Genomic DNA, 72,089 nt, shown 5'->3' with positions numbered 1-72,089 from the left:
TATAGACTAGACTATAGACTAGACTATAGACTAGACTATAGACTAGACTATAGACTAGACTATAGACTAGACTATAGACTAGACTATAGACTAGACTATAGACTAGACTATAGACTAGACTATAGACTAGACTATAGACTAGACTATAGACTAGACTATAGACTAGACTATAGACTAGACTATAGACTAGACTATAGACTAGACTATAGACTAGACTATAGACTAGACTATAGACTAGACTATAGACTAGACTATAGACTAGACTATAGACTAGACTATAGACTAGACTATAGACTAGACTATAGACTAGACTATAGACTAGACTATAGACTAGACTATATTTTTGTATTGGTATTTATAAATTTTGAATTGTACATATTTTCTATGGACTATTATTAAATCTTGTTAATAAATGTCAATCTATAGTTAATTAGCTGCTTTACATCTTGATAAACGTCATAAAAATACTATTTTCAATTACATATTGTTGTTATTATGTTATTTAATTGTGATAATCAATTAATTGCTATTGCATGTACAAAACAAACTCCAGTATGTACATACTATACACGCATTGTTTTACGCAAACAGTTAATATTTAGGCCAATGAAAAGGTCAAGTTCAGTGGAAACGTAAACGAAGCAAAAAAGAAAAATCAAATGAAATCATTTTCTTAAAACCTAAAATTAAAATGTTCTGCACAAATAAATTGTTTTTAACAAATTATTTATTACTTGTAACTACTTTGCATAATTTACTACAAACATATTATTTTTTTTTGGCCAACTGCTATTTTAAAGCACTCAGGCTTTAAATTATCAAGAATAAAACAAATCGAATAAAATTTTTACAAGAAACATAACAACAAAGCATTAACTACAACAAAGAGCATTCATGCAACAATGCATGACAATTTTGCTTTTTAGTCAAATGATAATAATGATGGTGGTGTTTTGAAGGGAGGCAAAGAAAGAAATAAATAAAAATGACGCAATTATTGCGAAAAGATTATAATTAACACACTTCAGCAGAAAAAAATACAAAATACTAAAATGTTGAAAAACTAAAACAAAACATGCAACAATAAAGAAGGGCTCACAATGGCAACGAAAAAAAAAAATAAAATTTATTTGTTACTCACACTAAATGTTTACCATGCCACTCATTCACTAATACATTAACTTACTTTCCACTGCCACCACCAATCCTGGGTTTTATAGACAGAGTAGTAAAGGTATACGTTGTTATTAGTTGTATTGCATATATTGTAAAGTTTCGTAACATCAACGAAGTATGTCATTATATTAACGAAACAAATGCATAAAATATATTATTTCCTTCATTTTATTAATGAAACTTTATTATTATGTTGACGATATTTTATCATTGGTTTAATAATATCTTACATTATAAATACATAAGTTAACGTTATTTGTATAGTCTGTATTAACGAAATCATTAAATTAACAAAAAATGTAAAATTGAGGGACTGAAAAGGTAGTCCGTGTAATCCAAGAAGTTCGTTATAAGACTACATATCTAGGTGTTGTTGTGGAAAGTTATATTTTTAAATCTCGGAAGTTACGCAAAGGGACAATAATGGTCCGGGAATCTAAAGCTCAAGGACAAAGGGTTTGTACATGGTCCGACAAAGATATGTACGAAAATTGCACCTGCGTGTTCTCTGCAAGTCACAAACGGGCTGTGGGACAATAATGGTCAGGGAATATAAAGCTCAAGTACAAAGAGTTTGTACATGGTCCGACAAAGTCACAAACGGGCTGTGGTGCGTCGTCTATAGCTCGCTCTACGGTTAATTACTAAAACCGTAAAATAGTCCGTTTGGAAGGTGTTTACGTAAAGCACTCAACTTCAAATCAAAGCTGATTTGATTTGCAAAGGTTTTGGCATTTTCCAATTTGCGCGTTTCCTTTTATACCTATATCAATCCAATATCGTATTGATTGTCAGAATTATCTTTTTTGTAATGCCGTGATATCTACACCATTTACAGTTGTATTTCAGAATTTTCTAGTTTTATTTCAGAAATTTCCATTTATATTTCAGAATTTTCAAATTAGGTTTCAAAAATTTCTAATTATATTTCAGAAATATCCAATTATATATCAGAAAATTCCAATTATATTTCAGAATTGTTTTTAATATTTCAGAAATTTCTACTTATATTTCATAAATGTCCACTTATATTTCAGAAATTTTCATTTATATTTCAGAAATTTCTAAATTTATTTCAGAAATTTCTAATTATATATCAGAAAATTGTATTTCAGAATTGTTTTTGATATTTCAGAAATTTCTAATTATATTTCAGAAATTTCCAATTATGTTTCAGAAATTTCTAATTATATTTCAGAAATTTCTAATTATATATCAGAAAATTCCAATTATATATCAGAAATTTCTAATTATATATCAAAAAATTCTAATTGTATTTCAGAATTGTTTTTGATATTTCAGAAATTTCTAATTATATTTCAGAAATTTCCAATTATGTTTCAGAAATTTCTAATTATATTTCAGAAATTTCTAACTATATATCAGAAAATTCTAATTATATATCAGAAGTTTCCAATTGTATTTCAGAATTTTCAAATTGTATTTCAGAATTTTCAAATTGTATTTCAGAAGTTTCCAGTTGTATTTCAGAATTTTCAAATTGTATTTCAAAAAATTCCAATTGTATTTCAGAAATTATATTTTTATACAAAAATATTTATGTAACATTGTATGTAGTTATTTTAGATCTATAAAACAACCTACAATTGATAATATTTTTCATGTTTTACCAACTACAATCTCCCCTTTGTCCATTTGAATATTGTTTAAACTCAAATTCCGGAGTTGTTTAACTACGACTTATATTGAATTGAACACATGTATTTATAAAATATTAACGATTCGTATTTTATTTTCGATATATAATTTATGTATAAATAAGTAATAAGCAGTAATAAAAAATTATAAAGCAGAACAGAACTATGTATCCATATACATTTCAAAATTAAAATATATGTATGTAGATTATTCGTCCTAAAATTACTACATACATACAATGTTACATAAATATTTTTGTATAAAAATATAATTTCTGAAATACAATTGGAATTTTTTGAAATACAATTTGAAAATTCTGAAATACAACTGGAAATTTCTGAAATACAATTTGAAATTTCTGAAATACAATTTGAAAATTCTGAAATACAATTGGAAACTTCTGATATATAATTAGAATTTTCTGATATATAGTTAGAAATTTTTGAAATATAATTAGAAATTTCTGAAACATAATTGGAAATTTCTGAAATATAATTAGAAATTTCTGAAATATCAAAAACAATTCTGAAATACAATTAGAATTTTCTGATATATAATTAGAAATTTCTGATATATAATTGGAATTTTCTGATATATAATTAGAAATTTCTGAAATATTATTAGAAATTTCTGAAATATAAATGGAAATTTCTGAAATATAAGTGGACATTTATGAAATATAAGTAGAAATTTCTGAAATATTAAAAACAATTCTGAAAAATAATTGGAATTTTCTGATATATAATTGGAAATTTCTGAAATATAATTAGAAATTTTTGAAACATAATTGGAAAATTCTGAAATATAAATGGAAATTTCTGAAATAGAACTAGAAAATTCTGAAATACAACTGTAAATGGTGTAGTTATCTATATTACTAGAAGTTTTTTCGCAATTGACACGTTCTGAAATTAAGCTGCATGCCTATCCACAAAAGTTTGATTTCAAAGTTCGGTCTTCTGTAGTCACCCTTCGAGAGACGAATGTTTTCTCCTACATAGGTCTTTTTGCGACCGGTTACCCATTTCGACAAAGTACCTGTAAATAGATCTATGCTTGATTATACTTTTCTTAGGATGATACAATACATAAAATACGGTGAGCAAATGATAATTGGTCGAGTAAAATTCGGGTCATTCCAGAAGAAAGATTAAATTGTCAAGATTTATACAAATCCTTAAATTTTAACTCTTAAAGCGCTGACACTACTAGAACTTTAATTTAAACATATCTACTATAAATACGTATGTGTAATTTTGACACACACATACACATTAGATAATATAAACATAGATGTGTATGGATCTAAGTGGTAAAATGCAATCATTCTATATGTGTGTGTTAAAGACTTAGATGAAATGGAAATGTGCAGATATGAAATAGTATTTTTCATATGAATCAAATGACGTATGTATTACATTAGGGTGTGTTTTTTATCAATGAAAATTTTCATATTGTTAGTTTTCGAGCCGTGCGCCCTAGATCATTGTGAGATTGAAAAATAAAAGATAAAATTTTGAGAATATAAGTTCAAGAAGATAATGTTTACACCTGGAAATAATAGATCTTTCGATATTATTCTAATATCGTAATGAAATATTTCTAGATAAGAATGGACTTGAATCATGATATATCCAGTTTAAGTTGTTTAAAGAATGGTTGGTCTGTTTGTGCTTTATAAACTCTTCTGTGGCCGTCAATGAACCTAGATCTCGTGTGCAACATAACTACCGGATAATGTACTTAAAGCCGTCAATCACTTTCATACTCTTGACTATTTTGGGTTCGACAGAAATCTGTCAGTCGTCTATCGCATTCAGTGGTTTAGAAACATTCATGAGCAAGTCGTTCTCATGGGTTAAATTAATGTATAATAATGAATTTAATTTCATTTATACTCCCAGTTTCGGATTGACGTAAAAGTTTCGAGTTTACGGTACTGAGTTGGAATCCTCGTCGTAACAAAGCACGAAAAACGAGTTTTCTAACTCAAGGCCTTCATCTGCTACTCAAAGGATTGATCGTATATATAGGCGAAGGATAGTGGTAACAGTGGAAATTCATTTTCAAACATCTGATCTTTAAAATTCACGAATAAATCCCCCTAATGTGCATAAGCGTGTGCATGTGATAAACATACATCAACCTATAGACCTACAAAACTGCTGAATAAATAACAAAACTTTATGATGAATTTACCTTGAACTATAAACAGTAAAATTGTATTGTAAACGACGAGTTCAAATATACATACATATGTACATACATACAGACAAAACCTTAACTGAACTCAAGCTCACCAGTACTGTACTACTGTTGTACTGAGAAAATAACACAAAAGTAATGACAGCAACAACTAAAACAACAGCTACAGCAATATTAGTACAACAACATTATAAATATTATAACAATGAAACAACAACAACAAATTAGATGCCAAAACTGAGTATGCTAGTACTAAAGGGTTTTTCACAAAGGACAGGGCAAGTTACTCAATCGTTCAAATATTAAAACTGTTGACCAAAGCGCGCTCGGCAGAGAAAGTGTTGAGGAGAATATGGCTGTGACTAAGCATTTAAAGTTTCACAGACTTTAATTTGAATCTCGGTCCCAAGATACCACTGACTGATTCTAGCTCGTTTGAAGTGGGATCCGAAGAAGTTAAACTTTCCCGATTTTAATTTGCGTCGAAACATGGATCTTGCACCCAAACAAGATCCATCTGAACAAGAGTACAAAGTTGATCTCTACATAAACATATATCATGTCGTTGTTCTCTGGCTGAATTTCTAAAAGTGGATCGCAATAGTTCAGAATTATTCTGGTTTTATTTTGAACAATTTTTTTTCGATACTACATAGCTCTAAATTGATGATCCTGTTTGTTTGCATCTGTACAAGATACAGCTGACTCGATACCGGAACGTTTGAAAGAGCCTGTTAAGAATCCCTACTATAGTTGAGTTCAGCTGGGAAAACTGTGAGCCCTGACTTAAATTTGAACTCGCACAAGATACAACTGATCTAGGAGCTTTAAGTAAGTGATCGTACACAACATCGTTCGCCTTCTGATCTTTCGAACGTTTGCAGAAGAATCCCAATAACATTGAACATCGAAACTAGAATCTGTAATCCTACAAAATCTAACTGAACGAAAGCTCAAGATGATGATCAACGCCGTTTGTTCAAAACATTATCAGACTTCAACATAGAGATAATGATCATGATCGTTTGAATATAATCGCAATTGCGCAGTGAGACTTAAATAACCATTTAATTATAAATTACCATTCCAAAAAATTTAAAATAGATCTTTGTTACAATGTTAACTGTCTAGACTTTGGAGATTTCAAATCTGCAAAGAATTCAGAATTTCCCAAACATTTTGAATTCTGATCCGGAAATCAAGTCGAAACTGACTAGAACCTCTTATTATTGGAGAACCCTTTACATAGTACTACTTAATACTATAGTAGTTGTATTAACTTTAAGTGTGCTCATGTCAGATGTCAAATACATTCACACATTTATAAACACGCGATTTTGAGAAAACCTTTTTAGTTTTTTTTATATGATTGTAGTTGTTATTGCTGTCATAGTTGAAGTTGCTGTTGTAGTTATTTTCATTTTTAGATTTTCTAGACCAAAGCGCGCAAATGAAAACAAAAGTTTAATAAAATGAAAACAAAACAAAAAAATATTCAACAAAAACGAAAACAAAATTAACATAAAGTGTCAGCAACAAATCTAGCAATAGAATATTATAATTGTTTAAAATTCTATGAACAAATTCAAACCATCTTAAACAAAGAGTTTGACAGATTCTGTGAAATGTGGATAAATAAAATTTGTAAAGAAATTCCTCAGTTTCTGTTACTGTTAGGAGGAATTTCTTTAAGTGGTTCTTGGAATTCAAAAAAATGGATTGTTAATAACAATTAACTAAAGAAAATTTTTAAATGAATATTATATAATATGGTGAAGATTACTAGTATGCTTTTTCTACCACGTATATAACAGAGTTTCCGCAAATATACAGCGACCTTGTTGTTGACTTAGAAGAAAATTTCCACGAAATTCATCCTTAAGTCAATGACAGTCACTAATTACTGAAAGATTTTTACAAAGTGCAGATATGTTCAAATTATAAAAATTTGCGTTTTGGTCTTTCCCCTCTTTGTTGTTTAAATTTAAAATGACTTAACACAAGGTCATGACATGGTGACTTAAAATTTTAATTAAACTAGACTAACTAACTGAACTAAAACTGAACTAGAACTGAACTAGAACTGAACTAGAACTGAACTAGAACTGAACTACTAGAACTGAACTAGAACTGAACTAGAACTGAACTAGAACTGAACTAGAACTGAACTAGAACTGAACTAGAACTGAACTAGAACTGAACTAGAACTGAACTAGAACTGAACTAGAACTGAACTAGAACTGAACTAGAACTGAACTAGAACTGAACTAGAACTGAACTAGAACTGAACTAGAACTGAACTAGAACTGAACTAGAACTGAACTAGAACTGAACTAGAACTGAACTAGAACTGAACTAGAACTGAACTAGAACTGAACTAGAACTGAACTAGAACTGAACTAGAACTGAACTAGAACTGAACTAGAACTGAACTAGAACTGAACTAGAACTGAACTAGAACTGAACTAGAACTGAACTAGAACTGAACTAGAACTGAACTAGAACTGAACTAGAACTGAACTAGAACTGAACTAGAACTGAACTAGAACTGAACTAGAACTGAACTAGAACTGAACTAGAACTGAACTAGAACTGAACTAGAACTGAACTAGAACTGAACTAGAACTGAACTAGAACTGAACTAACTGAACTAGAACCGAACTAGAACTGAACTAGAACTGAACTAGAACTGAACTAGAACTGAACTAGAACTGAACTAGAACTGAACTAGAACTGAACTAGAACGAACTAGAACCGAACTAGAACTGAACTAGAACTGAACTAGAACTGAACTAGAACTGAACTAGAACTGAACTAGAACTGAACTAGAACTGAACTAGAACTGAACTAGAACTGAACTAGAACTGAACTAGAACTGAACTAGAACTGAACTAGAACTGAACTAGAACTGAACTAGAACTGAACTAGAACTGAACTAGAACTGAACTAGAACTGAACTAGAACTGAACTAGAACTGAACTAGAACTGAACTAGAACTGAACTAGAACTGAACTAGAACTGAACTAGAACTGAACTAGAACCGAACTAGAACTGAACTAGAACTGAACTAGAACTGAACTAGAACTGAACTAGAACTGAACTAGAACTGAACTAGAACTGAACTAGAACTGAACTAGAACTGAACTAGAACTGAACTAGAACTGAACTAGAACCGAACTAGAACTGAACTAGAACTGAACTAGAACTGAACTAGAACTGAACTAGAACTGAACTAGAACTGAACTAGAACTGAACTAGAACTGAACTAGAACTGAACTAGAACTGAACTAGAACTGAACTAGAACTGAACTAGAACTGAACTAGAACTGAACTAGAACTGAACTAGAACTGAACTAGAACTGAACTAGAACTGAACTAGAACCGAACTAGAACTGAACTAGAACTGAACTAGAACTGAACTAGAACTGAACTAGAACTGAACTAGAACTGAACTAGAACTGAACTAGAACTGAACTAGAACTGAACTAGAACTGAACTAGAACTGAACTGAACTAGAACCGAACTAGAACTGAACTAGAACTGAACTAGAACTGAACTAGAACTGAACTAGAACTGAACTAGAACTGAACTAGAACTGAACTAGAACTGAACTAGAACTGAACTAGAACTGAACTAGAACTAAACTAGAACTGAACTAGAACTGAACTAGAACTGAACTAGAACTGAACTAGAACTGAACTAGAACTGAACTAGAACTGAACTAGAACTGAACTAGAACTGAACTAAAACTGAACTAGAACTGAACTAGAACTGAACTAGAACTGAACTAGAACTGAACTAGAACTGAACTAGAACTGAACTAGAACTGAACTAGAACTGAACTAGAACTGAACTAGAACTGAACTAGAACTGAACTAGAACTGAACTAGAACTGAACTAGAACTGAACTAGAACTGAACTAGAACTGAACTAGAACTGAACTAGAACTGAACTAGAACTGAACTAGAACTGAACTAGAACTGAACTAGAACTGAACTAGAACTGAACTAGAACTGAACTAGAACTGAACTAGAACTGAACTAGAACTGAACTAGAACTGAACTAGAACTGAACTAGAACTGAACTAGAACTGAACTAGAACTGAACTAGAACTGAACTAGCACTGAACTAGAACTGAACTAGAACTGAACTAGCACTGAACTAGAACTGAACTAGAACTGAATTAGAACTGAATTAGAACTGAATTAGAACTGAACTAGAACTGAACTAGAACTGAACTAGAACTGAACTAGAACTGAACTAGAACTGAACTAGAACGGAACTAGAACTGAACTAGAACTGAACTAGAACTGAACTAGAACTGAACTAGAACTGAACTAGAACTGAACTAGAACTGAACTAGAACTGAACTAGAACTGAACTAGAACTGAACTAGAACTGAACTAGAACTGAACTAGAACTGAACTAGAACTGAACTAGAACTGAACTAGAACTGAACTAGAACTGAACTAGAACTGAACTAGAACTGAACTAGAACTGAACTAGAACTGAACTAGAACTGAATTAGAACTGAACTAGAACTGAACTAGAACTGAACTAGAACTGAACTAGAACTGAACTAGAACTGAACTAGAACTGAACTAGAACTGAACTAGAACTGAACTAGAACTGAACTAGAACTGAACTAGAACTGACTAGAACTGAACTAGAACTGAACTAGAACTGAACTAGAACTGAACTAGAACTGAACTAGAATGAACTAGAACTGAACTAGAACTGAACTAGAACTGAACTAGAACTGAACTAGACTGAACTAGAACTGAACTAGAACTGAACTAGAACTGAACTAGAACTGAACTAGAACTGAACTAGAACTGAACTAGAACTGAACTAGAACTGAACTAGAACTGAACTAGAACTGAACTAGAACTGAACTAGAACTGAACTAGAACTGAACTAGAACTGAACTAGAACTGAACTAGAACTGAACTAGAACTGAACTAGAACTGAACTAGAACTGAACTAGAACTGAACTAGAACTGAACGAGAACTGAACTTAAACAGATTACAGGAATTCTTCTTCTGACATTCTTCCCAGGGATGTTTATGGACCATCCTAATGTTTATGCGTTGTGGGCACCTGTGTTGACGAACGTGTTTTATGGATACAAAAAGTAAAACATTTAAATTTAATGCTAATTTTATTAGTGTTGTTTTTATTATTATACACTGGACTGTATTTACAAACTAACATTTGTCGTTCTGTTGGTAATTTTCTATGTAATAATTCAGAAATAATAATTTATATTTTTAAACTAGTTAATAGCAAAAAATTCTTTTAGAATAGGGGTTTTCATATAAACGTTCAGAAGCCTCGCAAACTGTGCAATCTGTTCATTTTCAATTTTACATTGAATTTGTCACAAATTGTGTGGGATTTCACTTCCACAACACTGATACATTTGATCGCATATTTGAACTGATCATTTTAAACTAATTTTTTTCTTCTAATAAAGCAGATAGACATTTGTGCAAATGTGCAAGTTTGCACACGTGTTTCATGAATCCCCTTAATGATTCTTTCTACTTTTATGTATTTAAACTAGAATCTTTGCTTCGTTCTAAAGAGAAAGTTTTGTTTCAGATATTATTGAATTATTAGTGAATTTATTTGAATTTAATTAAATCAATTTAAACTTTTATAAATGTTTAGCTAATAGTTTTGGCTCTCAAATCAAAGTTAAGAAATAGCCCTTTATTATCATTTGCACAACTTACATGTCACCTTCTCCAAATTATAACATGTTGCACAAAATATTTCAAGTGCAAGTTTATGCATGCATAAATATACATATTTTATAATTAAGAGAGTATATGTAAACATTTTTTAGACCTAGGTCAAGGTCGTCAATATATATTTACTAAAGTGTTGTGTAGCTTTTAAGAAAATTGTTACAATTTTTGTGGCTATTTTTGAAAAAAGGAAAAAAAACCTTAGAGAAGAAGCGGCTAAAAATAGCTTCCCATATTCGAAATATGATTTAAGGTTATTTATAGTCAAATTTAAATAAAATAAAATTTCAATTACTAATACTAATACTAGACAATTATTTAATAATTAGATTAAATTTTCATAATTAATTTATTTATATTTGTTATTACACATTTTTTACATTTATTTTATTTATTTGTTTAATAAATAAATATTGCCATTATATTCCTGCTGCACACATATGCTATTTTATACTGCAGATGTTTTTTTTTATTACTCATTTGATATCTAATCCATTGACCAGACCAACACCACCACCACTTGCAGACCACATTTGAATTGTAACATTTGCTGTGACAATTTATTTTACAATTGTATACATTTTTATTTATTTTTTTCAAATGTTTTGGAGCTGTCTGTTTTTATTTTTTTATTTAATTAAAATGTTTATGGTTTTTAAATAAATTAATTACTTTGTTTAGTAATTTATTTTCAAAAACAAGTTGAAAAAAAAAAACAATAATAAAACACATTTATTTATAGAATGAAAAATTATATTCAATACACAGCCAGATGACGAATGTGGTTTAATGTGAAGTTATTCGTATTAGTGGTTGTAATTAATAGAAGTGTTTGTAATTTTTATTTTTTATTTTATATAATTGTAGTCGGCTTCTGATGGCAGGAAGGAAAAGAACTTCTAATTAAAGGAAATTATTTCCTTTTTGCAATAATACAATTTACTCGCAAGGCTGTACTAAAACAAAGCAATGTTATTAGTCATAAGAGGAAAGTTTATATGTATATCCGCTACTTTTATACTCAGTATCCTTTGTTACTCTCATAAAAATATAAATAAAAAGTTCCACTATTAAATATCCCTATACATTCACATATTTAGTTAAGTATTTCTTGAAAAGTTTCAAGTTCTTACCTGCAATTGTTTTCATGATATCTTGATAGTCTCTCCGTTTTTATACCTCCACCACCATCAGTGGTGATAGAGGGTATATATAACTTTGTCATTCCGTGTGTAACACCAAGAAATATTCATCTGAGACCCAACAAAGTATATATGTATATTCTGGGTCCTTATCAAACTCTGAGTCGATTTAGCTATGTCCGTCTGTCCGTCTGTCTGTGTAAAACACGCTCACGATAAAACGAAGCAATAGAGTTTAACCAAATTCACCCAAAATGTTCTTCATTTTCCTAAGTTGTTTGGTATTGAAAATGGGCAAAATCGGTTCACACCGGGAAAAGTTATGAATCAAAATTTAAAACAACCTCGAAAAAAATAAGCATTTTTTACACATTCTGATGTAATTTTTTTGAAAACTATGCAAGGTAATTCCATGAAAATCACCATACATTCGTTTCTACACAAGAGCTTGATCCCTGCTGAAAATTGCCAGAATCGGTCCACAGTTTCATATACCTCCCATACAAAAGTACATAATCCCGGAAAATGGGTTTTTTTGTTACTAACTTCCGTCAGAATGCTGATATCTTCACAAAATTTTACAAATTAAAATCTTATGTCAATAGAATTCATTTAGAGAAAAAATTTTCTGGATCGGTCCATAATTGGACATAGCTCCCATACAAGGTCCCCTCCCGAAAATCACTTAAACGCGCATAGCTCATTACAAAATTAAGATATCCATATAAAATTTGGTACAAGCATAGTATTGCTTATATGCACAGAAATATTACTGAGAAATTTTTTTTCGATCGGTCCATAACTAGTCATAGCTCCCATACAAGGTCCCCTCCCTAAAATAAGTTAAACGCACATAACTCATTACTAAACTAAGATATCCATATAAAGTTTGGCAGAAGTATTGCTCATATCCAGATAAATATTACTGTGAAATTGTTTTCCTATCGGTCCATAATTGATCATAGCTGCTATACAAGGTCCCTTTCAGAAAAATACTTAAAGGCACATAACGCATTACCAAATAATGATATAAATAAATAAATACTATTTTTGTACATAAAAACTATTTCTGTACACATAAATGTTATTTCAAAAGTTTTTTCACGATCGCTCCATCCTTGGTCATAGCTCCAATGTTCCCTCACGAAAATCACTTAAACGCACATAACTCATTACCAAATCTTGATATCCATACATTTAGCAAAAATATTGCTCTTATATACATAAATTACACTATAAAATTGTTTTACGATCGGTCCATATTTGGTCATAGCTCTCATACTAGGTCCCCTCCAGAAAACCACTTAGATGAACAATATTCATTACCAAATAATGATATAGATACAGAATTTTGAAATTTTGTCTTTATATACATAATTGGTCATTGCTCCCATACAAGGTCCTTTTACGAAAATCTCTTAAACGCACATTACTCATTACCAAATAAAGTTATACTAAATTACGATATAGATACAAAATTTTAGTGAAATATAGCTTTTATGTACAGAAATTTAGCTTAAAGAATTTTTTACGATCGGTCTATAATTGATCTTATCTCCCATACTAGGAACTGCCCCTAAAAGCGCTTTAACCTTATTTAACTATTTGCATTATCAATTTGTGTAGAACAAAATTATATATATGTATGTATTTTCAAAATCCTTAAATCTTTCACACACATGCATATATGCAAATTATTAAATATTGCTAAGCACTATAAAAATATAAAAGAAAATGGCGTTTATAATGTTCAATAAATCTTGGAATTGTAATAGATCTAAGTTGTTTAAATCTCGGGATTTTTCTATTTAAGACATGAAAAGACTTATTTCTACAAATATTTGATCACTTAGAAAAGTATTAATATAAAAGTAGCTGGTGGAGGGTATTTAAGATTCGGCTCAGCCGAATATAGCACTCTACTATTCATATACATATGAATAGTTAAACTGTTTGAGAAGCTATTTTAGATTCCAGATATAAAAACTTTTTCTTGTTGTGGTTCATTGCGTGGTATTTACTTGATGTCTAATATTTTGGTTATTAAGCTTTGCCTAATTTCATTTCCACGTATGTCTTTATGTTTTCCAATTCAGTCCATGACCTATACCAGACAAATCTTTTTCAGTCTTATATGAGTTTTTGAATTTTGGGCTCAATAAAGTTGCGAAACTTTTGTCTGTGACTCGATTAAACTATGTCTCAAAAGGTGATTTATGTATATAAATCCGTTAGCAGCATTTATCCCAATTGACTAATAGGCGACTAAATTCATGGACCTGTGGTGGACTATTATTAGCACTTGTAGAATATTCAAAAATCTTTGTTCAGCTGGAGTAAGCAGTAAGACTTTTAATGGTATCACAATTAAGTAAAATACAATTTGTCTATCAAATACATAAGTATTTCTTTCTATAGAATTGATTTTATATAAAAAAGACTAAAATATCAACATTTTCTTTAGAAGAAACTGTTAGTTACTTTGAAAGGAGGATGTACAACACATGCTACATAAAAGCCGTAAAAAACACCTGGGCCTGCATCGGGCCTGTTGTGCACTTGACCTACGGTCTAATAGTGGTACAGCATTAACTGTAGTATTTAATCATTTCCGTAGAGAAAACTAACATAATCAAACTCTAAACACTTATTTTTCTATAGAACAAACTGTTAGAATTTTTTTTTCTCTGGAAGAAAGTGTTATGTAACACAATTTTTAAATGAAAAACTGTCGTAATAAATTTTTCTTAAAAAAAACTATTATACGCAACATTTTATTTAGAAAAATTTGTATAAACTAGGTTTTTTTTTCTTATAGAAAATCTATTTTTCTATACAAGAAACTGACATACATCAATTTTTATATAGATACAGCGTTCTTTATAGAAAAACTGAAATACGCAAGGACTATATAGAAAAAACTGTTATACCCATGGATTTCTACAGAAAAAACTATAATAAACAAACTGTTATACACAAATCTTTCTATATAAAGAAGTGTTATACAAATAGTTAGTTAGTTAGTTAGTTAGTTAGTTAGTTAGTTAGTTAGTTAGTTAGTTAGTTAGTTAGTTAGTTAGTTAGTTAGTAGTTAGTTAGTTAGTTAGTTTAGTTAGTTAGTTAGTTAGTTAGTTAGTTAGTTAGTAGTTAGTTAGTTAGTTAGTTAGTTTTTAGTTAGTTAGTTAGTTAGTTAGTTAGTTAGTTAGTTAGTTAGTTAGTTGTTAGTTAGTTAGTTAGTTAGTTAGTTAGTTAGTTAGTTAGTTAGTTAGTTAGTAGTTAGTTAGTTAGTTAGTAGTTAGTTAGTTAGTGTTAGTTAGTTAGTTAGTTAGTTAGTTTTTATAGAAAAAACTGTTATACATATATATACTGTTATACACGAGTTTTTCTTTAAAGTAAACTGTTATACACAAATTTTAAATGAAAATTTTCTATAGAGAATAACTAAAATCCTATATGATCTAATTCAACTTGTTGCGTCAAGATCTGAGCTTCAAAAAGATATAATGAACAAAATTTCTTACCTTTTTTTATTAGTATAACAACTAATTAAATAAAAATGCCAAAGCTCTAACTCTCAAGAGCAAATAATTTAAAATGAATTATTTAGCATAAAATGATTATTATTTCTTTATTCAATAATCTTTTTTTTATAAATAAACATTTGTTTTGCTCTTAGTTTTTATACTAAATAGTTTTAAAAATTAAAAAAAAACTGAATTTCTCTTATTTTTTTTTTTGTTTTAAATAATTAAATATTGTTTTTTGTTGTTATTTAATATTGAAAATTAATGCATTTAAAGAAACTCTCTGTATTGGATTAAATTTAATTAAGTTTATATATGTATGTATATATATGTGTGTATAATAGTGTTGGACATTAGCAAAGAGAGGTTAATAAAGAGATAGTTAGAGTAGAAAGTGTGAGAGTAGGTGGTTGGGTGACAAAAGGATAAACAATATATTAGTAGCTATATTAAGAGTGAAAGTGTGTAAGTGAGTTTTTAATAATTCGTATTAAAGTGTAAATATAACTGTGTTTTTTGTTTGTTTTTGATTTCAATGAATAAATTATAATGATAATGAAATTAAAATATGATGAACTCATTAATAAAATTATAACTACATTGTTGTTGTTTTTTTTCTTTTAGCAAATGTTTTTCTTGTTATTTTTACGAAAAAGCATATAGATAATTTGTTTTTGTTTCTGGGTTGATTTAACTTAAATCATGCTCTCTATAATAATAATTTTATTTTTTTTTATTTAAATATGAATTTTACAGCTAGAAATACTATATGCTAATTCTTTGTTTTACACTAATTAAAAGATTTGGTTGTGACAAATAAATAGGTTTGAGAGAATGCTGCCAATGTTAAATCGGTAAGAGAGAGACGTAACTTAAAGATCAAAAACAACTAAATTTTAACAACTTTAAGTCTGCTATTTCTCTTTTATCATTCTCTCTTGCTAATTAGTTTGCATCAACCAAATTTTTGCTTGAGTGTCTGTTTGTTTTGGTGATTCTTAAATAGTTTAAGCGATTTTTGTATAATTTTTTTCTTGGTTTGTCACACACATACTTATTAGATTTTTTTTTGTTTTTAAAATTTAATTATTTTTTTGTTTAAATTTAACGGTGTTTTCAGTTGCAAAGTTTTATTATGATTCAGTTTACGATTTTTTTTCTCTGTTAATTGCTATAAAATTGATGCTATAATTTCATTTCTTTTTTTTATATATTTGTTTTTGTTAAATGCAATAATTTTGTATGGGAGAGTTGTTTAAAAGATTGTTTTTGTTGTGTTATTTTCTTTATATAAGATGATTTTGTTTTTTGTTTGTTTTGCTGGGTTTTTTTGTTTGTTTTGAAAATGTTTTAAAACTAAACAGGAACCTTTGCTTAAAGGATTAAGAAATACTGTTGGGTTTGTTATTTGTTTATTATTCATTTTTTTTTAATAATTATATAAAGACTTGAGGTTTATAATGTTTAATTATAGTGTTCTTTATTTTATTTATTAATTTAATTATTATTATTTTTTTGTTTAATATAAGGTGCTTTTATTATAAATTTATTATTTTACACAGCAAAGGTTTTTATTTATTTTTTCTTTATTTTTGCTTAAAATTTTATACGAAAAACCTTAAGGAATGTGTTGAATAGAACAATTTTATGTTTAAAATTAACTGTTATACACAATTTTTTTTACAGAAAAATCCCTATACAAAATTCTGTTATACGCAAATTTTCTGTACAGTGAACTCTTATAATCAAATGTTTTTATAAGAAACTGTTATACAGAATATTTTCTATAGAAAACAAACTGTTATACTAAAATATTTTGAGGAAGAAACTGTTACATACCAATATTTTATAGAAAAATCTGTTACACACACATTTATCTATAGAATAAAATTGTTATAAACAAATTTTTTATACAAAACTGTCATACACATTTTTCTATAGAAAAACACTGTTATGTTAATAAAAGAATTTCTATAGAATAACTGTTATACACAAATTTTTCTATAGAATAACTTTTATATACAAATTTTTCTATAGAAGAACTTTTATACACAAATTTTTCTATAAAAAAAACTGTTATACTAAATTTCTTCTATAAAAAACTATTATTCACCAAGTTTTTCTACAGATATACACATTTTTTAATAGAAAAAACTGTTATACACATATTTTTTTATAGAAGAAACTGTTATACAATTTTTTTCCTGTTATTCACAAAATTTTCAATAGAAAATTTTTACACACAGTTTTTCTATAGGAAACCCTGTTAGACACAATCTTTTCTGTAGAAAAAAATTTAAAGAACTGTTATACACAAAATATTTTGTAGAATAAACTATTATACTCAAAATTTTCTTTAGGAATACTTTTATACACATTTTTTTATGGAAAAACTATTGTACACAATATTTTTTTGCTGAAAAAAACTGTTATACACAAATTTGTTTACAGAAAAAAAACTATTTCTATTCTTCATAAAATTTTTACACACAATCTTTCTGTAGGAAAACTTGTTAGACATATCTTTTTACTCGAAAAAACTGTTATACACAAATTATTTTGTAGAAAAAACTGTTACTAACAAACTTTTCTATTGAAAAACTGTTATACACTGTATACATAAATTTTTCTATAGAAAGAACTGTTATACACACTAACACTGTTACTAACAAACTTTTCTATTGAAAAACTGTTATACACGATATTTTCTAAAGAAAAAACTATTATAGACAAATTTTTCTATAGAAGAAAACTGTATACATAAATTTTTCTATAGAAAGAACTGTTATACAGAACTGTTTTCCTATATAAAAACTGTAGAAAAAACAGTTATACACACATTTTTTTATAGTAAAACTGTTATACACTTTTTCTATCGAAAAACTTTTATACTGTTATACACCAAATGTTTTTTTAGTAAAAACTGTTCCACACCATTTCATTCATAGTAAAAAATGTTATATACCACCATTTTTCCATAGAAAAAAATTGTTATACAAACATTTTTCTATAGTAAAAACTGTTATAAACAATTTTTTCCCAGAAAAACTCCTATATACACAATTTTTCTATAGAAAAAAAAACTGGTATACAAACATTTTTCTATAGGAAGAACGGTTATACAAACATTTTTCTATAGAAAAAACTTTTATACATCATATTTTCTAAAGAAAAAACTGTTATACATGATATTTTTTGAAGAAAAAACTGTTATACATGATATTTTTTGAAGAAAAAACTGTTATAGGCAAATTTTTCTATAGAAAAAACAGTTATACACAAATTTTGCTATAGTAAAACTGTTATACGCTTTTTTCTATCGCTGTTATACAGCAAATTTTTTTCATGGGAAAAAACGTTTATATAAAAATTTTTCGATAGTAAAAACTGTTATACACAAACTGCTATATACACCATTTTTCCATAGAAAAAAACTATTATACAAACAGTTTTCTATAGTAAAAACTGTTGTATACATTATTTTCTATAGTAAAAACTGTTATACACAAATTTTTCCCAGAAACTCTGCTATATACAAATTTTTCTATAGAAAAAACTGTTAAACTGTTAAATTTTTTGCTATCGAAGAAACTGTTATACATAATTTTTTATAGAAAAATCTGTTATTCACAAATATTTCTGAAGAAATTAATTATAAACAAAATTTTTCTACAGAAAAAACTATTATAATCCAATTTTGATTTAGTATAAACTGTTATACTGAAGTTTTTTTCATGGAAAAAACTTTTTAACACAATATTTCCATAGAAAAAATATTTTAACACAATTTTCTTTCCATAGAAAAAAACTGTTATACGCAAATTGTTCTGTAGAAAAAAAAAATGTTATACATATTTTTTACAGAATTTAGAGCTAATACGAAAAAACAGTTTAAGACCATTTTTCCATAGAAAAAACATTTTAACACAATTTTCTTTCCATAGAAAAAAACTGTTATACGCAAATTGTTCTGTAGAAAAAAACTGTTATACATATTTTTTTTACGGAATTTACAGCTAATACGATTTTGTTCTCTAAAACATTTTATAAATATTTTTTTCATATAAACATTTTTCTCTATAAAAAAATATGTTCTTCCATAAAGTTTTTGAAATGGTTAAGGAAAATCCTTTAATTTGCACAATTTAAAAGAAAGTGAAAATTTAAAATTTTTTGTTTCAAAACTTACTTAAATATTACATAATATTATGAAAACTTAAAATACTTATTTTGTATTAAGTTTTTATTTTTTTTTTTTAAATTACTAAAGCTTTGCAAAGCTTTAAATTCTAACAACTAATTAGCTAGCATTTGTTTTTTTTTTCATTTTATTATTTTGGCTTTTCTTTCACTAAATTTAAATTAATTCGTTCTTTAAGCAGTTAGACTTCAATTTCTTGACACCTGCAGCTGATTAACAGTGTTGGCAACTTGTTTTTCCTGCTCGTTTCCGTTTTCCGTTTTAGCAGTTACAGTGTGTAATAAATTAAGAAAAGAAATAGTAAATGTCTGCGTTCGTTTGTATAGCGTCGTGTTTTTTTTTGGTATTTTTAGAACCACTTTTTTAATACTTGTTTTTTTTCCGTATTAAAATCGTTGATAATTGATGTTGTTGTTAGTTGTTTAAAAATTATATAGAAAAAAATAAATTAAAAACTTATCACAAAAGATTGTGTTTATTATTTTTCTCACTTTTCTTTTTATTAATTTTTATTTCTTGTTACTTAACTTTCATTCATGTTTTTTTTGGGCGGAATTTTTAGCGTGTTTTAAAAACTTAAGGAGTATTTTTGTTTACAGTTTTAAGTGAAAATTAATAATAATAATGTTAATGTTAATAAACTTATTAAATGTTTAATATTTATGTCGGCCGTTTACTTTAGTTAAGAAACTTAATTGCTTTAATAATGATATACATTTTGTTTTGCTATAATTAATTTTTGTTTAGGTTTTAATGTGTTTGTTTTTTTTAATGATAAATAGTTTTAAATAGGGTTTAGAGAAAGTTTGAGTTATTAGAGGTTTTGACTTAGTTAAAGCGGTTTAATTGATTAATTAATTAAACAAATTATGTTTGTTTTAACAACCCAAGCCAAGTTTTATTTTTCTTAAATAAAGAAATTAAAAAAATTATATTAGTGTTATAACAAAATGTTTCTCTTTTTTTCATTGTTTGTTTTTGTCCTGGTAACTACTTTGTTTCTTATTTTTTCCTTTGTATTAATAATAAAATTTTCTTCTTTTTTTATTAATGATTTACATAATAAACGTTTATTTTTTTTGGTTTTGTTGGATTTTCAAATGTGTTTATGGTTGTTGTTGTTTTTTTTATTATTTTTCTTTTAATGATTTTAAATTTCTATTTTCTCTTGTTTTTTATATGAAGTGAAGCTTTGTTTTAATAATTTTTGTAAATTTTCTTTTTTTTTTGTTTTGGTATTATTTTCCTTCTTTTTTTTGTATAAATCTTTGTTGTTGTGTTTTTTGTTTAGTTCTAAATTTAAAATACCATTATTTGATCGCCACTGCCCTCCGCACTGTCTTCGTCATCTGTTTCTTCATCTTCATCGTCGGATGTTAAAGATGAGGCATTATTGACCACAGATTCTTAAAGAGAGAGAGAAAAAAAAGAATACATATTAGAGTACAATTAAACAGTAGATCTATGGCTGGTCTTATTGACTTCAACATTGCAAAACCCGTTAGTTTAGTCTATTAACTGACAATGCAAATGGTAACTAGATATCAATTATTTAATATCATGAAACTATTATAGTTTTCAGTACTACCGCACACTTTTACAAATACAAATAACAATGATTAAAACCAATATTAAGTGTACTTGCATTTGAAATACATATTTCTTGCATTATGTTTATACATGAAAATTTAAATGATTTTATTACTTCGTAAATCAAATTGCATTAATATCAACTGTCTACAACTGGCCAGTTTTGATTATATTCGTATTCATGAGTTTGCAAAAATATTAGACTAATACTGGTAATATAAAAACTCATTTGAAAATCCGTGATATATAATCTCCGTCTCAATTAGAAATCGTAGAAGAACTCAAAGATCCTTCTGCAATCCAGTATCCTTTTTTCAGTGATCTAGAAGTTCCAATTCCATATGAGTCTATTTTTCAAGGAGGCATAGTACCCCTCTACTACTTACGTCAAACCGGAAGATACTTTAGACAAGACTATAGACAAGACTATAGACAAGACTATAGACAAGACTATAAACAAGACTATAGACTAGACTATAGACCAGACTATAGACTAGACTATAGACTAGACTATAGACTAGACTATAGACTAGACTATAGACTAGACTATAGACTAGACTATAGACTAGATTATAGGCTAGGCTATAGGCTAGACTATAGGCTAGGCTATAGGCTAGACTATAGGCTAGACTATAGATTAGACTATAGACTAGACCATAGACTAGAAAATAGACATAACTATAGACTCAACTATAGACTCAACTATAGACTATAGACTAGACTAGACTATAGACTAGACTATAGAATAGACTATATACTAGACTATAGACTAGACTAGACAATAGACTAAACTATAGACTAGACTATAGACTAGACTATAGACTAGACTAGACAATAGACTAGACTATAGACTAGACTATAGACTAGACTATAGACTAGACTATAGACTAGACTATAGACTAGACTATAGACTAGACTATAGACTAGACTATAGACTAGACTATAGACTAGACTATAGACTAGACTATAGACTAGACTATAGACTAGACTATAGACTAGACTATAGACTAGACTATAGACTAGACTATAGACTAGACTATAGACTAGACTATAGACTAGACTATAGACTAGACTATAGACTAGACTATAGACTAGACTATAGACTAGACTATAGACTAGACTATAGACTAGACTATAGACTAGACTATAGACTAGACTATAGACTAGACTATAGACTAGACTATAGACTAGACTATAGACTAGACTATAGACTAGACTATAGACTAGACTAGACTAGACTATAGACTAGACTATAGACTAGACTATAGACTAGACTATAGACTAGACTATAGACTAGACTATAGACTAGACTATAGACTAGACTATAGACTAGACTATAGACTAGACTATAGACTAGACTATAGACTAGACTATAGACTAGACTATAGACTAGACTATAGACTAGACTATAGACTGACTATAGACTAGACTATAGACTAGACTATAGACTAGACTATAGACTAGACTATAGACTAGACTATAGACTAGACTATAGACTAGACTATAGACTAGACTATAGACTAGACTATAGACTAGACTATAGACTAGACTATAGACTAGACTATAGACTAGACTATAGACTAGACTATAGACTAGACTATAGACTAGACTATAGACTAGACATAGACTAGACTATAGACTAGACTATAGACTAGACTATAGACTAGACTATAGACTAGACTATAGACTAGACTATAGACTAGACTATAGACTAGACTATAGACTAGACTATAGACTAGACTATAGACTAGACTATAGACTAGACTATAGACTAGACTATAGACTAGACTATAGACTAGACTATAGACTAGACTAAGACTAGACTATAGACTAGACTATAGACTAGACTATAGACTAGACTATAGACTAGACTATAGACTAGACTATAGACTAGACTATAGACTAGACTATAGACTAGACTATAGACTAGACTATAGACTAGACTATAGACTAGACTATAGACTAGACTATAGACTAGACTATAGACTAGACTATAGACTAGACTATAGACTAGACTATAGACTAGACTATAGACTAGACTATAGACTAGACTATAGACTAGACTATAGACTAGACTATAGACTAGACTATAGACTAGACTATAGACTAGACTATAGACTAGACTATAGACTAGACTATAGACTAGACTATAGACTAGACTATAGACTAGACTATAGACTAGACTATAGACTAGACTATAGACTAGACTATAGACTAGACTATAGACTAGACTATAGACTAGACTATAGACTAGACTATAGACTAGACTATAGACTAGACTATAGACTAGACTATAGACTAGACTATAGACTAGACTATAGACTAGACTATAGACTAGACTATAGACTAGACTATAGACTAGACTATAGACTAGACTATAGACTAGACTATAGACTAGACTATAGACTAGACTATAGACTAGACTATAGACTAGACTATAGACTAGACTATAGACTAGACTATAGACTAGACTATAGACTAGACTATAGACTAGACTAGACTAGACTTCAGTCTGCATTACAGAGCTTAATTAAAAAGCGTACCTAAGTTTTTAATGTAATTTTGAACCAGTCTATTGTATTATTTGTTAAATCTAGAGAATGCATTTATGTGATATCTGTTTGTATTATAACAGACACACAGATTTGTTTCATTCAAACACAATATTGAAATCATAAAATGTACAACATAACATCTAATTAAATGTCTGAGTATTAAAACAACACATGTTCGTTTTAAGAATGTATTTTCGATCCTTGTGTTACATAGATTTTAATGTTAAACATTTATTATTTGTAAATGTTTATTTGTATAAATATGTGTATATAAAATTGTAAGAGTGAGAATTACAAATCCTATCTCTGTTTGTTTGCACAAATATTTAATTTTGATACAAATAAATTTGCTTAATTATCACAGAACTAACTTGACAGATAATTCAATATTTGTCTGTAATAAATGTACAATTTCAATCACTACCAAAAGTTTTTTAAAATTAATTAAAGCAAGAAAATCAAAATTAAATCGATATTCACAAATAAAATTTGTCATTGTGCCAAAAAAAAAAATATATATATTTTATTTTTTTATGTAATACTCTTTATTTTTCACTCTGAATTTTTAATTATATAACACATATAACGTTTCATGAGTACTTATGTGTTTACATACTTAGTGAATTTGAATTTGATAGATAATTTGGACTCAAAAATATGTACGTATTGTTATACAAACCCAAAATCCTCTTTGATGCTTAAATAATTTATTATGAAAATATTTTACACAATTCTATCTAAATAGCAAAAAATAATAATAATAGTTTTCAAAAACTTAAAATGAATTTTAAATGTGCAGTTTAAATAAACCACAAAAATCTTAATTTAAATTGTATATTAAATATTCTCTTAGATTTAAAATTAGAACAATATGTGATACAGGCATAGAAAACTGTAATTCTATAATATTAAAAACTTAAAACAAAAAGAGTACTTTTTTAGGTTTTAAAGTACCAAACAAATTTTCCTACACTGACTGACTACTATTTAGACAGTAGACTAGAGTATAGATGAGACTATAGTCTACACTATAACTAGACTATAGACTAGACTAGACTAGACTATAGACTAGACTATAGACTAGACTATAGACTAGACTATAGACTAGACTAGACTAGACTATAGACTAGACTATAGACTAGACTATAGACTAGACTATAGACTAGACTATAGACTAGACTATAGACTAGACTATAGACTAGACTATAGACTAGACTATAGACTAGACTATAGACTAGACTATAGACTAGACTATAGACTAGACTATAGACTAGACTATAGACTAGACTATAGACTAGACTATAGACTAGACTATAGACTAGACTATAGACTAGACTATAGACTAGACTATAGACTAGACTATAGACTAGACTATAGACTAGACTATAGACTAGACTATAGACTAGACTATAGACTAGACTATAGACTAGACATAGACTACTATAGGCATAGACTATAGACTAGACTATAGACTAGACTATAGGACTAGACTATAGACTAGACTATAGACTAGACTATAGACTAGACTATAGACTAGACTATAGACTAGACTATAGACTAGACTATAGACTAGACTATAGACTAGACTATAGACTAGACTATAGACTAGACTATAGACTAGACTATAGACTAGACTATAGACCTAGACTATAGACTAGGACTAGACTATAGACTAGACTATAGACTAGACTATAGACTAGACTATAGACTAGACTATAGACTAGACTAGACTAGACTATAGACTAGACTATAGACTAGACTATAGACTAGACTATAGACTAGACTATAGACTAGACTATAGACTAGACTTTAGACTAGACTATAGACTAGACTATAGACTAGACTATAGACTAGACTATAGACTAGACTATAGACTAGACTATAGACTAGACTATAGACTAGACTATAGACTAGACTATAGACTATACTATAGGCAAGACTATAGGCAAGACTATAGACTAGACTATAGACTAGACTATAGACTAGACTATAGACTAGACTATAGACTAGACTATAGACTAGACTATAGACTATACTATAGGCAAGACTATAGGCAAGACTATAGACTAGACTATAGACTAGACTATAGACTAGACTATAGACTAGACTATAGACTAGACTATAGACTAGACTATAGACTAGACTATAGACTAGACTATAGACTAGACTATAGACTAGACTATAGACTAGACTATAGACTAGACTATAGACTAGACTATAGACTAGACTATAGACTAGACTATAGACTAGACTATAGACTAGACTATAGACTAGACTATAGACTAGACTATAGACTAGACTATAGACTAGACTATAGACTAGACTATAGACTAGACTATAGACTAGACTATAGACTAGACTATAGACTAGACTATAGACTAGACTATAGACTAGACTATAGACTAGACTATAGACTAGACTATAGACTAGACTATAGACTAGACTATAGACTAGACTATAGACTAGACTATAGACTAGACTATAGACTAGACTATAGACTAGACTATAGACTAGACTATAGACTAGACTATAGACTAGACTATAGACTAGACTATAGACTAGACTATAGACTAGACTATAGACTAGACTATAGACTAGACTATAGACTAGACTATAGACTATACTATAGGCAAGACTATAGGCAAGACTATAGACTAGACTATAGACTAGACTATAGACTAGACTATAGACTAGACTATAGACTAGACTATAGACTAGACTATAGACTAGACTATAGACTAGACTATAGACTAGACTATAGACTAGACTATAGACTAGACTATAGACTAGACTATAGACTAGACTATAGACTAGACTATAGACTAGACTATAGACTAGACTATAGACTAGACTATAGACTAGACTATAGACTAGACTATAGACTAGACTAGACTAGACTATAGACTAGACTATAGACTAGACTATAGACTAGACTATAGACTAGACTATAGACTAGACTATAGACTAGACTATAGACTAGACTATAGACTAGACTATAGACTAGACTATAGACTAGACTATAGACTAGACTATAGACTAGACTATAGACTAGACTATAGACTAGACTATAGACTAGACTATAGACTAGACTATAGACTAGACTATAGACTAGACTATAGACTAGACTATAGACTAGACTATAGAATAGACTATAGACTAAACTATAGACTAGACTATAGACTAGACTATAGACTAGACTATAGACTAGACTATAGACTAGACTATAGACTAGACTATAGACTAGACTATAGACTAGACTATAGACTAGACTATAGACTAGACTATAGACTAGACTATAGACTAGACTATAGACTAGACTATAGACTAGACTATAGACTAGACTATAGACTAGACTATAGACTAGACTATAGACTAGAGAGACTATAAGACTAGACTATAGTTTTCAAAAACTTAAAATGAATTTTAAATGTGCAGTTTAAATAAACCACAAAAATCTTAATTTAAATTGTATATTAAATATTCTCTTAGATTTAAAATTAGAACAATATGTGATACAGGCATAGAAAACTGTAATTCTATAATATTAAAAACTTAAAACAAAAAGAGTACTTTTTTAGGTTTTAAAGTACCAAACAAATTTTCCTACACTGACTGACTACTATTTAGACAGTAGACTAGAGTATAGATGAGACTATAGTCTACACTATAGACTAGACTATAGACTAGACTATAGACTAGACTATAGACTAGACTATAGACTAGACTAGACTATAGACTAGACTAATAGACTAGACTATAGACTAGACTATAGACTTAGACTATAGACTAGAACCTATAGACTAGACTATAGACTAGACTATAGACTAGACTATAGACTAGACTAAAGACTAGACTATAGACTAGACTATAGACTAGACTATAGACTAGACTATAGACTAGACTTTAGACTAGACTATAGACTAGACTATAGACTAGACTATAGACTAGACATAGACTAGACTATAGACTAGACTCTAGACTAGACTATAGACTAGACTATAGACTAGACTATAGACTAGACTATAGACTAGACTATAGACTAGACTATAGACTAGTACTATAGGCAAGCCTATAGGCAGACTATAGACTAGACTATAGACTAGACTATAGACTAGACTATAGACTAGACTATAGACTAGACTAGACTAGACTATAGACTAGACTATAGACTAGACTATAGACTAGACTATACATAGGCAAGACTATAGGCAAGACTAGACTAGACATAGACTAGACTATAGACTAGACTATAGACTAGACTATAGACTAGACTATAGACTAGACTATAGACTAGACTATAGACTAGACTATAGACTAGACTATAGACTAGACTATAGACTAGACTATAGACTAGACTATAGACTAGACTTTAGACTAGACTATAGACTAGACTATAGACTAGACTATAGACTAGACTATAGACTAGACTATAGACTAGACTATAGACTAGACTATAGACTATACTATAGGCAAGACTATAGGCAAGACTATAGACTAGACTATAGACTAGACTATAGACTAGACTATAGACTAGACTATAGACTAGACTATAGACTAGACTATAGACTAGACTATAGACTATACTATAGGCAAGACTATAGGCAAGACTATAGACTAGACTATAGACTAGACTATAGACTAGACTATAGACTAGACTATAGACTAGACTAGACTAGACTATAGACGACTATAGACTAGACTATAGACTAGACTATAGACTAGACTATAGACTAGACTATAGACTAGACTATAGACTAGACTATAGACTAGACTATAGACTAGACTATAGACTAGACTATAGACTAGACTATAGACTAGACTATAGACTAGACTATAGACTAGACTATAGACTAGACTATAGACTAGACTATAGACTAGACTATAGACTAGACTATAGACTAGACTATAGACTAGACTATAGACTAGACTATAGACTAGACTATAGACTAGACTATAGACTAGACTATAGACTAGACTATAGACTAGACTATAGACTAGACTATAGACTAGACTATAGACTAGATAGACTAGACTATAAACTAGACTATAGACTAGACTATAGACTGGACTATAGACTAGACTATAGACTAGACTATAGACTAGACTATAGACTAGATATAGACTAGACTATAGACTAGACTATAGACTAAACTATAGACTAGACTATAGACTAGACTATAGACTAGACTATAGACTAGACTATAGACTAGACTATAGACTAGACTATAGACTAAACTATAGACTAGACTATAGACTAGACTATAGACTAGACTATAGACTAGACTATAGACTAGACTATAGACTAGACTAGAGACTAGACTATAGACTAGACTATAGACTAGACTATAGACTAGACTATAGACTAGACTATAGACTAGACTGTAGACTAGACTATAGACTAGACTATAGACTAGACTATAGACTAGACTATAGACTAGACTATAGACTAGACTATAGACTAGACTATAGACTAGACTATAGACTAGACTATAGACTAGATATAGACTAGACTATAGACTAGACTATAGACTAGACTATAGACTAGACTATAGACTAGAGATAGACTAGACTATAGACTAGACTATAGACTAGACTATAGACTAGACTATAGACTAGACTATAGACTAGACTATAGACTAGACTATAGACTAGACTATAGACTAGACTATAGACTAGACTATAGACTAGACTATAGACTAGACTATAGACTAGACTATAGACTAGACTATAGACTAGACTATAGACTAGACTATAGACTAGACTATAGACTAGACTATAGACTAGACTATAGACTAGACTATAGACTAGACTATAGACTAGACTATAGACTAGACTATAGACTAGACTATAGACTAGATAGACTAGACTATAGACTAGACTATAGACTAGACTATAGACTAGACTATAGACTAGACTATAGATAGACTATAGACTAGACTATAGACTAGACTATAGACTAGACTATAGACTAGACTATAGACTAGACTATAGACTAGACTATAGACTAGACTATAGACTAGACTATAGTCTATACTATAGATTAGACTATATACTAGACTATAGTCTACACTATAGACTAGACTATAGACTAGACTATAGACTAGACTATAGACTAGACTATAGACTAGACTATAGACTAGACTATAGACTAGACTATAGACTAGACTATAGACTAGACTATAGACTAGACTATAGACTAGACTATAGACTAGACTATAGACTAGACTATATAGACCTAGACTTAGACTAGACTATAGACTAGACTTATAGACTAGACTATAGACTAGGATATAGGACTAGACTATAGACTAGACTATAGGACTAGGACTATAGCTAGATATATACTAGGACTATAGACTAGAATATAGACTAGACTATTAGACTAGACTATAGACTGACTATAGACTAGACTATAGACTAGACATAGCTAGACTATAGATCTAGACTATAGGACTAGACTTAGACTAGACTATAGACTAGACTATGAACTAGACTATAGGACTAGGAATATAGATAGACTATAGACTAGACTATAGGGACTAGGACTATAGGACTAGACTATAGGACTAGGACTATAGGGACTAGACTATAGACTAGACTATAGACTAGACTATAGACTAGCCTATAGACTAGACTATAGACTAGATATAGATAGCCTATAGGACTAGACTATAGACTGGGACTGCTAGATTAGCCTATAGATAGGACTATAGACTAGACTGTATACTAGACTATAGAGAGGCAGAAGACTATACTATAGAGTATAGACTCGACTATAGGCACTACTAAAATCCTTTTAGAGTTCAGATTTTAGATGGGAATCGAACTCGCACACCCTAACTTATAGATCATAATTTCTTGAAAAGTCCCTCAAAATATTTGAACCGTTGTTAAGGCTTTGACCATCATCCGTCGCAGAAATCTCAACAAATAAATATTTACAAAACAAATGATAATAAACTTACCACAATTAGGTTTTCCTCGAGTACGTGTATTGGCGAATTCAACGCCATGTTTATCGACACACCAGCAGACACCGACCGAATTATGACACTGTGTGGGCTTATAGAAACCTTGTACATCGCAATCGGGTGCATAAGCTCCTGTTAGCGTTCGTTCATAATTTAGTTAAAATTACAAATACCAAAAACAAATAGATAAACAAAAATATAAATTTGTTAAAAAATTGTTCTTCTACAATTATCTATTGCAGTTATAGTTGTTGTTGTAGTTAAGTGGGTTTATTATGTGTATATTTTTTAAATATTTATTAATTAACAATAATAAATGTATTTTTTTTGAAAATAGAAAGCATAAGCTGACATTAGATAGATTTTTGTAAATTTTAATTTAATTTAGCAAAAATTTATAAATTTTTTTTTTATTTTGTTTAAATAAATATATGTATGAGTATTTTAAATAATTATAATTAAATAAATAAATAATTGAGTTTTAATTTGAAATATTTTAAATATTTTCTCTAAAAGAAAACTAAATTCTAAAATTTAAAGTGTAAAACAAAAGGTGTGTGTGTGTGTGTTTTTGGCAAAAATATTAATTTCAGGGAAAAGAGTGTTTTTATAAAAATTGTGTAAGTATGTGTTCTACTAAAAAATAAGAAAGAAAAAGCTTTAAATTCTACAAATTTTAAGAAAACTTGCTATTTTTGGCAACAATTTTAAGAATTTGTGAGTGTGTGTATGACAGAGTGTTTTGACTAAGAAAAACCTTAAATTAACAAACTTTAAACTTCAAGATATTTTCTTATCCCACCCAGCAAACAATATATTTTGATTCGTTAAATATCCAACATTTTCTTTGAAGTAATTCGAATCAGAAATAATAATTAAAAATTTAACAATTATTGTTGAATATAATTTTTTAACAAATGGTTGTTGAATAAAATGTATTTTTGTTGTTTTTTTGCTTATGTTTGCTGGGTTTTGAATAAAATTTTTTATTGCATACGAATATGCCAAACAAACTGCAACTGGCAAATATTTTTAGCATTCTTTTTTATTAACTTTAAAGTTTATTTAATGTTAAAGTTCTAATGAAATATATATTTTGCATTATTTTGTTATGCTTTTCTTCTAAATAAAACTTTTTTTAATGTTTTTGTTGAAATTTAACAAAATGTACTCTTGTTTTTTTGTATTGGAAAACTTCTAAGTTTTTTTTCTTTTTTTCGTTTCTGAGAAATTTGTAAATGCAATCAACTAATTTGAATATATAAATAGTAGACTGACTCAAGGGGTATGTAGAATACAATAGAACAAAGTTTTAAGTCTCAAGTTCAGTTCTGTATAGAGCATATTATAGACTATGTTATAATCTTAACTGCAGTCTAGACAACAGACCAGACTGTAGACAAAGTCTTGAGTACATAAATAGTAAATTATAGATCAGACTATAGACCAGATTAAAAACTACATATTTTAGTCTAGTCCAGACTATAGAGCAAACTTTAGACTATAGTCCAGACTACAGACTATATTCCAGATTATAGACTATAGTCCAGACTATAGAATAAAGTCCAGACTATAGACTACAGTCCAGGCTATAGACTAGTCCAGTCTATAATTTATAGTCAAGACTATAGGTTATAGTCCAAACTATACACTTAGTCCAGACTATTGACTATTGTCCAGACTATAGACTTTAGTGCAGACTATAGTCCAGACTGTAGACTATAGTCCAGACTTTAGGCTATAGTCCAGACTATAGACTATAGTCCAGACTATAGGTTATATTCCAGACTATACACAATATTCCAGACTATAGGCTATCATCCAAACTATAGGCTATATTCCAGACTATACTAAAAGTTCCCCATATCGATCTTGTCACTCGATCAATAGCCCAGACTATGGACTGCAGTCCAGACTAGTTAGTCAGTTAGTTAGTTAGTAGTTAGTTAGTTAGTTAGTTAGTTAGTTAGTAGTTAGTAGTTAGTAGTTAGTTAGTTAGTTAGTTAGTTAGTTAGTTAGTTAGTAGTAGTTAGTTAGTTAGTTAGTTAGTTAGTTAGTTAGTTAGTTAGTTAGTTAGTTAGTTAGTTAGTTAGTTAGTTAGTTAGTTAGTTAGTTAGTTAGTTAGTTAGTTAGTTAGTAGTTAGTTAGTTAGTTAGTTAGTTAGTTAGTTAGTTAGTTAGTTAGTTAGTTAGTAGTTAGTTAGTAGTTAGTTAGTTAGTTAGTTAGTTAGTTAGTTAGTTAGTTAGTTAGTTAGTTAGTAGTTAGTTAGTTAGTTAGTTAGTTAGGTTAGTTAGTTAGTTAGTTAGTTAGTTAGTTAGTTAGTTAGTTAGTTAGTTAGTTAGTTAGTTAGTTAGTTAGTTAGTTAGTAGTAAGTTAGTTAGTTAGTTAGTTAGTAGTTAGTTAGTTAGTTAGTTAGTTAGTAGTTAGTTAGTTAGTTAGTTAGTTAGTTTAGTTAGTTAGTTAGTTAGTAACTAAGTTAGTTAGTTAGTTAGTAGTTAGTTAGTTAGTTAGTTAGTTAGTTAGTTAGTTAGTTAGTTAGTTAGTAGTTAGTTAGTTAGTTAGTTAGTTAGTTAGTTAGTAGTTAGTTAGTTAGTTAGTTAGTTAGTTAGTTAGTTAGTTAGTTAGTTAGTTAGTTAGTTAGTTAGTTAGTTAGTTAGTTAGTTAGTTAGTTAGTTAGTTAGTTAGTTAGTTAGTTAGTTAGTTAGTTAGTTAGTTAGTTAGTTAGTTAGTTTAGTAGTTAGTTAGTTAGTTAGTTAGTTAGTTAGTTAGTTAGTTAGTTAGTTAGTTAGTTAGTTAGTTAGTTAGTTAGTTAGTTAGTTAGTTAGTTAGTTAGTTAGTTAGTTAGTAGTTAGTTAGTTAGTTAGTTAGTTAGTTAGTTAGTTAGTTAGTTAGTTAGTAGTTAGTAGTTAGTAGTTAGTTAGTTAGTTAGTTAGTTAGTTAGTTAGTAGTTAGTTAGTTAGTTAGTTAGTAGTTAGTTAGTTAGTTAGTTAGTTAGTAGTTAGTTAGTTAGTTAGTTAGTTAGTAGTTAGTTAGTTAGTTAGTTAGTTAGTAGTTAGTTAGTTAGTTAGTAGTTAGTTAGTTAGTTAGTTAGTTAGTTAGTTAGTTAGTTAGTTAGTTAGTTAGTTAGTTAGTTAGTTAGTTAGTTAGTTAGTTAGTTAGTTAGTTAGTTAGTTAGTTAGTTAGTTAGTTAGTTAGTTAGTTAGTTAGTTAGTTAGTTAGTTAGTTAGTTAGTTAGTTAGTTAGTTAGTTAGTTAGTTAGTTAGTTAGTTAGTTAGTTAGTTAGTTAGTTAGTTAGTAGTTAGTTAGTTAGTTAGTTAGTTAGTTAGTTAGTTAGTTAGTTAGTTAGTTAGTTAGTTAGTTAGTTAGTAGTTAGTTAGTTAGTTAGTTAGTTAGTTAGTTAGTTAGTTAGTTAGTTAGTTAGTTAGTTAGTTAGTTAGTTAGTTAGTTAGTTAGTTAGTTAGTTAGTTAGTTAGTTAGTTAGTTAGTAGTTAGTTAGTTAGTTAGTTAGTTAGTTAGTTAGTTAGTTAGTTAGTTAGTTAGTTAGTTAGTTAGTTAGTTAGTTAGTTAGTTAGTTAGTTAGTTAGTTAGTTAGTTAGTTAGTTAGTTAGTTAGTTAGTTAGTTAGTTAGTTAGTTAGTTAGTTAGTTAGTTAGTTAGTAGTTAGTTAGTTAGTTAGTTAGTTAGTTAGTTAGTTAGTTAGTTAGTTAGTTAGTTAGTTAGTTAGTTAGTTAGTTAGTTAGTTAGTTAGTTAGTTAGTTAGTTAGTTAGTTAGTTAGTTAGTTAGTTAGTTAGTTAGTTAGTTAGTTAGTTAGTTAGTTAGTTAGTTAGTTAGTTAGTTAGTTAGTTAGTTAGTTAGTTAGTTAGTTAGTTAGTTAGTTAGTTAGTTCTTTGTAGAGTACCTGTCTAATGGAACGCTTTTATTTTTCCCTTATACTTCCCAGTTGTAGGTTGAGTAAGTTTAACTTTAATCCTTCAAAGAAAACTGCAACACCAGTAGATGTTCAGTTCTACTTCGAAATCAATTACTATTTTCTACTAGAATGTTATCAGTATTGTGTAAAAATTGTTGTTACTGATGGTAACATTAAGAAATTTAAAGCGAAATTCAACAGTCAAACAGATTCTCTAGGAATTCCAGTGCTAAACTTAAAAGTTTTTCAAACTTCATTCTAAAATCTTTTCCACAACTACTACCTTGTTAATACTATATACATTTTTACTACTAAACTTTTTACTCCATCTATTTTGCACTAAAATATCTCGTTAAATTTCCTAAATTATTTCCAACTAAATATTTTAAAGAAATAAGTTAGAATAAAGATATATTTAATTAAAAACAAAAAGAAAGCAATGCTAAAGCTAACTGAATAAAATGGAGAAAAAAATTTAAATCTTACAAATCACAAATTAAGTTAAAGCTTTAATTTCAATATTTAGCAAATTGTTATGGTAGAAAAAATAAATTATATTTAAATATGATTTAAAGTAAACGATATATTTTTAAGAAAATATCGTAGAACTAGGCAATAGATTTTTTGTTTATTTTTAAAAATGAAATTGACCAGTTTCCTAAAAAGCATTTTTTAAAAGTGTAATTCTTGCTTTTTCAGTTTTTTTCTATATTCTCGAGGAGGGGAAAAAGTATGTAACGAAATCAAAAACAACAAAAAGAGTATCTCTGTAGTGAAAAAATAACACAATTTGTATGATAAATTAAAATGTCCACCTGTACCTATCTCACCTGCAAAATCGCCAGCAATTCTTCGTCTTACAGCGGCACAGGGACGATCTGTTTTCTCAAAACAACGACACCATTCTCGGGTATTTATTGAATTATCCTGATCCAAATCGCAGGTATCAATGAAGGGTTTAATGCAACGTTCATTCTGATCATGTTCTAAATCGTACATTTCCTGCAGCGACAAGAAACCATCATTGTTTAAATCCAAATGGCCAAACATCCATTTGGCTTCGGCCTTACAGGCGGGTGGGAAGTGGGCCTTTGATTTTTGACTATGCTGACGACGTTTCTTACTATCAGCCATAATGACAGAGAACCAATCCAGGAGACGATTACCGATGGCGGTCAATTGTTGGGGTTTACATTCGGGCGATTTTGAAGGGTAACCTAGTGGTTGGTTTGTAGAGTTTGTGTTAGGGAAATGTTTGTTAGTAGAGAAAGTTATTTATTCTTATTTGAATTATATATAATTCTTTGATAATCCTAATTTAGAATCTTGTTGACTTTTTAAAACTTACCATTATTGATGTTGTTGTTCTTTAGATATTTCTGTGGTTTCTCAATGACTTCATTGTAGCCGCGGATTTTGTGTTTATCTTCCTGGTATTGTTGATTGTCCTATTTAGAAAATTAGAAAGAAATTTGAAAAACGTGTAAAGTATTAAAATATACAACGATTTCTTTATTGATCCTGAACGGGATATATCGATAAATCTAGAGCCTTGTATATCTTTGATTAAAACTGACAAATTAACTTCCATTTCCTTTTATATCTACAATTGTAATGGTTTCTTTTAAATTAATTGAATAAATTTAAATTTTCAATTTGTATTAGGTACTGAAATACCTATTTAATCTTGTCGAATATTTTCAACTACGTAATTGTGCTTTTTCTCTTACTTTAACCAGAAAATCATTTAAATATGTTCTCTCTACTCTAACCCAAAAATAAAAAAAAAAATATTTCGATTTAATCGTCTGCAATTCAAACATACTATTCTTATTGTATCTTTTATTCAATACTCAATTTTCATTTTGTTTTTTTTTATTTTTTCTTTTTAATATTTAATCTTGATATTTTCAAGTTTTATACACAAAACGCCCATTAGTTACATTATTTACAAGACAATAAGCAACAACTAAAATTATATATAACCATGTAGATATATAAAATAAATAAATAAGTAAATACATAGGATGTAGCTGTAAGCTAACAATGCCAAAATGTTGTGAATGTTTAATACAGTGAAGGGTAAAAGTTTTCGAACAAATAACAATGCGAACTAGTTTTTAAGAAGAAATGTATTGCATTTTAAAATTGGAAAAAGTTGTTCGCTGATTTTTTTGTTCGTATGAAGAAATACCTAGACGTATGAGTGTTATTTATATCTCACGATAATTAAATAATGCTCATACGTCTAGGTGGTACCTTTTTTTTAGAAAAATCTTATATTTTTGATAAATTTATTTTCTTTAGAAAATTTTAAATTTTTCTAGATAAATTTCGATAAATTTTCTCTTGATAAATTTTCTTTTAATAGGAAAATTTTCGATAGATTTTCTGTTTTTAGAAAATATTCGATAGAAATATAGAATTTAGAAAAATATGTATACATTGTTTGTTTATAGAAAATTTTTGTTTAATTTACCTTTTAAACATAATTTTCGATAAATTTTTCTTTTATAGATAATTTTGGATATGGCTTCCTTTATAAAGAAATTTTCGATACAATTTCTTTTTCTTTAGAAAATGTTTCATAATTTTCTTTTTTCTATGGAGAATTTGCGATAAATTTTCTTTATTTAGAGAAAATTTTTGAAAGGGGTTTTTTTCATAGAAAATTTTCTTCTTTTAAAGAAAATTTTCGATAAATCTTTTACTTTTAAAGAAAATTTTCGATAAATTTTCTTCTTACCGAAAATGTTTAATCAATTTTCTTCTTTTATAGAAAATGTTTGATTAATTCTCTCCTTTTATAGAAAATTTTCTATAAATTTTCTACTTTTAAAGAAAATTTTCCATAAATTTTCTTCTTTTACAGAAAATGTTTAATTCCTTTATAGAAAATGTTCGAATAATTCTCTCCTTTTATAGAAAAAAAATCTTCTACTTTTAAGAAAATTTTCGATAAATTTTCTTCTTACCGAAAATGTTTAATCAATTTTCTTCTTTTATAGAAAATGTTTGATTAATTCTCTCCTTTTATAGAAAATTTTCGATAAATTTTCTACTTTTAAAGAAAGTTTTCGATAAATTTTCTTCTTTTACAGAAAACGTTTAATTCCTTTATAGAAAATGTTCGAATAATTCTCTCCTTTTATAGAAAATTTTCGATAAATGTTCGTTTACAGAAAATGTTAGATAATTTTTCTTCTTTTACTGAACATTTTTAATATATTTTCTACTTTTATAAAAAGTTTTCGAAAAATTTTTTTCTTTTATAGAAAATTATCGATAAATTATCTACATTTAAAGAAAATTTCGATAAATTTTCTACTTTTGAAGAAAATTTTCAATAAATTTTCTTCTTTTATACAAAATTTTCTATAAATTTTCTTCTTTTATAGAACATTTTCGATAAATTTTCTACTTTTAAAGAAAATTTTCGATACATTTTTAACTTTTAAAGAAAATTTTCGATAATTCTTCTAAAAATTTTCTTCTTTATAGAAAATTTTCTATTCATTTTCTTTTTTTATAGAAAATTTTCGATAAATGTTCTTTTATAGAAAATGTTCGATAATTTTTCTTCTTTTACTGAACATTTTCAATAAATTTTCTACTTTTATAAAAAATTTTCGATAAATTTTTTCTGTTTTAGAAAATTATCTACTTTTAAAGAAAATTTCGATAAATTTATTGAAAATTTTCTTCATTTATAGAAAATTTTCGCTAAATTTTCTTCTTTCCTAAAAAATTTTCGCTAAATTCTTAACTTTTAAAGAAAATTTTATACGTTTAAAGAAAATTTTCGATAAATTTTCTTCTTTTATAGAAAATGTTCGATTAATTCTCTTCTTTTATAGAAAATTTTCGCAAATTTTCTTCTCTTGTAAAAAATTTTCTATAAATCTACTTTTAAAGAAAAATTTCGATAAATTTTGTTCTTTTATAGAAAATTTTCGATAAATTTTCTCCCTTATATAGAAAATTTTCGATAAATTTTTGTCTTTCAAAGAAAATTATCGATAAATAGTCTACTTTTGAAGAAAATATTCGATACATTTTTTTCTTTTTTAGAAAATTTTCAATAAATTTTCTTCTTTTATAGAAAATTTTCGATAAATTTTCTTCTTTTATAGAAAATTTTCGATAAATTTTCTTCTTTTATAGAAAATTTTCGATAAATTTTCTTCTTTTATAGAAAATTTTCGATTAAATTCCTTCTTTTATAGAAAATTTTCGATTAATTTTTTTCTTTTAAAGAAAATTTTGTACTTTTAAAGAAAATTTGCGCTAAATTTTCTTCTTTTATAGAAAATGTTCGATTAATTCTCTCCTTTTATAGAAAATTTTCGCGAAATTTTCTTCTTTTGTAAAAAATTTTCTATAAATCTACTTTTAAAGAAAAATTTCGATAAATTTTGTTCTTTTATAGAAAATTTTCGATAAATTTTCGTCTTTATATAGAAAATTTTCGATAAATTTTCGTCTCTATAGAAAATTTTCGATAAATGTTCTTTTATTGAAAATGTTCGATAATTTTTCTTCTTTTATAAAAAAATGTTCGATAAATTTTCTTCTTTTATAGAAAATTATCGATAAATAGTCTACTTTTGAAGAAAATTTTCGATAAATTTTCGTCTTTATATAGAAAATTTTCGATAAATGTTCTTTTATTGAAAATGTTCGATAATTTTTCTTCTTTTATAAAAAAATGTTCGATAAATTTTCTTCTTTTATAGAAAATTATCGATAAATAGTCTACTTTTGAAGAAAATTTTCGATAAATTTTCTTCTTTTATAGAAAATTTTCGATAAATTTACTTTTTTTTCCTTTTCTTTAATTTTCTTTTCTTTTAATTTTCGATAATTTTCTTTTTCTTTATAACATTTTCGATAATTTTTTTTCCATAATTTATTCTTTAGAACATTTTCGATAAATAATCTTTCTCGTCAGAAAATTTTCGATAACATTTTTTTTTATAGAAAATATTCGTTAAATTTTTTTTTCATAGAAAATGTTCGATAAACTTTCTTTTTAATATAAAGATTTCTTTCTTTTTAAATTTTGAATAAATTTTCTTTTTTATTGAAAATTTTTTATTAATAATAATTGACGTATGAGTATTATGAAGACGTATGAGTATTATGAATTTGTTTATTATAAGAAATAAAAACACTCATACGTCTAGGTATTCTTTCATATAAAATTAAAAACAATATCGATAAATTTTTACTTTAAATACAAAAAATTCTTGTTTCTAAGTATTATTATTCATTATAAAAATGCCACCCTAATACACATGTCTTATTCATGTCATGTCATGCTATAGTTGAAAGAGTTTAAGATTGAAAGAAAAATAATATGTGTGTATGTATTAGTAAATACATAATAGTAAACGAAACGACACTTACCTTTTTATAAGCTGTATACTTGAGATATTTATAATGTTTGTTGTCATATTTGATCTCTTCTGGCGTGAAAGTGAATTGTGAATTGATGTGATTGTAATGACGATTGTTATCATCCTTATCCTGTAAAGAGACATGAAGGAGACAATGACAACAATAGCAACAACAACAAAAGATATTAGTAAAATCAAACCAAACAACAACCAGCAACAAAATCGAACCATCACAACCATTATAATGTGTATATTTTTGTTTGTAGATAAATGTATAAGCTGCAGGATTCGTGTAAATGTGTACTTGTGTCTGTCTGTCTGCCTGTATTTCAAGTATTTTGGATTAAAGATAAGCACACAAACCAAAAACACATTGACACATGTCGATGTTAATAAACACACAACTCACACCAATAGTCGAGTGTTGTGAAATTGTATCAAGAACGGAAACGGATATACACATGAAACAAAATATACTTGGATCTAGAAATGTTATACACGAGGATGTTAAAATTCTTCTTGTGCTTTTTCTTTTCTTTTATTTCCTTTATTTTGTTGGAGTTTGTTTTTTTTTCTGTATTGTATTGTTTATATCACTTTGAGATTAATAGACATTTTGCCATAAAGACAACAATATGAATAAAATGAAATTTAGATTAAAAGTTGGTTCGTAAATATGTACATATGTATGTATGTATGAATGTATGTATGCATGTATGTGGGAGTATGTGTTCGAAATGGGATTAGTTTGTGGTAAAATTTTTCTCTTTTTGTAGAAAATTTTCTAAATTTTACAAAAAATTTTCGATAAAATTTCTTTTTTAGAAAATCTTCGATACAATACTTTTATAGGAAATTGTTGATATTTTTTTTTCTTTTTTCATAGACAACTTTCGATAACTTTTCTTTTTTGATAGATAATTTTTGATAAATTTTCTTTTTATGGAAAATTTTCGATAAATATTCTTTTTATAGAAAATTTTCGATAAATTTTCTTTTTATAGGAGATTTTCGATAAATTTTCTATTTATAGAAGCTTTTCGATAAATTTTCTTTTCATAGAAGATTTTCGATAAATTTTCTATTTATAGAAGATTTTCGATAAATTTTCTTTTCATAGAAGATTTTCGATAAATTTTCTTTTCATAGAATATTTTCGATAAATTTTCTTTTCATAGAATATTTTCGATAAATTTTCTTTTCGTGGAAAATTTTCGATAAATTTTCTTTTCATAGAAATTGTTCGAGAAATTCTCTTTTCATAGAAAATTTTCAATAAATTTTCTTTTCATAGAAAATTTTCGATAAATTTTCTTTTTATAGAAAATTTTCGATAAATTTTCTTTTCATAGAAAATTTTCGATAAATTTTCTTTTCATAGAAAATTTTCGATAAATTTTCTTTTCATAGAAAATTTTCGATAAATTTTCTTTTCATAGAATATTTTCGATAAATTTTCTTTTCATAGAGTATTTTCGATAAATTTTCTTTTCATAGAAGATTTTCGATAAATTTTCTTTTCATAGAATATTTTCGATAAATTTTCTTTTCGTGGAAAATTTTCGATAAATTTTCTTTTCATAGAAAATTTTAGATAAATTTTCTTTTTATAGAAAATTTTCGATAAATTTTCTTTTCATAGAAAATTTTCGATAAATTTTCTTTTCATAGAAAATTTTCGATAAATTTTCTTTTCATAGAAAATTTTCGATAAATTTTCTTTTCATAGAAAATTTTCGATAAATTTTCTTTTCATAGAAAATTTTCGATAAATTTTCTTTTCATAGAAAATTTTCGATAAATTTTCTTTTCATAGAAAATTTTCGATAAATTTTCTTTTCATAGAAAATTTTCGATAAATTTTCTTTTCATAGAAAATTTTCGATAAATTTTCTTTTCATAGAAAATTTTCGATAAATTTTCTTTTCATAGAATATTTTCGATAATTTTTTTTTCATAGAATATTTTCGATAAATTTTCTTTTCATAGAATATTTTCGATAAATTTTCTTTTCATAGAGTATTTTCGATAAATTTTCTTTTCATAGAAGATTTTCGATAAATTTTCTTTTCATAGAAGATTTTCGATAAATTTTCTTTTCATAGAAGATTTTCGATAAATTTTCTTTTCATAGAAGATTTTCGATAAATTTTCTTTTCATAGAAGATTCTTTTTATAAGAAAATTTTCGATAAATTCTCTTTTTATAGAAAATTTTCGATAAATTTTCTTTTTATAGAAATTTTTCGATAAATTTTCCTTTAATAGAAAATTTTCGATAAATTTTCTTTATATAGAAATTTTTCGATAAATTTTGTTTATATAGAAAATTTTTCGATAAATTTTATATTAAACGAAAATTTATCGAAAAATTTCTATAAAAACATTCTTTATCTTCGATAAATGTTCTCTTTTATAGAATTTATAGAAATTTTCGATAAATTTATTTTCATCACCACCCTAATGTTTACCTATTATTTTCATTTAGCATGAAAGCCTTTATATATGTATTTGTACAATTGCGTTCGTTTATCTGTTACTAAGTGCACATTAAAGTGTTTGTTTATTGTCATTCTTTATCAACACTACATTTACATGTGTTTCTTACTGTAGACGACATGGCGACGACCATCTCATATTGTGCATCTTACACACTTACAAACACATGCTAAAATAATATTTGTGAGACATTGTGTGTGACCGGAAACAAAAAGAGTGACAAGGGCTACTGTTTCTTGTTAAATTTAGTGTAAATTTTCTAAATGTCACACACACTCTTTTAGAAATAAAATCAAACATTAATTTTACCTTAACAATGGAAACAATTGAAAATTGGTCAGTCAGGATTAAAGATTGTTTATATAACATTAACGTTAAACATTAACATTAAAGTTTTCCACCTACTGTTTTAAAATTATTTGCAGGGCAAAGGAATTAATTTTAAATTTATTTATTTCTTATAATTTGCATGAATTGCCTGCAGTGAAATATGTTAATTATTTTCTTGTTAATTGAATATATTCCAGGAAACAGCAAAACAATAAGAAGTTTAAAATTCTGCTTAAGAATTATATTAAACGCAAAGTTAAATTTAAACATTTTTAAATGAGAAAACCCTATAGTTTTAAGTCTTATGTTTAAAATGTTTTTAATCTTTAAACATTTTTATGTCTTTTTTTAATTTCACAAGAACCCAACATTTTATTGGTTTTTTGTCTTTCGAACATAAAGTTAAGTGACGGTGTCATGTATTGTTTGGTGTTATTATTATTGTCGTTGTTAATGTTGTAGTCAGTTGCTGCTTGTTGTTTGGTTGCTCATGCTGGTGTCATTTTATGTACAATACAATAAACATACAGACGCATAAATGCGTTCATATTTATGTTTGTATAAGTGTTAAAAAACATGTCTTTTACATGTAGTAATTGTTGTTTGTCAGTCTTGATCTATTTAAGCAGAGAATTAAACAAACAACCAAAACACTTACTTATTTATACATTCATTTGTTCATCCGTTCATTTATCATTTAATTCATATAAATATTCAGACATGTTTGTTTGAGGTTGTGTGAGAGTTTGTAATTTTTAATGTATTTTTGGTTCATTTTGTTTTTAATTTCTTTTTTGGATTTTTTTATATGTTTTTTTTTTCTGACATGTAATATATTATTAAATATTTTACTTACATCCATTATTGTATTAAATTCATTATTATTACTGCTGCTAATGATGTTGTTGTTGCTGTTCTCTTTGTATTGTTGCTGTTGTTTCTCTTGCTGTTGTTCCATGGTTTTCTTGTATTTAGCATTGAATGCATTTTGTCGCTCATTAATGCGTTGCAAACGTTTCTCATTGATATTATCTGGAATAATTGCGATAAAGAATTGAATAAATTCAATTAATTAATTAAATAAATATTATAAAATATATCAAACAAAACAACATGCCACAAAAAAATAATAATAATAAATAACAAGATAATTAATTAAATCAATAATGACAAAGAAATAAAGTTTTTGATGGCGAACTGAATTAAAATTGGAACTCAATTGCAATTGAAGTAAACATGACCTAGAACTGAACTAGAACTGAACTAGAACTGAACTAGAACTGAACTAGAACTGAACTAGAACTGAACTAGAACTGAACTAGAACTGAACTAGAACTGAACTAGAACTGAACTAGAACTGAACTAGAACTGAACTAGAACTGAACTAGAACTGAACTAGAACTGAACTAGAACTGAACTAGAACTGAACTAGAACTGAACTAGAACTGAACTAGAACTGAACTAGAACTGAACTAGAACTGAACTAGAACTGAACTAGAACTGAACTAGAACTGAACTAGAACTGAACTAGAACTGAACTAGAACTGAACTAAGAACTGAACTAGAACTGAACTAGAACTGAACTAGAACTGAACTAGAACTGAACTAGAACTGAACTAGAACTGAACTAGAACTGAACTAGAACTGAACTAGAACTGAACTAGAACTGAACTAGAACTGAACTAGAACTGAACTAGAACTGAACTAGAACTGAACTAGAACTGAACTAGAACTGAACTAGAACTGAACTAGAACTGAACTAGAACTGAACCAGAACTGAACTAGAACTGAACTAGAACTGAACTAGAACTGAACTAGAACTGAACTAGAACTGAACTAGAACTGAACTAGAACTGAACTAGAACTGAACTAGAACTGAACTAGAACTGAACTAGAACTGAACTAGAACTGAACTAGAACTGAACTAGAACTGAACTAGAACTGAACTAGAACTGAACTAGAACTGAACTAGAACTGAACTAGAACTGAACTAGAACTGAACTAGAACTGAACTAGAACTGAACTAGAACTGAACTAGAACTGAACTAGAACTGAACTAGAACTGAACTAGAACTGAACTAGAACTGAACTAGAACTGAACTAGAACTGAACTAGAATTGAACTAGAACTGAACTAGAACTGAACTAGAACTGAACTAGAACTGAACTAGAACTGAACTAGAACTGAACTAGAACTGAACTAGAACTGAACTAGAACTGAACTAGAACTGAACTAGAACTGAACTAGAACTGAACTAGAACTGAACTAGAACTGAACTAGAACTGAACTAGAAACTGAACTAGAACTGAACTAGAACTGAACTAGAACTGAACTAGAACTGAACTAGAACTGAACTAGAACTGAACTAGAACTGAACTAGAACTGAACTAGAACTGAACTAGAACTGAACTAGAACTGAACTAGAACTGAACTAGAACTGAACTAGAACTGAACTAGAACTGAACTAGAACTGAACTAGAACTGAACTAGAACTGAACTAGAACTGAACTAGAACTGAACTAGAACTGAACTAGAACTGAACTAGAACTGAACTAGAACTGAACTAGAACTGAACTAGAACTGAACTAGAACTGAACTAGAACTGAACTAGAACTGAACTAGAACTGAACTAGAACTGAACTAGAACTGAACTAGAACTGAAACTAGAAACTGAACTAGAACTGAACTAGAACTGAACTAGAACTGAACTAGAACTGAACTAGAACTGAACTAGAACTGAACTAGAACTGAACTAGAACTGAACTAGAACTGAACTAGAACTGAACTAGAACTGAACTAGAACTGAACTAGAACTGAACTAGAACTGAACTAGAACTGAACTAGAACTGAACTAGAACTGAACTAGAACTGAACTAGAACTGAACTAGAACTGAACTAGAACTGAACTAGAACTGAACTAGAACTGAACTAGAACTGAACTAGAACTGAACTAGAACTGAACTAGAATGAACTAGAACTGAATTAGAACTGAACTAAAACTGACCTAGAACTGAACTAGAATTAACAGTATTTATTTGATAAATTTTTTCTGTCTACGTTTCTGCCAGTAAAAATTAGATCAAAAGTAATATATTAACCCAAAGGTCCCTATAGACCCAAATGAAGTTTCAAATTTGTGGTATGCCTCTAACAAGTATCTGCTATTGCTTTTTCAAACCAACAAGTGTAGATTATGGATATAACTAATTTGGCGAAATTTTTGGCATACCACCACGAGATGGCCAATGTTGTATAATTACTGAAAATAATTTTTTATGTCATTAGAAATCAAACCCAATTTCTAATTTAAACCAAATTTTTTAAAATTTTTATTTGTTTTAATTTTAAGATTAAAATATTTATATATGGGCATTTCTACCTAGAAGTATATTTTTGTCACATCGCGACTCATCATTGCCTATATCTCCGAACTTTTTGATTTTTCGCAAATATACTATTTTACATCCCTAAATCAAAAAGTCCATAAAAAGTTATTTGTTGATAATATTTGTTTTGACCATATCTCCAATTCTTATGCACCGATTTTACTGGTTTTAAACAACTAAATACTTAAAAGCATATTTAAATTAATTATCTTAGATTTGGATTCCGAAGACATATAGAGCCTTCAAAAAACTGATAAAAAAACGTTGGACAGACATTAGTAGTTTCTCATAGTTTTTAATACTCTGTTCGACTATGATATGCTAACATGCATATTTGTAAAGAATGTCAATAGTTATATCCCTAGTGTACATGTACGCTAATACTTTTGAACTAATAACAAGACATTGGTCGAGAGCCGAATTGTTTTCTAAAGTGTAGGTATTTTGTTGCTATCGCTTCAGTTACTGTTGCTACTGGTGTTTTTGTTATTGTTAATACACAATTGTGGCAGTCGTATCAATTGTTTTCATGCAAATAATGTTTTCATTAGAAAAACTATTCAACCAAAAACAACATTTTGTGATTTTTTCCTCCTGAGTAGATGTAGAGATTTATCCATTATTTTGATCATCGCATAAAAGCAAGTAATAAAAGTGGATACAGGGGTGGGAGAAAGTAATTGTTGTTTGGGTTATTTTTAAGAATTTTGATTTTCCTTGGTTTTGATATTAAAGCTTAGCAATTTTTTATGCTATAAATTTAATATTAAGTGTATATATGAATGTATATATATATTTGAATTTGTTGAATATTTGAATTTTTACCAAAATGTTAAACTCTATTATTGGACAACAAATGTGGCATTAATTTTGAGCAAAAGCACAAACAAACTTCAATTATTCCTTACTCAAAATAAATATTATCTGCTTCTCTCTTCTTCCATTAAATATTTATTTTTCATATTATAACATTCATATTTTACAATACATATTTATGTATGTTGTCCACTTTACTAGACTTCTTGCTTTTTCTCATTTTCTTTTTTAACTTTACAACAAATTTCCATTATAAATTTCTTGTGTCTTCGTGTCGGTGTATTGCTTTAACCTGTAAAACTTGTTAAATAATGAAAAGTAAAATATGCAAAAGTTTTTCTTTTTATCTTATTTATTCTTTTGAGGAAATTTATTCAGATATTTTTATCAGTTGTGCACGGTACAAATGTAGGTTTCCGATTAATAATTTATTAATGAGTTCAAAGAACTTCTCTCATGTTTCTAGCCTTCACCAACAAGTGTAGTGATATTTCTACATTGTTCAGTAGTCATCCTTTAAGGTTTAAAGAACTAAAATCTTATACAGAACTAGAACTGAAATGAACTATGTAGAACTGAACTAAGACTGAATCAGAACTGAACTAGAACTGAACTAGAACTGAACTAGAACTGAACTAGAACTGAACTAGAACTGAACTAGAACTGAACTAGAACTGAACTAGAACTGAACTAGAACTGAACTAGAACTGAACTAGAACTGAACTAGAACTGAACTAGAACTGAACTAGAACTGAACTAGAACTGAACTAGAACTGAACTAGAACTGAACTAGAACTGAACTAGAACTGAACTAGAACTGAACTAGAACTGAACTAGAACTGAACTAGAACTGAACTAGAACTGAACTAGAACTGAACTAGAACTGAACTAGAACTGAACTAGAACTGAACTAGAACTGAACTAGAACTGAACTAGAACTGAACTAGAACTGAACTAGAACTGAACTAGAACTGAACTAGAACTGAACTAAACTGAACTAGAACTGAACTAGAACTGAACTAGAACTGAACTAGAACTAGAACTGAACTAGAACTGAACTAGAACTGAACTAGAACTGAACTAGAACTGAACTAGAACTGAACTAGAACTGAACTAGAACTGAACTAGAACTGAACTAGAACTGAACTAGAACTGAACTAGAACTGAACTAGAACTGAACTAGAACTGAACTAGAACTGAACTAGAACTGAACTAGAACTGAACTAGAACTGAACTAGAACTGAACTAGAACTGAACTAGAACTGAACTAGAACTGAACTAGAACTGAACTAGAACTGAACTAGACTGAACTAGAACTGAACTAGAACTGAACTAGAACTGAACTAGAACTGAACTAGAACTGAACTAGAACTGAACTAGAACTGTACTAGAACTGAACTAGAACTGAACTAGAACTGAACTAGAACTGAACTAGAACTGAACTAGAACTGAACTAGAACTGAACTAGAACTGAACTAGAACTGAACTAGAACTGAACTAGAACTGAACTAGAACTGAACTAGAACTGAACTAGAACTGAACTAGAACTGAACTAGAACTGAACTAGAACTGAACTAGAACTGAACTAGAACTGAACTAGAACTGAACTAGAACTGAACTAGAACTGAACTAGAACTAGAATGACTAGAACTGAACTAGAACTGAACTAGAACTGAACTAGAACTGAACTAGAACTGAACTAGAACTGAACTAGAACTGAACTAGAACTGAACTAGAACTGAACTAGAACTGAACTAGAACTGAACTAGAACTGAACTAGAACTGAACTAGAACTGAACTAGAACTGAACTAGAACTGGAACTAGAACTGAACTAACTAAGCAACGAACTAGAACTAACTGAATGAAACTAGAACTGAACTAGAACTGAACTCGAATGAACTAGAACTGAACTAGAACGAACTAGAACTGAACTAGAACTGAACTAGAACTGAACTAGAACTGAACTAGAACTGAACTGAACTGAACTAGAACTGAACTAGAACTGAACTAGAACTGAACTGGACTGAACTAGAACTGAACTAGAACCTGAACTAGAACTGAACTAGAACTGAACTAGAACTGAACTAGAACTGAACTAGAACTGAACTAGAACTGAACTAGAACTGAACTAGAACTGAACTAGAATCTAGAACTGAACTAGAACTGAACCAGAACTGAACTAGAAACTGAAACTAGAACTGAACTAGAACTAAACTAGAACTGAACTAAACTAGAACTGAACTAGAACTGAACTAGAACTGAACTAGAACTGAACTAGAACTGAACTAGAACTGAACTAGAACTGAACTAGAACTGAACTAGAACTAAACTAGAACTGAACTAGAACTAAACTAGAACTGAACTAGAACTAAACTAGAACTGAACTAGATCTTAACTACATACGCACATTTTTATGCATTTATAAAAGTAATTTTCAATGTGTGCTTGTTTAGTAACCAAAACTTTCCTTTGTATTTAATGAATAATTTTACAACATCTTATGATGCCTAAAATTCGTTGCGTCTGTTGCATAAAATAATTAATTGTTCTCCTTTTACTCTATTTTTTTTTATTTTTCTCTCCTATTATTTATTGTTAGAGCTTTTAACAAGTTGCTTTTGTGAATGCGGTTCCGTGCGATTTCATTTTAGCGTCTGTTTCAGGTCCTTATTTAATTTTTCTTTTTATTTTGGCTCTTATAACATCATGTTTGCTTTAAATGTTCTGTCTCCCTCCAATACTCACTTTTCTTACACCACTTTTAGCTGCTTTGTTAATTGATTTTTTAATTGAATAGGTTTGCCAGATTTCGTTGTTGTTTTATCTTTAGGTTTGCCCTGTTAACAGCGCCATCTCTTTTAATTGTTAGTATTTTTGTTGTTGTTTTATTATTTAAATTTGTTTTTTACTTTATTGTTAATAAATCTGGCTTTAATTTACGAACTTTTTTATTTTTACTATATTATTTGTATGAGTGTGATAGTAGAGCCAAATATAAAATTGTTAATACTTTTGAAATTTAATTTCCTTGTTGAGCTTAATTGGTTAAAGATGGAAAATGTGAAGCAGAGATGAACTTTTAGTTAATATGAGAGGGGAAGATTAAATTGAATGTACAAGTTTTGTTCTTCAGTTTAAATGGTAATTTTGAAAGGCTATTTGAAAATGTTTATGTTTTACTAGAAAAATAATTTCTTAGTTAAGTTAAATAATATATATGTATATTCTGTAATTTTTTGAAAATTGATATTGATAAAGTATAACTACTGTAAAACTGAAGCACAAGAACCATGTAGAAAAAATCTAGAACAAAACCGGAAAAGAGCTAGAACTAAAAAGTTACATAACTAGAAGATAACTAGAACCGAATTAGAACATAACTAAAACCTAACTAAAACTTGAACTAAACTAGAATAATACTTAACTAGAACCGAAATAGAACAAAACTAAAACTAAGACAGAACTAGAACTCAACTAGAACAGAACTAGAACAGAACTAGAACAGAACTAGAACTGAACTAGAACAGAACTAGAACAGAACTAGAACAGAAGTAGAACAGAACTAGAACAGAACAGAACTAGATAGAACTAGAACAGAACTAGAACAGAACTAGAATAGAACTAGAACAGAACAAGAACAGAACAAGAACAGAACTAGAACAGAACTAGAACAGAACTAGAACAGAACTAGAACAGAACTAGAACAGAACTAGAACAGAACTAGAACAGAACTAGAACAGAACTAGAACAGAACTAGAACTAGAACAGAACTAGAACAGAACTAGAACAGAACTAGAACAGAACTAGAACATGAACTAGAACAGAACTAGAACAGAACTAGAACAGAACTAGAACAGAACTAGAACAGAACTAGAACAGAACTAGAACAGAACTAGAACAGAACTAGAACAGAACTAGAACAGAACTAGAACAGAACTAGAACAGAACTAGAACAGAACTAGAACAGAACTAGAACAGAACTAGAACAGAACTAGAACAGAACTAGAACAGAACTAGAACAGAACTAGAACAGAACTAGAACAGAACTAGAACAGAACTAGAACAGAACTAGAACAGAACTAGAACAGAACTAGAACAGAACTAGAACAGAACTAGAACAGAACTAGAACAGAACTAGAACAGAACTAGAACAGAACTAGAACAGAACTAGAACAGAACTAGAACAGAACTAGAACAGAACTAGAACAGAACTAGAACAGAACTAGAACAGAACTAGAACAGAACTAGAACAGAACTAGAACAGAACTAGAACAGAACTAGAACAGAACTAGAACAGAACTAGAACAGAACTAGAACAGAACTAGAACAGAACTAGAACAGAACTAGAACAGAACTAGAACAGAACTAGAACAGAACTAGAACAGAACTAGAACAGAACTAGAACAGAACTAATACAGAACTAGAACTGAACTAGAAGTAAAAGTAATATAAGTTGTATAATTTTCATTAAAGTACAGTTTTTCTTTTCATTTCAAATGGAAAAGTTTTAATGAATCCAATAAATCATTTGTAGAAATTTTTTTATACACAAATCAATGATTTTAAACCTCAGTATATTTCGCTTTATGTTCACACAAAAATCCATTGCATTCATTATTTCCCATTTCCCATTTTCTTTTTTCATATTTTCCCCAACATCTAATATGTTTTTCACTTTAAGTCACTAATACGAGTACATAAATTCTGCCGATAGATTAACACTGTATTCAAAACCCGGCTCCCTTTGAGGATAGAAAGTACAAATAGGTATGAAGGTTTTTGTGTTTGAATATTTTTTTCACTTTAAAAGGGTTTTTCACTCCACTCTTAAGTTTTCAACACATTCTTATTGTAGTAAATTAAAAGAGTACTATTGAGTCAGTATACTTAAAAATGGCAAATAGAAAAAAAAAAAATAGGAAAAGGAGCTAAAAAAAAATTAAAAACAAAAAATCTTTATGTAGTTTGTAATCATGAACTTACCCTTGCATGGGCAAAATCCTTTGCATGCAATTCTTATGGATGTTGAATGTATGCAATTGTGATAATCCAATCTGCATAACGATGAATACGTTCTATTGTCGTTGCCACAAAGGAATGTTGGTTTTGCTACGGGACATGGCTTGCAATTGCTACAAATATTGTTCAGAGACACAATCAAACACACACGAAAAAGACACGCAAGAGTGATCATTTCAACAGAAAAGGAGTCGGTGAAAAACATGGTTATGGTGGCAGTTGTAGTGGCGATGATGGTATCGCGCGCCAACCACAAGTAACAGCCGTAGCAGTATTAACAGCAAATTGTGTAGAAGTAGCAGCAGTCGTAGTAACATTAGTTGTCATCACCATTGTGTGGTTTAAGAATGGTGAAATTTCAGCAGCGAGAAAAAAATTCACAAAAATAAATCACAATTGAGAAGACAAGGAAAAGAAAAGAAAGAAAAAATATTTATTTAAATTAATATTTTATATAAATTTATTTTCATTAAGTTTTATTTATTTTTTATTATAATTTTTATTTGATGTCTGGTTTTTTATTACAATTATGTATTATTATTTAATTTAAATTGTAATTTTAATTGTGATAAAAATTTATTGTTGTAATTAGAATTAACACTTAAAGAAACTCATTTACGTTATTTAAAAAATAATGTCAAGGGCAGTTTTGTTGTTCTTTTGAAAATATTAAAAATTAATGCTATGAATATTAATATAAAATTTAAAATGTTAGATGTATTTAATTCAGAAACTAGGAAATAGTTCTTTTTTATGAATAAGTAAACTACAAAACTAAGTACTTTTCAATTATAGACTAGTCTACGATTTAGCCTATTGACTAGTCTATGAACTATTTCATAAGTCTATAGAATAGTTTATGAAGTAGTCAAAGTTTAGTCGTGGAACTAGTCTACTGAGTAATGCATGACCAGCTCTATGAACTAGTGTATTGACTAGTATATGAACTTGTCTTTGGACTGGTCTATGGACTAGCCTTTTCTATAGGCTATATGCTATGTAGTAAAACTTAAATGAAATTAGAAAAGTATTTAATGCAACATTAGGGTACAGCGACATTTTTTGATGTCAAATGTTTTGTTTTGTGCCACTTCGAAAAGCCCAAAGAAAAAGAAAAAAAGTTTAAAGAAAATTGCATCTTCATCTACTTCCAAAAAAGGCCGGATGAGTTGTAGTACTCTGCTCTAAAAATTACCAGCCACGAAATTGTGAATGTGCTAAGGATTATTGGTTAGTTATGGATCATTGGATAGTTAAGTATCATTGGATAGTTAAGTATCATTGGATAGTTAAGTATCATTGGATAGTTAAGTATCATTCTTTAGTTATGGATCATTGGTTAGTTTAAGATCATTGGTAAGTTAAGGATCTTTGGTTAGTTAAGCATCATTGGTTAGTTAGTTAGTTTAGTTAGTTTAGTTAGTTAGTTAGTTAGTTAGTTAGTTAGTTAGTTAGTTAGTTAGTTAGTTAGTTAGTTAGTTAGTTAGTTAGTTAGTTAGTTAGTTTTTAGTTAGTTAGTTAGTTAGTTAGTTTTAGTTAGTTCGTTAGTTAGTTTCGTTTTAGTTCGTTCGTTCGTTAGTTCGTTAGTTAGTTAGTTAGTTAGTTAGTTAGTTCGTTCGTTCGTTCGTTCGTTCGTTCGTTTCGTTTCGTTGTAGTTCGTTAGTTCGTTCGTTCGTTCGTTCGTTAGTTCGTTCTTTCGTTCGTTAGTTTTCGTTCGTTTCGTAGTTCGTTAGTTCGTTCGTTCTTAGTTCGTTAGTTCGTTCGTTCGTTCTTTGTTCGTTAGTTCGTTCGTTTCGTTAGTTCGTTCGTTCGTTCGTTCGTTCGTTCGTTCGTTCGTTCGTTCGTTCGTTCGTTCGTTCGTTCGTTCGTTCGTTGTTCGTTCGTTCGTTCTTGTTCGTTTTCGTTCGTTCGTTCGTTCGTTAGTTAGTTCGTTGTTCGTTGTTCGTTCGTTCTTCGTTCGTTCGTTCGTTTTCGTTCGTTTTCGTTTTCGTTCGTTCGTTCGTTCGTTCGTTCGTTCGTTCGTTCGTTCGTTCGTTCGTTCGTTCGTTCGTTCGTTCGTTGTTCGTTCGTTTCGTTCGTTTCGTTCGTTCGTTCGTTCGTTCGTTTCGTTCGTTCGTTCGTTCTTCGTTTTTCGTTCGTTCGTTCGTTCGTTCGTTCGTTTCGTTCGTTCGTTCGTTTCGTTCGTTCGTTCGTTCGTTCGTTCGTTCGTTCGTTCGTGTCGTTCGTTCGTTCGTTCGTTCGTTCGTTCGTTTTCGTTTGTTCGTCTTCGTTCGTTCGTTCGTTCGTTCGTTCGTTCGTTCGTTCGTTCGTTCGTTCGTTCGTTCGTTCGTTCGTTCGTTCGTTCGTTCGTTCGTTCGTTCGTTCGTTCGTTCGTTCGTTCGTTCGTTCGTTCGTTCTGTTCGTTCGTTCGTTCGTTCGTTCGTTCGTTCGTTCGTTCTTCGTTCGTTCGTTCGTTCGTTCGTTTCGTTCGTTTTTTCGTTCGTCGTTCGTTCGTTTCGTTCGTTCGTTCGTTCGTTCGTTCGTTCGTTCGTTCGTTTCGTTGTTCGTTCGTTCGTTCGTTCGTTCGTTCGTTCGTTCTTCGTTTCGTTCGTTCGTTCGTTCGTTCGTTTCGTTCGTTCGTTCTTTCGTTCGTTCTTTCGTTCGTTCGTTGTTCGTTTCGTTCGTTTTCGTTCGTTCGTCGTTCGTTCGTTCGTTCGTTCGTTCGTTTTTCGTTCGTTCGTTCGTTCGTTCGTTCGTTCGTTCGTTCGTTCGTTAGTTAGTTAGTTAGTTAGTTGTTAGTTAGTTAGTTAGTTAGTTAGTTAGTAGTTAGTAGTTAGTTAGTTAGTTAGTAGTTGGTTGGTTGGTTGGTTAGTTAAGGTTTTAATCGGGATTTAAAATCTAAACATCGCCACACAGTTGTGTACTCTTTACGTCACAAAATTTAATATCATTTTTAAGTCAATTTTAATTACATTCCTTCATTCTGAAAGTAATTAAATTGAGTTAATTCTATTGAAATAGAAAGAAATCTGTTGTAAATTCATACATACCTATTGCATTTTAAATTAAAATCTTTACATTCTTAACATATGAAAACCCAATAAACTTTTGTTTCAGCTCTGTATGAACTGGTGATTTAATAATCTATTGATTTTTGTGTGTAAACCCTGCAGTTTGGGGGAGACATTTCTATTTTCATTACTATTAAAAAATGGGCAATTGATCGTTGCTTCCTATTTAAAGTATCTTCACTTTAGATTACTTGGGGTTAATAAAGTGGCTTGTGATTACATTTAAATGACAATTGACTTCCTCTCTGCATTGTAAATAGTTTGAAATATATGTATAAATCTGAGTGAACCAAGTAGTTGTTAGTGACAACTTATTTCTTATAGTTCTGCTTAAAAGTAAGCAGTCAGCAATATACTTATAGAAGTATTAAAGTAAGTATCTATGTAAAGTCGTATGTTGCTGCAGTATTTAAACTCATTCAACCATTAAGATTTTTTTTTAATACAACTACAACATTATTGCTGTTGGTTGTTTGGCAAGTAGTAAGTGCAACAATTGCAAATATTTATGGCATTTTGTTGTAATTTTTTTCTACTTAGATTTTCTACCTTTTTTCCAACTATTTGAGTTGTAACAAAACATTTATTCGTATAAATTTTTAATAGATTATGTTGTTGTGTTTATTTAAAACTTTTGTTTATTTCTACATTTGTACATAGGTATGAAGGTATGTTTGTAAGTATCTATAGAATGTAGTTAAAATATTTTATATGAATGTTGTGATTTAATCATCCATAAAATTTAACAACATTCTCATATTTGCGGAAGTTAAATTGTATTTTATTATTGTGTGTAAAATACACACATACAAACATGTGTTAATGTTCAATAGACAATGAAATGTATAATTTAATTAAAACATGTGTTCAACTCTACTCGTTTCGATTCAATTTAATTTTCATTTCACTTCTTTTATGGTCTGTAAACAAAAAGCAAAGTACAAGAAATAAATCCCATAAAATTTTATTCACATAAAAGTCAATTACACAGTTTATGTATGAAATGGATTTTCTTTTACTTATTTTATTTAAATATTAAAATATTAGGAAGTTGTTAAAAATTGCATAAGACTAACAGTGATTATAAAATAATAGGAATAGAACTGGGAATATGATTACGGCTAGGTATGGGATTAGGACAGTAAATAGAGTGTGACCAACAGTAGGACTAAGAATAGGACAGGAATAGGAATGTGAATAAGACGGGGAATAGGACTAGCAATGGGGCTAGGGATAAGACTAGGAATATGACTAGTAATAATATTATGATTAGGCATGGGATTAGGACTAGAACTGTGAATAGAACACGGACTAGGACTGTGAAATAGGACATGTATCAGCAATAGGATTAGTAATAGGACTAGGAATTCACATGAATACTTTGGGTCTCCAGTGGTTACATACTTTAAAATAATATAACTAAAAATACGATTAGGAATATGACTAGGAATACGACTAGGAATAGGACTAGAAATAGGACTAAGAATAAGATAGGACTAGTAAAGTACTAGGATTAGAACTAAGAATGGAATATGACTGGAGGACTAGAAGTAGGACTAGGCTTAGAATAGGTCATAGAATAGGACAAGATATAGGACTAGGAATAGGTCTTGGAATAGGTCTAAGAATAGGACTACAAATAGAACCATGAATAGGAGTAGTACTGGGAATAGAACTAGCAAAGGGACTAGGATATAGGAATATTACTGAGAATAAGACAAGAAATGGGATTAAAACTACAACTAGTCCTTCCTGATATTCCCCGTCCATACTGTCAAAGGTGAACCTATGTTTACCTCCTTCGTTCAGGTGATGAAACATGTTGATGAAGACTTCACCAGCGAAGTGAAGTCATTTCAGGTTAAGTCCAATGAAAAAATTGTGTATTTCTCTGAGATAGCCCTTCACCAGATTACATAGTCCATCAACGTCTTGACCCGTCGCTGTAATAGTACAGTCGTTCTCATAATATAAAGTTTCCACAATTTGTGGGGGTGTGCGGAGTATAGAGAGGTAGAAGTTAAACAGGATTCAACACCGCCCTGTAGTATTTTCCGTTTAACTTTACGGGTTTTTGAATACTTGTCTCTAAATGCAAAGAACGACTTAAAACCACTCAGAAAACTTTTTCGAAATCCATTTCTTCAATTTGTTCGGCATGGTGGACCCTCATCTTGGTGTATTGCAATCCCGGGGAAAGAGGTGCTACTAGTACCTCTAGTCTGCCGTGATTGTAAACTGGTGATGTCACTTCACTCCTTGGCTAGTCCTTGGTATGATTCGGCATGGGGTCTAACCAGAGAACCCATAATCTGGTACTACGGGTAGTTAGTTGCCCGCAAGACTTGTCCTGACTGGTCAGTTGGTTGAGATTTCTTCGGGATTCAAATAGTGGCTGTGGTTTAAACCCAAATTCGTGGGAAGAGTATGTTGCGGTTAAAAGACTGATGCACGGTTAAGTCTGTATTTCGGGATTAGTTCGGTGCTGTTGCCGAATGACAACAGATACCCCACAGAGCAGTGACTGTGGGACTATGCATTGGAAATGAGTTGGTGTTAATTGTATATGAAACGGGCCCTGCCAACCCGTATACATAGAGTGTGTTGGATGGTGTTCCCTATTGAGTGTGTCGGATGAACGGGTTTAATGGTGATGGATAAAAGGTATCTTATAGAAGTGATACCATTAAACTCTGTTCATACCAGATTTACTACAGTGTGTCACTGTGAGTAAGAACAACATCTCGGCACATTTCGGTGTACCGGTTACGTCTCTAGGTGCTGCTGCCGACTCAACAAAGCCCATCCCATCTGCGTGGTTGTAAACGGAAGTGATGTTTTTGCATCTCGGTAAGAAGCACAATGGGGCGGTGGTGAGTCGTTACTCCCAGTGGTTAAAAAAGACCACCGTGAAAAAGGGACAAAACGGCAGGTGTTCACGAAAAGCACTTTGATATTCGTGTGCATCTTATGAAATCCATGATGGTGGGGAGCTGGAGGAGGAGTTCCTTAAGTGTCTTCGCGATTGATGACAGCAAGGAAAGCGGTTTGTCCCTCTGTCGTCTTTTTCCCTGGTTTACGTATCGGTATGACTCTACCCTTTTTCCAGTGTTTGGATATTATCAAGTTACTCGTTGACAAAATAAAACCCTTGTCAAAATCATCATCGGGTCAATCACCTTGCATGATTTGGCCGCAATGATGATTTTTGCAACTTCAGAAGGGGTGAAGTGTTGCGGAATGTCCGTTACTGCAAGGTTGTGAGGTTTGCGAATAACTCTTTGTTTTGCCTGGTCTCTCTCTCTCTCTGGGTTTGGCTTGCTTTGCCTTACATTTAGGGTATCATAAGATCGTCCCTGCTTGCCTGACTTACTTTCTTACTTATTTTTAATCGTTTTATAAAAACAAACATTTAAATCCATATGTAATTTGTATTATTTGTAACATATGCTAATAAATTACCCAAAAATATATAACAAATAAATCATTTAAACAATTTCCCAAAATTATAAAAAAAGATAAAGTTTTTCTTTATAATGCACAACTGATTTGTCATGGTCAAAAAATGTAATCCAAATCAATCGTCATGAATTTTAGAAATAGAAAAACGACAAAATAAACTAAATAAATAAAAGACAGAGAAAGATCAACATTTTAGACAAACGAAAAATTCAACATGAATTAGAAGGCATCAAATCAAAAGCCATAAATCCATTAAAACACAGCGTTATTTTTCTATTTTAACTTTTTTTGTTTTTGCCTTTTTTTCTAGGTAGGAAATACTATTTGTATGTATAGAAATTTATTTTTACCAAATCACCCAACGCTTTAGAAAAACATTCGTCGTCATTGAGCTAAAAAAAAACAACCACAAAAACCTTAAAAACCCATTTTATGTATTGATGGCATTTGGTATTTATTTTTTGGTCTTTTTTTGTAGATATGTTGCTCTATAACTACTACTAAATCTAACGAAATACACAATGTTTATACCCTGCACCACTTTGGTGGGGAAGGTATATTGGGTTTGTGCTGATGTTTGTAACGTATAATAATATTGGTCCTATACCTACCTTAATGTATACCAATCGGCTTAGAATCATTTTCTGAGTCGATTTAGCTATGTCCGTCCGTCTGTCCGTCCAATTTTGAAGATAATCCAATGAAATTTGGTACATGATTTTCTTTTGTCCCAGGGACGAAGCCTAAATGGTTACGATCGGTCCATTATTTCACCTAGCCCCCATACAACTGAACCCCTGAATAGGGCTTGTAAACCTTGTAATCAAACTACAGGTCGCAATTTTGAAGATATTTCAATGAAATTTGGCACACAATCCATTGAAAATGGTTAATATCGGTCCATTATCTCACCTAGCCCCCATACAACTGAACCACCGAATAGGGCTTGTAAACCTTGTAATCAAACTACAGGTCGCAATTTTGAAAATATTTCAATGAAATTTGGCACACGATCTCCTATGGTACTAGAGACGAAGTCCATTAAAAATATCGGTCCATTATCTCACCTAGCCCCCATACAACTGAACCCATGAATAGGGCTTGTAAACCTTGTAATCAAACTACAGGTCGCAATTTTGAAGATATTTCAATGAATTATGGTACCGGAGACGAAGCCTGTTGAAAATGGTTAACATCGGTCCATTATTTCACCTAGCCCCCATACAACTGAACCGGACTAATGGGGCTTTTAAGTTCATAATTATGTTTAATATACTCGTATCCCGACAAAAAGCTGCAAAACCAAGTTCTATACTAGCCTTGATGACTCTCATGAATTTTATAATTATAGGGTCTCATTTGACCATATACAAATCCCGCTTCAAAATTCGACTTAAATGTCCACAATTTTATTCAACAATAAATGGCTTAAGTATATCTGAGGCAAGGTACAATTCAACTTAAATGCTTTATTATGAAAACTAAATCACATTTTTTGTAACAGGTGTAAGGTATTATATGGTCGGCCTCGCCCGACTATAATTTCTTACTTGTTTTTATTTGTATTTTCTAAGCTTTGACTATCGCCAGCGGTTTTTTGGGCGGTCGATACTTTTGACTTCCTAAATGTGGTTATACAAGAGCCATTTTATATATGTTTCCGTTTAAATGCAGGTAACAAGCCAGAATTTTAGTTTTATAAAGTAATCTAGCGGGTAGTTAATCGCCACTTTAGTGTCCCTAGGTAATCTAGAAAGTAGACACTTTGAACTTTTTGTTTGCTATTCTATACATTTGAATGTATGTAATTAATGAACCCACTAGGTTATTTATATAATAGATGGTAGCAATAAGAAACTTAAACCTAGATCATTCCAACCCACAAATAACTGCAGGGTAAGTCCTCAAAGAATCTGTAGCAAAAACAAGGTGTGTTTATATTGTACTCTGCTAGCTGCACGTTATAAAAAAAAAATAAATAAAAACCATTTGCAAAAACTTAAACAAAAAAATATAACATTTTATCGTATGAACTAAAAAATGTTACAAATAATGAAACAAAAAAATTTTTTGTAAATGAATTTAACAAAGTATTTTTGGTTCTTATTTTTTTTGTTATTTTCATTCAATATTGAAAATAAACAATAACCAAAAAAACGCATTTGTTACATTTTATTTTTTTGTTTGTTTGTTTAGAATATATAGAGAATTTAATGTATTTGTTCAACTATATGTTGTGTGCCACGTTGTGGTTGAATGTAAATGGGTGGAGTAACACAGTAGCACTGTGTCAGCAGATTTTCTCTTTGTTGGGGGTTTGGACACAGTGGTTTTAAAGCCAACAAATAGGGGATTAGACATTTATTTATCTTTTTTTGTAGTTTACTTAAAAACATTTATTTAATTATTTAAATTCTTTCTTTTTCAGAAAATCCAGTTTTAATTCATCATCATCATGATTAATTTATCAACATTATACACACAGGTTAGTAATACATATTTGTATTATAATCCTTTAATCATTTAATTTAAAACAATTGCTGTAATAAAATTACAATACAAATTTTAGAACTAAATAACGAAATTGAAAATTTTTTAAATTTCTTCTTTTAAAAATAACCCAAAAAACTTGATAGGATGATGTATACTACATCAAATCCGAAGAAATACACCTAGGCCCCTATTGGGTCTGTTGTGCGCTCCTTTTCATAAAAAATTCAATGTTTAGAAACTCAGTTTCCTAAACGAAATTCCTAAGAATTTTCCAATCACTGTTAGTCAGTTATGTTATTTTCGGAATAACATCACTTCCAAGATACTTCGACGAATGCCTGACCGTGGCAATGAAAGTGCTCTAGAGTTTCACTGTCCCCTCCACATGCTCTACATAGAAGTGCTCGTACTCTACCTCGTACTAACGTTCATTTTTAGGAGATTTCTCGTCTTGCTCTCGTTAGGGTCAACCCAAAGGATCTTTGTGATTCTAACCAGCGTTTCATTATTCCAAGAGGCCTTATTGGATTCTCTCATCCATATTTTTAGTTCAGCTTTTGTTGCGTCGAATGGTTTTGCGTTTGGCAGATTAACTGCCTCGAGCTCCCTTCGCTTTAAAGCTAATACATTCCAATTAGTGTTATTGCATAGATGTGCTCGTAATCCTATGTGTCCACTCAGAATACGTACCATCATACTAACCTCAGACTTGCTCATTTTGAGGAGATCTCTCGTCTTTCTCTCGTTAGGGTCACCCCATAGGACCTTTGTGGTTCTAACCACCGTTTCATTATTCCAAGAGGCCTTATGGGATTCTCTCATCCATATTTTTAATTCTGCTTTTGTTGCGTCGAAAGGTTTTGCGTTCGTCAGGTTAACTACCTCTAGATCCGTTCCCTTTATAGCTATTTCATTTGCCCTTTCGTTGCCGTCTACTCCCGAGTGGCCTGGTATCCATATGATGTAAACCTTACCTCTGGAGAATAATGAGCTTAAAGCTTTCTTACAATCCAATACGTTCTTGGATTTAATTCTAATCCATATTTATTCTAATCTAATTAACACATTCCCTTCTTACTCGGACTTCTGACTGGAAGCTTGTGTTATGTTTAGGTAAACGGTGGTATTTTTCTGTTTCTGGGTCTTCAATATAGAACCCCAGGCCTACTTTGTCCCCCAATTTAGAGCTCTAATGTGCCGTTTGACCAAGACATTCTATCTGGAATCAGCGTTTCAAAGTTTCCGACTTCCTGTAGTAGTTTACTATTATACTTTTTGTCCAAAGCAGTCCACCAAATTATTGAAGAACAAGCTAGAATTGGGCTAATTACACTTTTATAAAGCCAATTTGTCATAGTAGGACTAAGACCCCAATTCATGCCTATAGTTCTCCTACATCTCCACATCGGCGCTGGGCGAAATTTACACAAGTAATTTGGATCCTTTTCCTTTAAAATTGTTACGACATCGTCTGCGAAATACCTTTTTTCCTGATAGTTATATCGTACATTTTACAGCTTATTCATCTGTTCCTTATCATGTAGTTAAATAAGTACTTAAATAAGTCATTACGCGCGAAAAGTGTTTGTACAAATCATGAGCTCCAAAGCGCTAGTCGGGGGTATGCACAGTGTCGAGTGCTATCGGTTCCCGTGGTATCAGATTATATGGATATCAGGTTCGACCCAAGCTCAAATCATTTCAAGGAGAGGCCGAAGATAGATTTCACAACACCAGTTTATATTCTCGGCAGACTAGAGGTACTGACTTTTACTACAGGTCGGCGCTATGGGGATTAAAGAAGGGTACCTCCGACATATCGTTAGCTTAGTACGCAAACGCAGCAAGTCCTCTTTTGAAAATTTTACAGAAGAAGCAAAAAACTTTATAACTTCTCTTCATATTCCATAGTTTTTTCTTAGATTTCTCTTTTTTTAATATCGGTAGTAAAACAATTTAAAAATAATGCTGTTGAATATTTATGGCGGTATTTTTAGGACTTAGCACGTTTTCTTTTTCTCAATTTTTATTTTTTGCTGGTCCATATTTCACCATAGCTCCCATATAAAATACCCTTGAAAAAATTACTCTAACGCTTATAACTGTTTTTAAAATAATAGTGACGAAATCCGACATAAACAAGTTTTATGGGACCCAAACACTATTTACAACATTTTAAGAGGATAGGGTAATGTTTGACCCTACCCCAACGACTTTAAAGCATACAACTGGCTTAAAATAGCAGTATAGCAATGGAATTCAACGTTAACAAGTTTTATAGGAATCAAAATTTCTTTACTAACTACTATGACATTCGGTCCATAACTTACGCTATTCTCTATATCATCCCTCTTAAAGAAAATTAGTTTATTGTCAATATTTACTTGTTTTACTTTATTTTAAAAAAGTATTCCATGATTTCTTACTCAATTGAAGATTTTACAAACTACACACTATTTCCTAGACGTTGATGTACAAAATTATTGATATTTCTTTTTACATGACTAATTGATGCGTTTATAATAGCAAATTGTAAGGACTTCGCACTTTTTCTTTGAATATTTTTATTGTTTTGAGGACTTAGCACGTTTGCATACCGGATCAAAAGTACATGTTACTAAGCTAACGATATAAAATATTTAAACTCAAGCCATTTTTTGTTTCCATTCTATTTCAAATATTTTATATTTTTGGCCAGCGCTCAGATAGATCTTAGAGAACATGATTGCGTAAGCTATTTATCTCTTAAAAATTTCGAGTTATAGGCGTTTGAAAATTTAAAAATTTTGCGATACCTTGTTCCGTTTTATTGAATATAGGACGTAATATTGGACCGAATGAAAACATATTTTCCACTGATATATAAAAAATTTCTGAGCAATATCAGTTATAATTACAAAACTAAACAAGATACTATCTTCTTTATGTAGAATATTAATATATAATAAAAATATCCTCCTATATTTTAAATATGCCCTTGTTTCAAATTTGAGCCATAATCTCAAAGCTCAAAACTTTTAGTTTAATCAATTCATAGTAGTCGAAATCTTTTAATTCCATTAAACCATAACCGGAAAAGACTCTCTGAACTCTCGTAAGCACAAAGTATACTCACACACAAAGTATACTCACTTAAACCACAGTGCACAGTAGCGGATGTCAACATTGTTACCGTTAGAAGTGAATTATTGTTTACTTATGTATTTTTGTCCTTGTAAGGGGAAAAGAAGCGTGGGGTGTTTACCAAAGAGTGTATGTGTGTGTGTGTATGTGTAATACGGAAGATTGGTACGTTAGATTTGCTGTTATTTTGATATATTGTATTTCTATTTCAATTCATTTCTATTCAATTTTAGTGCACTATACAAGATACTCTTTAGTATTTGCTGTTATAACGTGTTGTTCTTTGTTGTTTTCTATTTTATTTTATACCATTATTTTTACAATTCTGTATTATACACAACACTATACACTATAGTGGGGAAGGTACTATTTTTTTTTATTCTTTGTATTTTAGTCTAAATACATATAAATAAAGAGTTCGACATATAAATAAATACATACATGTATAAATATGTGTATTTAATATATACTTATGTACAAACAAAGATCTTACAGTCTTACATTAGAAGACTATAAGAATATGTCAATATTGTGTTTATTTTTTCTAAAAACCAGATAAATAGATTAAAAGGAATGTAGGAGATGTAGGGCTTTTGAACATTTGAAATTCCACCCGGTATTCCTTTACATTTCAGAGAAAACAAAACACATAAATATGTATTTCTTATATCACTTAGATAGCAAAAGTCGAAAATCAAAGTTCTTAACTCCTGAATCGAAAAATATTTGTATAATTAACTGTCATTTATTACAATTCTTTGCCACTGTATAGTTAAAGGAAAATGAACCAATATTACAAATTACAATTTGTTCTTTGACTAAAGACATTTTCGATTCTTCTATACATTTCTAATGAATTTTATTTAGACATCAATCTAACAAAATATTAGTGAGAGAAAAGAGCTAAAGACATTTTTCTAACAAATTACCTTACTAAAAAATTCATTCCTTTTTTTAATGAAATTTGTAAGAATTTGTAGTAAATTTTCGATAAATTTCTTTTCATAGGAAACTTTCACTAAATTTCTTTATTAAAAAAATTCAATAAATTTCCTTATGGCACTTTTTATAAAAATATTCTTTTTATAGGAAATTATCGATAAATTTCGTTTTTATAGGAAATTTTCGATAAATTTCCTTTTTATAGGAAATTTTCGATAAATTTCCTTTTTATAGGAAATTTTCGATAAATTTCCTTTTTATAGGAAATTTTCGATAAATTTCCTTTTTATAGGAAATTTTCGATAAATTTCCTTTTTATAGGAAATTTTCGATAAATTTCCTTTTTATAGGAAATTTTCGATAAATTTCCTTTTTATAGGAAATTTTCGATAAATTTCCTTTTTATAGGAAATTTTCGATAAATTTCCTTTTTATAGGAAATTTTCGATAAATTTCCTTTTTATAGGAAATTTTCGATAAATTTCCTTTTTATAGGAAATTTTCGATAAATTTCCTTTTTATAGGAAATTTTCGATAAATTTCCTTTTTATAGGAAATTTTCGATAAATTTCCTTTTTATAGGAAATTTTCGATAAATTTCCTTTTTATAGGAAATTTTCGATAAATTTCCTTTTTATAGGAAATTTTCGATAAATTTCCTTTTTATAGGAAATTTTCGATAAATTTCCTTTTTATAGGAAATTTTCGATAAATTTCCTTTTTATAGGAAATTTTCGATAAATTTCCTTTTTATAGGAAATTTTCGATAAATTTCCTTTTTATAGGAAATTTTCGATAAATTTCCTTTTTATAGGAAATTTTCGATAAATTTCCTTTTTATAGGAAATTTTCGATAAATTTCTTTTTTATATGAAATTTTCGATAAATTTCCTTTTTATAGGAAATTTTCGATAAATTTCTTTTTTATAGGAAATTTTCGATAAATTTCTTTTTTTATAGGAAATTTTCGATAAATTTCTTTTTTTATAGGAAATTTTCGATAAATTTCTTTTTTTATAGGAAATTTTCGATAAATTTCTTTTTTTATAGGAAATTTTCGATAAATTTCCTTTTATAGGAAATTTTCGATGAATTTCTTTTTTATAGGAAATTTTCGATGAATTTCTTTTTTATAGGAAATTTTCGATGAATTTCTTTTTTATAGGAAATTTTCGATGAATTTCTTTTTTATAGAAAATTTTCGATAAATTTCCTATAGAAAATTCCGATAAATTTCTTTTTATAGGTAATTTTTAATAAATTTCCATTTTATAGAAAATTTCCTTTTTTATAGGAAATTTTCGATAAATTTCTCTTTTTACAGGAAATTTTCGATAATTTTCGTTTTATAGTAAATTTTCGATAAATTTCCCTTTTTAAAGGAAATTTTCGGTAAATTTCTCTTTGTTAAAGAAAATTTTCGATAAATTTCTTTTATAAAGGAAATTTTTGATAAATTTCTTTTATATAGGAAATTTTCGATAAATTTCTTTTATATAGGAAATTTTCGATAATTTTCTTTTTATAGGAAATTTTCGATGAATTTCGATAAATTTCGTTCTTATAGGAAATTTTCGATAAATTTCCTTTAAATGGAAAATTTTCGATAAATTTCCTTTTTATAAGAAATTTTTAATAAATTTCCATTTTCGATAAATTTCTCTTTTTATAGGAAATTTTCGATAAATTTCCCTTTTTAAAGAAAATTTTCGGTAAATTTCTCTCTTTTAAAGAAAATTTTCGATAAATTTCCCTTTTCTTAATGTAAATTTTCGATAAATTTCCCTTTTCTTAAAGGAAATTTTCAACAAATTTCTTTTTTATAGGAAATTTGTGATAAATTTCCTTTTAATAGGAAATTTTTGATAAATTTGTATCATTTTTATCATTAAATTTCCTTTTTTAGAGAAAATTTTCGGTAAATTATCTTTTTATGTAAAATTTTCGATAAATTTCCTTTTTATAGGAAATTTTCCATAAATTTCCTTTTTATAGGGAATTTTCCATAAATTTATTTTTTATAGAAAATTTTCCATAAGTTTCCTTTTTATAGAAAATTTTCCATAAATTTCCTTTTTAAAGAAAATTTTCCATAAATTTTCTTTTTAAAGAAAAATTTCCATAAATTTCATTTTTATAAGAAATTTTCCATAAATTTCCTTTTTATAGGAAATTTTCCATAAATTTCCTTTTTAGAGGAAATTTTCCATAAATTTGCTTTTTATAGGAAATTTTCCATAAATTTACTTTTTATAGGAAATTTTCTTTATTTAGACTTCATTTTTATAGGAAATTTTCATAGATATAATTTTTATATGAAATTTTTAATAAATTTCCTTATTTATAAAAAAAGATTCTCTAAATTTCCTGTTTAAAGGAATTTTTCTAAAAAAATCCTGTTTTAAGGAAATTTTCTATAAATTTCATTTGGCAATTATGGTAAATATCCATTTTATAAAATAAATTTCGATAAATCCCTTTTTTTAAAGGACAATTTCGATGAAATTCCTTTTAATAACATAAATTCTATAAATTTCTGTTTTATGAACCTATTTCACTTAGTTCGAGATATTTTTCCCAACCCAATAATTTTGCAATAAAAAAAAAAGAAAATACAATATTTGTTGTGTTAATGTTTTGTTTAGATACACACTCAAAATAAATACCCAAACTCACATAGAAATACAAAGTTTTAGCAATTCTATTTATCAATACATCAAAAATTACTCAATGTTGGAAACTTTTACAAACCATACACAGATGCATACATACATATGTATGTACATTTTAGAACCTAAAGGCAAACATGTCCTCCCATACCAAAACATGTACAAAGAAAAAACATTCATCCATTTTATTTATGACAAAAAAACTTGTAACGAACTTTGAGTTTTTGAATTTGATTTTGATTGAGTTTGTGACACAACAACAAAAACAACGACGACAACAACAAACAAATAAATTAATGTCATTTCTTTCATCATGTCATTGACATGTTCTAAGCATGTCTGAACATTTGTCTATTCCCTCCTAAAGTCTTTATCATGAATATTTACTTATTAATTTATAAAAAAACGTACATTTATTTCTTTTTGCCCTTTCTATAGATTAATTAATTAGTTTAATTCTTTTTTTTCGCCATAAATTAATAGAAAATAAAATTAATTGAAATTACCTGCATTTAACTGAGTTATGGGTTATGTATGAGTATTTGATTATTATTTTTCTTGTGGTCTTTATGGTTTTGTAGGAACATAAATAATGTGTAAATATTTAATACCTATGGATGGATGGATGAAATGTTTTAGTGGCTGTGGTGACATTGCCTCTTTGGCATGTAATTAAATGAAGGCATTTATTTAGTGGTTTCTGTTGTAATTTACTAAATAACACAAACAGATTGCGTTTACTAATTTGCCACAAATTGTTTTTGAGTATCTTAATCATAATCAGTAGTTTGAATGATAATGAGACACAATGCTTAATTAAATTGCTAATAATTTATCAAATTTTGGAAAAGTAAAAACTAAAAAAAAACAATAATAAGCACAACATATTTATTATTGGTATGATAAATATGCGATAAATCCTTATTGTTGGGAAATTTTTTATAAAAAAAGCATCGAAAAGTGAAGGCATTTTTAACAAAATTTTACTATTATTTGTAAAAGTTTTGTAACATTCTACTCAAAAGATTATGTTTATGCTTTTCGTATAATAAATATCACATGTTTTACCTTGTTTTTATTTCGTAGTTTTTTTTTTTTTAGAGTAATATTTTAATATCAATTTCGATTTTATTTGACCTACACCTAAATTTCATTTAACACGCGATTTTTAGTTCCGTTTCCATTTGTTCTGACATATGTATAATGTAAGAGTAAACTTGTAAGCCAAAAAATCCTTGACTAGGGAAAAAATGTGGTTTTCTGGTTTTTAATTTTTTTCTATTTATTTACGGTTTTAAAACGGTAGGAAAATAAATAACGGAAAACAATATACAACTAAATATACAAACAAACACATGTAAATAAACATATGTATATGCATGTATATAGGTTTTTAACCCAACAAACATAAATTCAAATCATTTGATTATCTCTAACAGGCTTGAATTTGAATTATAAACTAGACTAGACCAGGGACCGTAACAGTTATAAGTTATATCAAAAAAGTTAATTTATAACAGTTATTTTGTGACTTTAAAAATAAAAATCCATCTGAAAAAGTTATTTTTCAACCTAAAAATAGAAATTTAAATGAAACTTTTAAAAAAAGAGTTTTATTTTTCCGTCATAAAATAAAAATTATTTGAGGAGTTTTATTTTTTCCGTCAGAAAATAAAACTCTTTTTCAATAATAATGCCTTCCGAAGAATTTAAAAAAACTTGTGTTCAGTCATGACAGAAAATTACCATTTGCCGTTTTTGATTCAGATGTTTTCAACGTCAGTTCAAATCAACTATTTAATGGACTTGGTCAGATAAACTCAATAAAATAACTGCCGGTCCACTCTAGGAAACTTTTTTTGGGAAACTTTTGATTTAGCGTGAGAGAGAAAGAATATCATTCATCTTTCTCGCGGTACGGAGTTTCTCGTACTCGGAAACTTGTTTTATTTTGTTATTCTTCTCATTCGTACAACAACAAATCAATGTAATTAATACTTAGTTTCTGAAATAAAAGTTTCTATGTGTGGACATTAAGGAAACATCAGAAGAGAATTAAGAAAAAGTTTCTCAACAAAAGTTTTCCTAGTGTGGACCAGGTCTAAGAGACTGAAAAAATTTATAAAACATTGTTTGAAGAAAACGAAACTCCCCAAATGAGTTTTATTTTCTGATGGAAAAAATAAAACTCCTCAAATAATTGTTATTTACGACGGAAAAATAAAACTCATTTTTTAACTGTTTCAATCAAACTTTTATTTTTCCGTTAAAAAATAACCGTTATTTGTAGAGCTAAGAGCGTTTTTTTTAAATCACCTATATTCTGAAAAAGCACTTCAATACGATTATATTGGTATATAATAGTATAGGTCCACGTTGACCCCAATATAGAGATTTTTTTTTGGTTCAAATTTTCAGAACAACTGTATTACAGTCCCTGGACTAGGACTTATACTATAGGACAGACTTAGTAAGTACTAGACTAGATAGACTATAGACTAGACTATAATAGATAGACTAGACTATAGACTAGACTATAGACTAGACTATAGACTAGACTATAGACTAGACTATAGACTAGACTATAGACTAGACTATAGACTAGACTATAGACTAGACTATAGACTAGACATAGACTAGACTATAGACTAGACTATAGACTAGACTATAGACTAGACTATAGACTAGACTATAGACTAGACTATAGACTAGACTAGACTATAGACTAGACTATAGACTAGACTATAGACTAGACTATAGACTAGACTATAGACTAGACTATAGACTAGACTATAGACTAGACTATAGACTAGACTATAGACTAGACTATAGACTAGACTATAGACTAGACTATAGACTAGACTATAGACTAGACTATAGACTAGACTATAGACTAGACTATAGACTAGACTATAGACTAGACTATAGACTAGACTATAGACTAGACTATAGACTAGACTATAGACTAGACTATAGACTAGACTATAGACTAGACTATAGACTAGACTATAGACTAGACTATAGACTAGACTATAGACTAGACTATAGACTAGACTATAGACTAGACTATAGACTAGACTATAGACTAGACTATAGACTAGACTAAGACTAGACTATAGACTAGACTATAGACTAGACTATAGACTAGACTATAGACTAGACTATAGACTAGACTATAGACTAGACTATAGACTAGACTATAGCTAGACTATAGACTAGACTATAGACTAGACTATAGACTAGACTATAGACTAGACTATAGACTAGACTATAGACTAGACTATAGACTAGACTATAGACTAGACTATATACTAGACTATAGACTAGACTATAGACTAGACTATAGACTAGACTATAGACTAGACTATAGACTAGACTATAGATAGACTAGACTAGACTATAGACTAGACTATAGACTAGACTATAGACTAGACTATAGACTAGACTATAGACTAGACTATAGACTAGACTATAGACTAGACTAGACTAGACTATAGACTAGACTATAGACTAGACTATAGACTAGACTATAGACTAGACTATAGACTAGACTATAGACTAGACTATAGACTAGACTATAGACTAGACTATAGACTAGACTATAGACTAGACTATAGACTAGACTATAGACTAGACTATAGACTAGACTATAGACTAGACTATAGACTAGACTATAGACTAGACTATAGACTAGACTATAGACTAGACTATAGACTAGACTATAGACTAGACTATAGACTAGACTATAGACTAGACTATAGACTAGACTATAGACTAGACTATAGACTAGACTATAGACTAGACTATAGACTAGACTATAGACTAGACTATAGACTAGACTATAGACTAGACTATAGACTAGACTATAGACTAGACTATAGACTAGACTATAGACTAGACTATAGACTAGACTATAGACTAGACTATAGATAGACTATAGACTAGACTATAGACTTAGACTATAGACTAGACTATAGACTAGACTATAGACTAGACTATAGACTAGACTATAGACTAGACTATAGACTAGACTATAGACTAGACTATAGACTAGACTATAGACTAGACTATAGACTAGACTTATAGACTAGACTATAGACTAGACTATAGACTAGACTATAGCCTAGACTATAGGACTAGACTATAGACTAGACTATAGACTAGACTATAGACTAAGACTATAGACTAGACTATAGACTAGACTATAGACTAGA

At 29.1% G+C, this 72,089-nt stretch overlaps 1 protein-coding gene across 1 annotated transcript; it reads right to left on the bottom strand.

Moving 5' to 3' along the window:
- Positions 1-20,874: 20,874 nt before the first annotated feature.
- Positions 20,875-52,341, bottom strand: LOC119606571 (proteoglycan Cow). Its single transcript, XM_037960130.1, has 7 exons — positions 52,101-52,341; positions 43,771-43,946; positions 40,097-40,216; positions 36,036-36,135; positions 35,518-35,904; positions 30,772-30,909; positions 20,875-21,067 (listed from the first exon to the last, which is right to left on the bottom strand). Exons 1-7 carry the CDS (start codon positions 52,339-52,341, stop codon positions 20,961-20,963), a joined length of 1,269 nt encoding a protein of 422 aa, XP_037816058.1. The 3' UTR covers positions 20,875-20,960.
- Positions 52,342-72,089: the final 19,748 nt, after the last annotated feature.

This window comes from Lucilia sericata, unplaced genomic scaffold (assembly GCF_015586225.1).
Source record: "Lucilia sericata isolate MDLA Ls3-8-SP2 unplaced genomic scaffold, ASM1558622v1 Contig000603F_arrow, whole genome shotgun sequence".
In the NCBI taxonomy this organism is placed as follows: Eukaryota; Metazoa; Arthropoda; class Insecta; order Diptera; family Calliphoridae; genus Lucilia; species Lucilia sericata.
This window is presented reverse-complemented; position numbering and strand designations above follow the sequence as displayed.

Bases quoted from the DNA above. Each gene is read 5' to 3' on its own strand.
- LOC119606571 (XM_037960130.1), bottom strand. From the start codon at position 52,341: ATGTTTTTCACCGACTCCTTTTCTGTTGAAATGATCACTCTTGCGTGT. The intron at 43,947-52,100 runs GTAAGTTCATGA...CAATTATTCCAG, and splicing joins AGGATTTTGCCCATGCAAGG to ATAATATCAATGAGAAACGT. The intron at 35,905-36,035 runs GTAAGTTTTAAA...ACCAACCACTAG, and splicing joins GAACAACAACATCAATAATG to GTTACCCTTCAAAATCGCCC.